The 72,089-nt window shown below is 42.6% G+C and overlaps 1 protein-coding gene across 1 annotated transcript; it reads right to left on the bottom strand.

Moving 5' to 3' along the window:
• Positions 1-14,194: 14,194 nt before the first annotated feature.
• Positions 14,195-54,507, bottom strand: ODAD4 (outer dynein arm docking complex subunit 4). The gene is made up of 13 exons (XM_063458895.1): positions 54,322-54,507; positions 53,088-53,219; positions 52,790-52,943; positions 51,386-51,447; positions 50,048-50,207; positions 46,655-46,876; positions 46,053-46,260; positions 29,886-29,972; positions 28,426-28,622; positions 27,856-27,956; positions 24,700-24,778; positions 24,290-24,617; positions 14,195-14,546 (listed from the first exon to the last, which is right to left on the bottom strand). Exons 1-12 carry the CDS (start codon positions 54,439-54,441, stop codon positions 24,556-24,558), a joined length of 1,584 nt encoding a protein of 527 aa, XP_063314965.1. The 5' UTR covers positions 54,442-54,507; the 3' UTR covers positions 14,195-14,546; positions 24,290-24,555.
• Positions 54,508-72,089: the final 17,582 nt, after the last annotated feature.

Below are 72,089 nucleotides of genomic sequence, written 5' to 3'. Positions count from 1 at the left end.
ACAAACACAATACATCGTTATCTGCAGGGTTGGGCACTGGGAGGGAATTTGTCAATGCTCAGGGGTCTAATTGTTCAAAGGGTAATAAATCAAGTATATCTTATTGTGAATTAATTCCTGGTTTCTATTTTATTAACCCAGCTTTGCCATAGGTCCCTTCTTTTGGGGGCGTTCAGGTATGGAATACTCAGATCTCTTTCCATCCTCGTCTGCAGACGGATTTGATCTTTAATAGTGTCCCAGTGGACTATTTGATTAGTTTTCCAATTCCGTGCAAGGACAATTTTAAATGCTATAAAACAGTGAATAATAAAGCATCTATTACTATAGGACATCTTTGGCCAGTGCATATGTAGCAAAACTACCTCTGGTTTCGTTTCTAACTCTAAACCGGTTACCTCCTTTATAAATCTTAGCATACTCTTGATAGAACTCTGGATGTTTGAACAACTCCACCAAATGTGGATAAATGAGCCTACCTCTTTGTCACATCTCCAGCACTTAGAAGACACCCCTGGATACATCTGGGATAGCTTACTAGGGACTAAGTACCATCTATAAATCACCTTTAGTAAGATTCTAATAGGTTTACACATTGAACCTGTCGGCGAGTATTATTTATAGCTTTACACCATTCTTCCTGTTCCAAAAAGCATTTCAAGTCCTTTTCCCACTTAGTCTTCTGAGGGAAACTAACTACTTCATTGATATTTCTTATTGCCTCTATTGCTTTAGATAAGACTTTCGGTACAGTCTGATATGGAAAAAATGCGTTTTAACATTATGGAAGCTTTTCCGAATTCTTTGCTAAGATGTTTCTGTAAGAAATGTTTAAGTCTCAAATAGGTAAATACCTCTTGCTGAGAGAGGTGATACTTTTGTGAAATAGTGTCAAAAGGCAGTATGTTAACTGTACCTAATATCTGCGAGACTTTATATATTCCATGAGTTCGCCAGCTATCAAGAGAAAGATCACTCATATTAACTTCTATTGTCGTCAAATTTGCTGTATCCAAAATTGAATATTTAAGACCCATTTTCTTTTTAATTTCCTCCCAAACGGGCAGCATTTGAGCCCATATGATATTATTTTTAATATCAATCTTCATCTTCTCTAGAGATTTCGTATTCCATAGCATGCCCTCTGTGTTTTTTAGTCTCAGATCTTCCATTTCCATACTAAACCAGCTTTCTTCGCTTGCCGTCATCGTTTGGGACCTATACATATGTGTAATTACATTAGCCCAGTATGTAGCTCTTATATTGGGGAAATTTAATCCTCCGTCTTTAGTTTTTAGTGACAGAATGTTTCTATTAATTCTATTTCTCTTACCCTTGTTGATAAAGTTCTCTAAATTATTTTGTAATAACGTCAACCAGCTATCTGGGACCCTGAGTGGAATCATCTGAAATAGATAATTCCACTTAGGGATAATATACGCGCTGATGACATTAATGCGGCCCCACCAGGTAATCTGCACGTTTCTCCACTCTTTAAGTAATAGATTTGTACTCTTTAACAGACTCCAAAAGTTTTCCTCCATCATTCTCTCTATATTCTTCGTAATAACTATTCCTAAACAGTCAAATTTCTGAGGTGCCCATGCAAATGCATAGAGATTACTAATTTCCTCTCTTGATTTTTTGTCTAATTCAATACTCATCACAACTGTTTTTTCATTATTAAGTTTATAATTTGTTAATTGGCTATACCGTCTAACTTCCTCCATTAGATACTTCAAAGATCTAGTTGGCTCAGTTATTGTCAAAAGGATATCATCCGCATAGAGACTAATTTTTAATTCTTTGTCTCCTAGTCTATATCCATTTATATCTGCATTGTTTCTAATGTTTTCCGCTAGAGGTTCTATTGAGAGAATATATAATAAAGGTGAGAGCGGACACCCTTGTCTCACCCCATTATTTACTGATACCCAATCGGAGCAAACATTTGGGCCTACAATTCTAGTGGAAGGGTTTTTATATAGGGCCATAATTCCTCTTATCATCCAGCCATCTATTCCATATGCTTCTAAGGTTGCTTCTAAAAACTTCCAGTTTAGCCTGTCGAAGGCTTTTTCTGCATCGACTGCTAAGGTCATAAGAGGAATATGTTTCTTGTTGGCATTATCTATAATACTTATGATTCTTCTTGAGTTAGAGCCCACCCATCTATCTGGTATAAAGCCTATTTGGTCGTTATGAATGAGCGTTTTAATGATACTCTTAAGGCGATCTGCCAGAATAGATGAAAATATTTTAACATCTGAATTAATTAAGGAGATGGGACGATAACTGGACACTACAGATGGGTCTTTTCCTTGTTTCAAAATGGGGAGCATATTTGCTCTTGTCATCTCTTCAGGGAAACTTCCTATTTGAACTGCATTATTAAATGCTAATGCCAAATGTGTGCTCAAAATAGATTTATAAGTATGAAAAAACAAATTAGAAAATCCGTCTGGACCCGGTGTTTTTAATTTCTGAGTTTTGGATATGGCCCTATTAACCTCAGCCTCTGTAATCAATTTATTCAAACTATCTTTCTGGGTTTGATCTATTTTTGTTAAATTTGTGCTAGTTAAATATTGTTTAATCTTTGGTATAGAGGTTTCCACGGGGAGATTATATAGTGACCCGTAATAATCTCTAAAACAGTCTCCAATCTCTTTTGGATTTATATAGGTTTTTTGGTGATATACAATCTTAGATATACGCGCCTTAGCATACTGTTTCCTCAGCTTGTTAGTTAGCATCTTGTCTGTTTTGTTCCCTCTGCAGTAAAATCTCAATTTTAGTTTTTTAATATTATTTGCTATCTTAATATTCAAACATTGTAGAATGTTTTTTTGGACTTCTACTATTCGTCTTCCTTTCTCCATAGTAGGATCTACTTTATTATCAGTTGTAAGCTTATAGAGTTCGATATATAGATCTCCTAATCTTTTTTCTTTACTTTTAACTTTGTGATTTAACTTTATAAGATATCCTCTTATGAATGCTTTAAAAGAGCACCAAGTATTCAGGTTTGAAGTATCTAAAGGGTCATTCTCCTTAAAAAAGCATATTATCAAATTCTCCAACTTAGTCTTACATTTTTTATTATATAGCAAATAATTATTTAATTTCCAAGTTGAATTATATCTAGCTGTAAATTGATCTTTTAATTCAAATATATACATGCTGTGATCGGACCATATGTTTTCCACAATATTTATTTTTATCAGATTGTCTACTAAATTTATATTACCCCAAATCATATTGATTCTTGAATATGTATAATAAACTCTAGATAAATGAGTATAATCTCTTAAATCTGGATTTTGGAGACGCCAGACATCAAATAGATCAAAGTTATTTTTAGTATTAGTCAAGGAACTAGCTGTCAGGATCGGGACAGGGATCCAACACGCAGAGTACAAACAGTAGCCAGATACGTATACCGGACCTTAGAATGGCCGGACTAACGTAAGTAGTACAGTATAGAATGGTCAAAGACAAGCCGAGGTCGAGGGTAACAGAAGACAGGTAAGCGAGAGACAAGCCGAATCAAGGGTAACAGAGATAAGCAGAGTAAGGTAAACAAGCCGGGTCAAAACCAAAAGGGATAATAGAATACACAAGCACTGAGTGACTAGAACAAGCTAGAACCACGACAGGGCAATGAGCTAATGAAAGAAGCTCTGTTAAATACCCTGTTCAGAGCAGTAACCACGCCTCCAAGGCGTCCTGATTGGTCCTGCAGCCATTGACTGACAGGTTGTTCCGGGGGAGTGTCCTGATGACTACTTCCTGCCTAGATGCTGTAAAAGGCAGTCACTCCCTCGCGGCCGGCCTAGCATGACCGGATAGACTGCGGGGAAGGGAGCCATCAGACCGTCTGGATGGAGGAACAGCTAAGTCTCTACCTCTTTCGGAGGTAGAGACCACAGGTACCCTGACAGTACCCCCCCTCTCAGATACGCCCACCGGGCGGAATGAACCGGGACGAGATGGGAAGCGAGAGTGATACGCCCTGCGGAGACGGGGAGCATGAACATCCTCCTGAGGTACCCAACTCCTCTCCTCAGGACCATATCCCTTCCAATCAACCAGATATTGTACTCTCCCCCGGGAGATTCGAGAATCAATAATAGAGTTAACCTCATACTCCTCCTGACCCTCCACCTGAACTGGGCGAGGAGGGGCTATTGTGGAGGAAAATCTGTTACATATGAGTGGTTTCAGCAATGAAACGTGAAACGAGTTCGGGATGCGTAAGGTATTAGGAAGAGCTAAACGATACGCAACTGGATTGATACGGGTCAGCACCCTGTAGGGTCCAATATAACGAGGAGCGAACTTCATGGAGGGCACTTTTAAACGGATGTTCCTCGTGCTCAGCCATACCCTATCCCCTGGAACAAAGACCGGAGCCGCCCTTCTACGTTTATCAGCGTGTTTCTTGACCAACATAGAGTTGTGCACAAGGATTTGTCGAGTTTGATCCCACAACTTCCTCAAATTGGCAACATGAACATCAACCGACGGCACCCCCTGGGAAGGGGAATCCGAAGGAAGAATAGACGGATGAAAACCATAATTCATGAAGAAGGGGCTTGAATGAGTAGAATCGCAAACGAGATTGTTGTGTGCAAACTCCGCCCAAGGAATCAAACCGACCCAATCATCCTGGTGTTCAGAAACAAAGCATCGTAAATATTGTTCAATTTTCTGGTTGGTACGTTCAGCAGCTCCGTTAGACTGAGGATGATAGGCAGAAGAAAAGTTTAATTTAATACCAAGTTGAGAGCAGAAGGACCTCCAAAAGCGGGAAACAAATTGGGAGCCTCTGTCCGATACAATTTGAGAGGGTATCCCATGTAGGCGAAAAATCTCCTTAGCGAATATCTCTGCCAATTCGGGAGAAGACGGGAGTTTAGGCAGGGGAATGAAGTGTGCCATCTTAGTAAACCTGTCAACCACGGTGAGGATAACAGTCTGTCTTTTAGAGATAGGTAGATCGACAATAAAGTCCATGGCCAAACAGGACCATGGTTTTTCTGGAACCTCCAAGGGTTGCAGGAATCCACATGGAAGCGTATGGGGTTGTTTGGTTTTAGTACAAACTTCACATGCAGCGATGAACTCCTCAATATCCCTCCGTAAAGCAGGCCACCAGAAGTCCTTAGAGATCAACGCGTAAGTCTTGCGAATACCAGGATGTCCCGCCATCTTGCTATTATGTAAACACTGTAAAAGTTCCAGTTGAAGAGCAGGAGGAACGAAATGACGGCCCGCAGGAGTCTGTTTAGGTGCTAGATGTTGCAACTTAATGATCTCGGCCAGTAATGGAGAATGAATCCTGAGATTCGTATTAGCAATGATATTGCATTTCGGAACTATAGAAGAAAGAACTGGTTCAGGTACAGTAGAAGGTTCATATTGGCGAGATAATGCATCGGCTTTAGAGTTTTTAGAACCAGGTCTGTAAGTCAGTACATAATTGAAGTGAGTCAGGAATAAGGACCAACGAGCTTGTCTAGAGGATAAGCGCTTAGCCTCCCCAATATAGGACAAGTTTTTGTGGTCCGTCAAAATCGTAATAGGGTGTAGGGTCCCCTCCAACAAATGTCTCCACTCCTTTAAGGCTTTAATGACTGCTAACAGTTCCCTCTCCCCGATGTCATATCTGCTCTCAGGCTCAGAAAATTTCTTAGAGAAGAAACCACAAGGGTGTAACGGTTTATCCACCCCTAACCTTTGAGACAGAACAGCCCCAACTGCTGTCTCAGAGGCATCGACCTCGAGCAAGAAAGGCAGAGTCGTATCAGGATGGACTAGAATGGGAGCCTAGGCAAAAAGTTCCTTGAGAGTCTTGAAAGCACCCAGAGCTTCCTTAGACCAGAACTTAGTATCAGCCCCTTGTTTGGTCATATTGGTAATAGGCGCAATGATAGAGGAGTATCCTTTAATGAAGCGCCTATAGTAGTTGGAAAAAACAATAAACCTTTGGATAGCCTTGAGTCCTTTGGGCAAGGGCCAGTCTAAAATAGATTGGAGTTTTACAGGATCCATTTTAAAACCCTCCCCAGAAATCACGTATCCAAGAAAGTCTACCTGAGACTGATCAAAACTGCACTTCTCCAATTTGCAATATAGACCATGTTGCAGCAGCTTGTGTAATACCTTTCTGACCTGTCTATGGTGAGTCTCAATCTCCTTAGAGTGTATTAGTATGTCGTCCAGGTAAACAATAACACAATCATGCTGAAACTCCCTAAGTACCTCATTAATCAAATCTTGAAATACTGCAGGAGCATTGCATAGTCCAAATGGCATAACAGTGTATTCGTAATGGCCATACCGGGTATTGAATGCCGTCATCCACTCGTGACCTTGCTGGATTCTCACCAAATTGTAAGCCCCTCTGAGATCTAACTTGGTGAAGATTTTGGAGCCCTTAAGACGATCAAATAACTCGGTAATCAGTGGGATAGGATAGGCATTTCTGACAGTTATTTTATTCAAGCCTCGGTAATCGATACAAGGTCTCAGCGTGCCATCCTTCTTCTTAATGAAAAAGAACCCAGCCCCGGCCGGAGAAGAAGACCTTCTGATGAATCCCTTTTCTAAATTCTCCCGAATATACTCCTCTAGAACTGAGTTTTCCTGAACAGACAAAGGATATACATGGCCCCTCGGAGGCATAGTGCCGGGTAGAAGCTTAATCTTACAGTCAAATGACCTGTGTGGAGGCAAAGAATCGGCATTCTTCTTGTCAAACACTGCCCTTAAGTCTAGGTAAAGGTCTGGTATTTGTCTTTCTGTGGACTGAGTAGGATTCTCCGGTATGTTAATATTAGCTAATGGAGAAACCTTGCACAAACACCGATCCTGGCAGCCCTGGCCCCACGAGAGTATCTCTCCTAACTCCCAATCGATAATAGGGTTATGTTTTTTCAACCATGGGTACCCCAGAACTATGGGAACGGAAGGAGACGAAATGAGCAGAAGAGATAAATTCTCCACGTGTAGGATACCCACATTTAAATTAATGGGTATGGTCTCACGAAAGATAACAGGGTCTAGTAGTGGTCTACCATCTATGGCCTCAACGGCCAAAGGTGTCTCCCTTAGCTGGGATGGGAAACTGTTCTTACTAGCAAAGGCTTGGTCGATAAAATTCTCAGCAGCACCGGAATCTATCAATGCCATAGCCCTTACTACTTCCTTCCCCCAAGTTAAGGAAACTGGTAGCAGAAGCCTGTGATCTTTATAATCAGGAGTAGAGGACAAAATAGAAACACCCAAGGCCTGTTCTCTAGAGAGACTTAGGTGCGAGCGTTTCCCGGGCGGTTAGAACAGTTCGAGAGTAAATGACCCTTGGCTCCACAATACATACACAAACCCTCTCTTCTCCTGTGCTGTCTTTCCTCCTCAGAGAGGCGGGTATACCCTATCTGCATAGGTTCAGTAAGCAAAGATATCGTGGAGTCAGGACTTGGAACAGCGGGAGCTAACCTAAAAGAAGGTCTCTGGTTCCTCTCTCGAGTGTTCTGTCTCTCTCTTAGACGTTCATCTATACGAGAGATGAACGAAATTAAATCCTCTAAATTCTCAGGGAGTTCTCTGGTAGCAACCTCATCAAGGATTACATCAGATAGGCCATTCAAAAATACATCCATATACGCCTGCTCATTCCACTTGATTTCTGCCGCCAGAGACCTGAACTCTAGTGCATAATCCACCAGTGTTTGGTTCTCCTGTCTCAGGCGCAACAGTAATCTGGCTGCATTAACCTTTCTACCTGGAGGGTCAAATGTTCTTCTAAAAGCAGCTACAAATGCGTTATAGTTATAAACTAATGGATTATCGTTCTCCCATAGTGGGTTGGCCCATCTCAGAGCTTTCTCAATAAGTAGGGTGATAATAAATCCTACCTTTGCCCTATCTGTAGGATAAGAGCGAGGTTGCAATTCAAAGTGGATACTAATTTGGTTTAAAAAACCACAACACCTCTCAGGAGCCCCACCATAGCGTACTGGGGGGGTAATGTGAGAAGAAGCACCCACTGTGGCTACCTCTAGACCTGAACCGACAGGAGAAACAGGGGTATCACGTATCTCCTCTGGTGGGTTATTGGCACAAGCTAATAGAGCCTGTAGCGCAAGCGCCATCTGATCCATTCTGTGATCCATGGCTTCAAACCTAGGATCAGGAGCAGCCAGCTGACTGTTTGTACTTGCAGGATCCATTGGCCCTGTCGTAATGTCAGGATCGGGACAGGGATCCAACACGCAGAGTACAAACAGTAGCCAGATACGTATACCGGACCTTAGAATGGCCGGACTAACGTAAGTAGTACAGTATAGAATGGTCAAAGACAAGCCGAGGTCGAGGGTAACAGAAGACAGGTAAGCGAGAGACAAGCCGAATCAAGGGTAACAGAGATAAGCAGAGTAAGGTAAACAAGCCGGGTCAAAACCAAAAGGGATAATAGAATACACAAGCACTGAGTGACTAGAACAAGCTAGAACCACGACAGGGCAATGAGCTAATGAAAGAAGCTCTGTTAAATACCCTGTTCAGAGCAGTAACCACGCCTCCAAGGCGTCCTGATTGGTCCTGCAGCCATTGACTGACAGGTTGTTCCGGGGGAGTGTCCTGATGACTACTTCCTGCCTAGATGCTGTAAAAGGCAGTCACTCCCTCGCGGCCGGCCTAGCATGACCGGATAGACTGCGGGGAAGGGAGCCATCAGACCGTCTGGATGGAGGAACAGCTAAGTCTCTACCTCTTTCGGAGGTAGAGACCACAGGTACCCTGACACTAGCGTTTTTGACTAATGTTTTGTTCATTGAGCTCCCTTTCAGCAATTTTTTATCTTTTTGTGGATCTAGTATGCAATTAAAGTCTCCAGCCACTATGTATATCCCGGTTTTAACTAAATCGGCTTTGTTTAGTATTTTCTTTAATTGAGAAACTGGAGCTACATTGGGAAGGTATAAATTGACTATAGTGTATTTTACGTCATTTATCTTGACTACTAAAATCATGAATCTGCCTTCATTGTCTAATTCCTGATAGAGTTTCTCCCACTTAACCCTATCAGAGATGATTATTGCTACGCCTCTTTTTTTTTATCCTTCATAGATGCGTGTAGAATTATTGGGAACTTATTACCTCCCCATGTAGGTTTCTCATTTTGTCTCCAGTGTGTCTCCTGAACTAAACAGATATCAATTTTTTCTTTTATCATTTGATTACGTAACATGGATCTTTTATGCATTGTGTTTAGGCCCTGGGCGTTTATAGACAAAAACGTAACCATATTTAAATTTTCTCGCTCTATTTTCCAACCTCCTGCCCTTAAGACCCCGCAGATAACACATTTTTATGACAGACAACATTACATTAATCGGGAACAACCTATGATCCCACAAATAAACCTATCTCACCTAAGACTAACCTTAGTCTCTAGTGGATAGCCCCCGTCTCGTGAGTAGATGACTACTCCAAGATTTATGCTTAATAAACGGTGGGCCGTTCGGTAGTTTCCACACAAAATACTGGAAGTCTGGAGGTCTCAGCGGTGTTTGCCTAGTCGAGTGTCCGATTTTAGTTCCAGACACTCGACGGCAAAACACCGCTGTTCGGGAGATTAAGATGGCCGCCGCCACGTGTTCGTTTCCCGAATGGCGGCCACCCAGAGGACAAAGACCACACTGCACTGATTGCCATTTACCCGTTTGCAACATTGTTGCAAACGGTAATTGGAGGCACACTTATTCCTGGGTGGTCTGGTTGTTCGGTAGTTTCACTCAATATAATGAATGGAGTGATTCTACCGAAAAATCGACGAATGCTGTATACATATCCCAGGTTAACCGAACACATAAATACATACATAATATATAAAGGCAGTATTACTGTAATATGCTCCACAGTCTTAAAGGTACATTATCCCAAAAAGTCCCAATAGGTCCACGGATGGCCCTTAAAGGTCCAGTAGCAGTAATATAAAATATTACATGCCCAAATATAGTTCTTTAAAACGTACCAATTTTCCAGGGGCCATAGTCAACAGGTAGGAGGCAGGAGCCAGGCCCCTCCAATGTCCAGTGGCGAGGCGGGTTCCGCCACAGATGTTATAACTATATATTCGTTAGTAACTAAGATTTCTAAATATCGAAATCTGATCTTGATTTATCCAGTCATATATCATGCTATTAGAAAATTGTAATTCATTTAGATTAATTAAATGAAACCAGTATAATTACCAGTTGAGTAGACATTCTCATCAGCTGAGTAGGTAGTCTCAGGAACTGAATGGATGTGTGATTGGTGTGTAAGAAATTCTGAGTGCCCTGGAGTGGATATCTGTCATGGATTTCTCTGCATTGCCCCCCGACTGCTCACCTCTTTGCTTCCTTTTTGCATCCCTCTGCATACCTCTCTCTTCCCTTTGTCTTAACTTTTTAAAGGGAAAATTCACTAGGTGATAGACCAATAGAAAACTGGAGGTGTGGTTACCTTCCAGATAGCAATTTAAGTATTTGGTCTATAGAGGGCAGTCTCGTCCCACTAAACATTCCTATCCAGGAAAGAGTTAACTTTTCCTGGTGGCTATTTTGATGTCATTTAGCTTATCTTTATGGTTATTTATAATTTTTCTGTCAGTTCAAAGAGTTTCTTTGGGCTTTCTTCAGACTATGTGTCTGGCAATTCTGCTATAATTTCCAATATGACAGTTCGTAAACTAAGTATGACCTCTAACTCACAATGGGATCTTATACAATATCGAAAGTAAAATGAAATTATTTAATCTTCTCTGTCACAAATGTCTGGGTTTAGAATTAATTATATTCCATTAGCATTTAGACAGTCTGTCCATCCCCCGTTCTCATTTCTTATCAACAGGTTTGTATATACTAAGCATCCCTTTAGCTCTGGCAAAGTGGTTAGTTTTACAGAAGGGATAGAAATATTGTGTCTTTTGTTGGCCTGAGAATAACAAAATGGAGTCTGCTCTGTTCAGAGTGACTCTGACAATATATATTTTAATTTCTATCATAGCACAAAATGTCTGCCGATATAAATACCCTGACATTCTCTGGCCCTTCCGGCCTCCTTGAAAATTCCTAATACTTTTCATGTGTCCTTGCTCAAACCACTTGTTTGCAATAAATATACTGTCTCAAGTGTCCCTCCTCCTCCCCTAGTTGTTTCTGGACAGGAAGAGTATGAGGTCTCATCCATAATTGATTCCAGGTTTTCTCGGGGCACTTTACAGTACTTGGTGGATTGGAAAGGTTATGGACCAGCCGATCGTTCTTGGGTTCCGGCATCTGATATACATGCTAGCCGCAAGATTCGCTTTTTTCATGCCAAATTTCCTCTCAAGCCTGGTCCTGCCCGCCCGGTGGGCGTTCTTCATCCGCTTATAAAAATGTGGTTAATGGCATTTACTGTCCACACAGGAAAAGTTGTGCCAAGCAGCAACCAAATCCACAGAAGGGTTAATGCTGAGTAGCAATTATGCAAATGGGAACCTGGTAACTGCCTTTGGGGTCAAAGGCCGGATACAGCCTATCAGATCTAGAGGAAGGGTATTTAGGCCCAGTTCTGATCCTGCTCAGTGCCCTGTCGTGGTTTCCCTTGTGGTTGTCTGAGAGCGCGTTATTGATTCTGGTTATTTGACTTTGGTATTATTATTATTATTTTTTTATTCTTTATTTTTTTCGTGCTTCAGAGTTACAAACGTGTCTGCACTACCCCAACAGCGGTAGCAGGAGAGTGATCATACATTGTATAACATTTTGGTAGCCAATACGCTTGATGAGATAACCTATGCTAGACGTTAAAGGGTTAACTGTGTGCAGCTTGCTAGTGGATAGGTATAATGTAACAGGTGATGCTGCAAAACAGACTTCACTATGTGTGCAACATAAGAAAACATTACGAAGGTGTTGATAGCATATAGCATTGATTGGCAGGGTTTGATAAACTGTGTCAGAGTGTAGTCAGCTATATACCTGATTCTATGTAGTGCGAGGAACAAGCTAAATAATAACTTTAAACCAGTGAGCTGTGAGACCACTGGGCGTACACGCTATTAAAAGTGAGACATTTCTTAGCATTAAATTTCGTTTTTGCAAGCATGCTGGCAGCCTGGGCAGGTATTTACTGGTGCATGCATCCATTTAAGCAGGTTCACGTAGGCGGCTAGCATAGCTTTGTCTACCCAATTGGGTAGCCTATAAATGTATGTAATACTGATTCTCTTATGGTGGGCATACGTCAGAACCAAGATCGCCAACCAGCAACATGTATATACAGGCCAGAAAAAAATAAATAAAAATAATATACATATATAGTAATCGCCAAGTGAGGCATATGGTGTCCAGGGTGCAGTTGCTGCTTGAGGGTATGCCTCCTGGAAACCATGCCGACCCAAGGAAGGGCTAGTCCTCAGCCTATTCCCCGTCTGAGTGAGTGCCTCTGGTTTGTGCAGGTGGTCTGCTGGGCACCACAGAACATTCCCCATCGCTTTGTCAGGTGTCCCCTCCAGCCCCTTGTGTGAGTTGGCTTCTGCGGGCCCCTGGCCTGGGGACGTGTTGGTGCCGGGTCTTTCCCTCTCCTTGGCCAGTTGATGGAGTCCGGTAGTGGTCTATATTGTTTGCGGGTGGTCCGTGACCAGCGTAGGTGAGATGGTGGGGTATTCCTTCTAGGGTCTCTCTTGTAGCGGGTGGGTGATTCACTTGTGGTGTCCGGTGTTCCCGAAAGAGATTTCCTTTCCCCCGTGTAGTTGGCGATCGCCGCCCGTCCATCCTACGGAAAGAAGACCTGGGTGGCCTCTGGGTTTGTTTCCGCGCTGCCCCGCACTTGGATGGGGTTTGCCCCCCGAGTGCCCCTGCTGCTTGTGGGGTTACGGGCTTTGGCAGGGAGCGATCCTGTGTTTGTGGCGGTGCCAATGGTCGGAGCCTGTATTCAAGTTGCTGCCAGAAATTATAGAAGTGCCTGTCCAGCCGGGTGAGTATGTCGCTGGGGTCGCTGTTTGCAGATGGGAGTCATGCTTCCTCCGCCATCTTGAGTGGGCCTCGTGTCAGTAGGCCCATGTTTGTGGTTTTTCCACATTAGTGTGTGCGAATCAGCTCACCGGTGGGGCCCGGGATAACCCCCTCCGGTCCTATGGGGGGGGGGGAGTTGCGGTAAGGTTTCTTGCCAGGTGTGCTCTCCGGGTTGGGAGATCGGCTGTCTCCCCCACTTGCCGGGCAAGCTAGGCCGCAGGTTTCTGTCGAGGTTAGTGCGTGTCAGACTGTTACGCTCCGGGCCCAGAATGGTACAAGGGGTGAGAGTGTCGGTCTTCAGCTGCAATAAGATTCTTTCTGCGTTGCTTTTAGGCTATTTAGCACCGATTTCAGGCCTGTAGGGCCGGAGCTATTTGAAAGTGCGTCCAGCCATGGTGAGTGTCAGGCCCCGCCCCCCTTATTATATTTTTGACTTCCCAGTTTTCTGTCATCCCTGAATCCTGGCTTTCCATTATCGTTGTGTCTCTTTCTGTATCCCTTGACCTCGGCTATTCCTGACTATTCTTTGGTACGTTAGTCCGGCCATTCTAAGGTCCGGTATACGTTACCTATCAGTCCTCTGTGTTACACAATTCTACGTGCTGGATCATTCTGTAATCCTGACAACCCTACAATCCACCTCTGAAATTCTATCATACACTAAGATATCCTTGCGATGTGATAAGTGGCTAGATAGTCTTTTTTTGTACCAGACCCAAGGAGATAACTTTGAGAACATTAAAGGGAAGATTTCACTATATATCCTAGGCACATATTCGGCAATAACTTGAACGAAAACAGGTTGTCTCCCAAGAACGGGAATTCAAACATAGAAAAAAAGAATAACAAACCCAAGAGAGAGACCTTTTTAAAGCATTGCAGGTATGTGAGGGTTAGGATACTTGTTGTCCCTGTCACAGTACCTGGCAACCATGATGTGTCCGGTCCTCACGTACACGGTGCATGTATCACCCTGGCATTATGTCCAGTGCTGAATGCAGCTTGACGGCATCCTTTTATTTACCTCCTTTTGAGTGCAAATGTGAATATATTTAATTCTAGGATGATAGCATCGAAACGAGAGCAATCATACTGACGTGACATGGAATGCACTGTGGCCTGTCAATGTAAAGCCAACACACCATAATTTGTCTTCATGTTGAACAATATGACATAATTGGTATTCATGACAAATGGTGAGGTTAATTGCATGAACTGGGCTTATTTCAATGGACATACACTGTTTAGGGATGAAGGGAGAAATTGGATATTGCTTACATGTTAAACCTGAATTAAATCCAAGTACTTGGACTGATGCTGAATGGAAATGTGGAAGTTTTGTGAGTAGAAATATAGGTTATAAGAAGGGTGACACTTTATGAGGATACTCTAACCATCTAAAAAAAACTACAGCACACTGCATTGGTATGGTAAGCTGTCAAACCATGTATGAAAGGTTTGACACTTATCTACCTCTGTTGGGCACCCACAATCCTTGTGGTCTGCATATAATAAGTACACAAACAGACACCCAAAGAGTCAGAAGGTGTATAGGCGCTTCAAATAGTATATAGGGTGTGTGTATATATAAAAGGTGTTCCCAATCACCTTAACAATCCAAATAACAAATAAACGTGATAATCCAATTACCACATTAATACCACACCCAATGTGACACTTATATGGGTATACTTCCCACTATTAACATCTAAATGACAAATGCGGAATTTCTTTCCTGGGAGATCTATAAAAAACATATGTTGCCACACATAGTGAAGTCTGTATATAACAATATTTAAAGAAAGGAAATATAAGGTATCAACTCACAAGCGTAGAGCCGTGTCAGGCTATATATGATGAGGGTCAGGGTGCCAATAACTGGCTTCGAAGGTACTCCAGAAGCAGAATCAATAGTAAAAAGTTTTTTATTAAAACATTAGCGTTAGTCTCCTATTAGTACAGGAAGTGTAATAACGTCCATCTAAAGTATGGGCAGTACTGCCCTTCTTATTGGAAACATATCGGCATTTCTATCTTAAGCAGAAAGACATAAATTAAAATTGGATAAAACATCTTAATAAAGCATATTTTACCCACATTGTTACATATGTATTTACAAATATATGGAAAATTACATTACAAATAAATATAACTCCCTATGGGATACCTTCATTAGACATGAGCAAATCTATTTTGGGAATAATATGATCGTAGTAAGCACTTCAGTGAACCACAAAACAAATCAAAAAGGTGCCAGGAGAACAACAGAGAGCTATAATAGCTGAAAGAAAAAAATATATAAAATATATATGTGCATAAAAATATATATATATAACTGTTGTAGAATTATTAGGCCCTATAAAATCCTGTCTTAGGCCTCATAGTTCAAGTCTTACAAGAATGCTTTGTTAGTAGAAATTGTGCATCAGCAGAAATGTTAGGTTCCTGTTGAGTGAAACATTGTAGCAGATAGTCTTAATAAAATGTGAAGTTACTAAAAGCCTTGAGAACTAACCTTGAGACTCACGTGCCAACTACTCAAAATGGCTGCCAAAGACCCCCTCCCATCGAGTGAACTCCTCGTGCTAACAAGATGGTGCTGGAATCTGGAGGAGAACTTCATGACGACAGTAGTGACCTAAGATGGTACACCGAGTAGGGAGGGCATTTGAATGAACCACTTAACACTTAACCAATTACTGATTTATAATTCTATGTTATCTTGAATTCTCCAGTGATGCCTTTATAAGGGTCTGCGCACCCATTTTCTGTGCTCTTGCCATTAAATTTCCTGAAGTTCTTTCATTTAACCTGAACCTCGTGTCTCAGTGTGAATTTACTTCTGCGTGCACGCAACTTTATTATTTCTAATTTGGACAGGAACAGATAGTCATTCAAACTTATTGGTTTGCATAAAAGAATCCTTTACAATTTGGCGCATCAACGTGGGGCTCTGGGTTATGACCTATCGGACAGCCGTCCAAGAAGACCCTGGGGGGGGGGGTTAATCCTGGGGGACGGAAGGAGCCTGATCACCTCTGAAATACACGGTAGAGATTGCTGCAGCACCTAGCCGGTATGTTCCTGCCCCCTGTGATTTACCTGTCCCAGTGTCTGAGACTACTTCCGAGGGGACATCAAAGTCAGGTAATTACTTGCCCAGAGACCTTGTATTTTTAATTTGATACTTAATTTACCTGCACTTGTTGACTATCTGTTACCTGGGTGTGTCTGATTTGGTTTGTCTTTAGCTTAGTACCCGGGTTGAGTGATTTCCTGTTTACCCCTTTTAGGAGCCACGTGGCTGTGGCTGTAAGGAAAGAGGGGGGGTGGATCTGTGGAAGTTTTCCTGGGGGTCCTCTATTGCCTGTTTACCTCTTTTAGGTGCCGAGTAGCTACGGCAGTAAGGAAAAAGAGGAGGGGGGGATCTGTGGAGGTCGGTGTAGACTCACTGCTTCCTGGGGGTTCCCCATAGTGTCGCTTTGACAGCTTAGCTAGCCTCATTGGACACTTCTTTTCTCTGCTTGCAGAGAGGTGGTACATTCCAGCCTCGAGCGCTGAGGCTGGTAACATTCCAATTATTTTCTTTTGTGGCATGTGGATTCGGGCAGGCATTGCGTGGTAGTGAGACTTGCGGGTGGGTCCGCAACAGGGACACTACGGGAGTGAGGGAAGAGGTGGTTACGGGTCCGAACCACTGTAACGAGGGAGGTGGACGGAACTCGGGCCGGTGTTTGCTGTTTTCCGCCGCCGCCAGGTAGTGAGACTAGCGGTAGTCATTCCCCGAGCGGGGACACTACGAGGTTGAGGGAGGTGGCTTCGGCCACACGAGTAAAGGAAAGGGATTACTGTTGAACTTATTTGAACTGTTGAACTTATTTGAACTGTGATGCATGCACTGTATTTACACTGAAATGTTGTCTTAATTGTCTGTCACACAGATTCCTGTGCTTACTTTTGTCTTACTCGCTGTACTATTTACACTTTCCCCTCCTATTTCTCTTTGTTGAGAGAAGTGATTGGTCACACACTTCTTGCCACGCTCCAATCCGCGGCTACCTCGGGTAGGCGGAATCAGTGACTAGTCTACGTTTTGGGAAGACGTACGTAGGAACCCACTCTTACGTAGCAGTCGAGCACTGTAGACATTCTGTTCCTTTTTCTTTCTCTATATCTGGGACACCTTGTATAGGGAGGATGGGACAGAAGTTAGATAAACCCAATAAGGGTTGGTTAGCATGTGATTTGGTAGAAGATAGAGAAGGAGAAGAGATGGTTAAGAAAGTTGATAAAATTACTAAAGTATGTGGAATTGCCGTACCTCCGTGCGGTACATTGCAGCCAGAAAGCTGGCGTAAGTTACTGACAGAAAAGAAAGGGAAGCTGTTGGACCATGATTTAGTCCGTACAGCAGAAGCTTGGTACCAAGTAGCAAAAGCTATTCAGCAAGAGGGATGGATTGAGGAAGAGATTGATCACAAAGGTTTAAGATTGTAGGTTTATTATAATAATTGTGTTACTGGGAAGTTCTCCCAGCCAGCGCCCTATTATGGCCCCAGGAGGTGACCACTCCTATCATCCCGTCAGTAATGACCGAAATGTAGCTGACCACGGTAACCACCCCTGGTCCCCACCCTACCACTGCCCCTGTTTACCCAGTCTTAAATGCTGTGGGGTTTTTGTATTGCTTGTTGGCCGATTTAGGAGCCGGTACCACCCAGATAGAGGGTTGGGGTTTTGTATTGAGTTTCACTGAGATTCTTACTGTGTTATGATTGACCTGACTGGATCAGGAGTTATTTGCTGTGTTTAACTGTTTATATGCGCATCGTTCTAATATGTACATGGCCATATTACTTTCTGCTATAGTATGGGTACCCTAGGTGTGTGTGGTGTGTGTCTCTTTGCTCGCAATAATTGTAATGTAACTATCCTTCTGTCTTGTTACTGTACAGCAGTGATATGGTTAACTTTCATGCCTGCAGTTTCTCTCGTTTCTCTCTCTCCCCTGTTTGCACTCTGTCTCAATTTCTCTTCCCCCCTCCCTCTCTTTAGCGGAGGAGGGACATGTCTGCCTTCAGCGAGAATGTGGCGGGTCTGTGTTCAGTGAAATTATTCAGAGCTACTGATAAGAGTTAGAAATGGGATTTTTGCTAGAAGATATTCTAATTGTGTATTTTGTTATTTACATAGAAGTTGATGGGATGGTTAAGGAGTGATGTGTCGTATACAGATTTTGTAGCGCTTTGTATATATTTATATAGCTTGTGTTTTGTGTATAAGGCAGTGAGGATTGTGGGGGAGACTAGCTCAGAAGAATGTGCCAAGTATTTTCTCCGAGACTAGTGTAAAAGGAAGAGTGATTAATGGTTTTTGGATGATAAGGTAAATTGGTTGAATTCCGTGAGTTTATTTTGCATCATGTTATTTTAAAGTACATGTTTCTAGAGACAGCTTTACGGGCTGTTAAATGCATAATGTTCTCAACTGTCTTATTTAACCTACCAGGTTTGTTTATAGTTTAGTGTTTCCTTTCGCTTAACAGAATGTTGCTTCCCTGACTTATTTTATTAGTTATAATATAGTGTAATGTTGAAAGTACGTCAGCCACCACCCTAGAGATGACGCCTAGTACAAAAGGAGGTTGGCCCTAAGGTGACATCACTTCTGCCCTTACTTCCGCCCTTACCTCCTGTCTCTTCCTTTCCCATACATATCATGGTCGTCACTTCCACGCTTGTCATCATTTCCTTCCCCGCCCCTGTCATGGCTGCCTCCATCAAGAGGCCTACCCCTATCATGCTCATCCTGTCTTATGATATGCTGTTTTCCTTGAACTCTACATATTATGAACAAGAAAGTTACAATTACTAAAATAATCCTGCTATTTGTTTCCCTGTATCAGAAATGTGTCTGTGACAAGTGATGGTTAATGATGGAGAAAATATATAGATAGAAAATATATATATATCGATTCACGTGTAAGTAACAAATGTGTTTTAACTTTGTGTACAAAAATTGATAACATGCTGGAAAAGGGTTATCTTAAAGAATATTTACTAAAAGACATTTCTAATAAACAAAGATTTCTTGAACAAATGGTAATACAGTTAAAGGTTTGGTCTCAAAATGTTTTGATCTAATTGAAAAGGAACCAGAAAACATTATAAGCCTAACTATTTACAAATGGAATAAGGATTTAGATACTAGTATAAACTATGAAGGTGGGGGTGTGCTCCAATCTGTCTTTATTGGAAAATGATAGCCTCCAAGATTCAAAAACTGCTTAACATAAATTTTGATGTAAGCCCAGATATTTTATTGTTGCATATACCAATAAGTCGAGACTTTGGGCATTATAGTGTATTGATTCCAGATCTGTTACTAGCAGCAAGTGCATTAACAGCCAGAAACTGGAAAACAAGAAAGGTAAATTAATGTATAGCTATTTATAAAGCTTAACAAAAATCTTCATTATCTTTTTCATTTATCTCGCAGAAGACAATGTTATTTGTCTATTTTGTATGTTTTAATACATTATCAGTGAAGAGTAAAATAAGTTTTATCCCCTTTGCGAGACATAAAAATTGTGATAAAGTATATTTGTGATGTATGTGAGAATTATATTTTGAGCTATGCTATATATAAAAACGAATAAAGGAAAAAGGGAGAGAGTCAGGGATAGTGTCTGTCTCCACGGGCAAAAGTCTGTTGTGGGAGATGTAGTAAGTTAGCCACTGCGGGATACCCACGGAGTGAAGCGTTCGAGGCCTGTTCAGACAGATGTGCTTGTTAGCCTTTTCTTATTTTTCTATAGGGAAAGCATAGGGTCAGTTAATAGTTGTTGTAAATGGGCTATTTGCGGCCTCCATAGCAGAAGAGAATCCTACCTGCCTCCTCATTTCTACCTGGTCTTGAATGCTGATGGATCCTTATTCTCCCCCCCCATCAGTCCTATAGATATCCTCTTCTTTACCACCCTCCCCCTCCAATCCATTTCTCCCGTCCGCTCTTCCTCCCTTCCACCACCCTGCCCACCTCCACTGCTACATCACCTGTCTGCTCCCTTACCTGCCCACCTCATCTTACTCCTTCCACCGATCCCTCCTCTTCGTCTGTCTCCCTTCCTACTGCTCCTTCTTCTCCTCCTCCCTCATCTCCTGTCCTTCCTACTCCACCTTCTTCTCCTCCTCTCTCATCTCCTGTCCTTCCTACTCCACCTTCTTCTCCTCCTCTCTCATCTCCTGTCCTTCCTACTCCACCTTCTTCTCATCCTCTCTCATCTCCTGTCCTTCCTACTCCACCTTCTCCTCCTCCTCCCTCATCTCCTGTCCTTCCTCCTCCAACTTCTTCTCCTCCTCTCTCATCCCCTGTCCTTCCTACTCCACCTTCTCCTCCTCCTACTCCCGTCCTTCCTACTCCACCTTCTCCTCCTACTCCTCCCGTCCCTCCTACTCCACCTTCTCCTCCTCCCACTCCACCCGCTATTCATTCCTCCATCTCCCCACCACCATATCTATATCCTTTATATGCTTCCTCCCTCCTTAATCCCTACCCATCTCCTCCGCCCTACCCGTGCCCTGCCCTGGCACCTGCCCAAATGGCCTGGCCATTCTCCTACCCTTACCCCGCAACTCCGCCCTATTCAGCCACTTCCCATGTACCTTCCATTGCCACACCCCCTACCACGATCACGCCTACCCTGCCTCAACTTGCTCAAGTCGTGCCCACATCCAATATGGCAGCCCCCAGTGGTGTGGCACCTCTAGTGCCGGTCCTAATAATTCTTGCTCCTCTTGATATTAATTCTCTATTGTATCCAGCCAAACCACCTTACCTCTCTAAGACATTTCCGTCCACAGACAACTCTGCCTCTACCTGACAACATCATACTTCGGAGATATGTTACTCCGGACACTCTTCTGCCACTTCCCAGGGGGGAATACCACACTATGAAAAAGAATTATTCAGACTGGTGGAGGTACACCTCATCATGACAGACCTGTTTTGGGCACTCTCAAGGAAATAGTGCGGTCCTGATCCAGATACCCATGGAAGTAAGACACATGTATCATCACTGGGAGGTGGCTGTCCCTCATGTTTTCTTCACTAAGTCCCCAGAAATCTCATGAAAGGAACCTGGCTCATTAGAAACATGAAACACTAAAAATCGATATCAGCTCTCTACAAGGGGGGGGGGGGGTCAACAAGAGAACTGTGAATGGAAAGACAAATACCCTCAATCCCACACAGAAATAGGTGAGGATACCTCTCCTACTGCTCCTCATGGTTGCTTTGAACAGATGAAAAAGGAAACAAGACACCTCTCAACAGTGCATGCAGTAGTTTTGCCAGATCCTGACTCCACTCTGTTTGTGGATAGCCTTAGATTTGCGGATGAAGAGGGAAGGTACAATACTGGATTTGCTGTTGCTACAGAAGATCAGGTACATCAAGCATCTTCACTTTCCTCACCCACATCTGCTCAAGACGCTGAATTGACAGCCTTCTCAGTGGCATGCAAAAATGTCTGAAGGAAGACGTGCTATTATCTACACTGACTCAAGATATGCCCTGGGTGTGGCACATGATTTTGGATCAATCTGGAAGACAAGAAGATTTCACACAGGGACTGGCATGCCAGTTAAGCATAGCACGGCTATTAAGAAGTTGGTGGATGCCCTACTCCTGCTGAAGAAGTGGCCATACTGAAGGTGAAGGCCCACGGAAAACTGAATTTAGAAGAAGCACCACTTAGCTGACCAAGCTGCCAAACAAGCCACAAGTGCACCAAGGGAAGTGGACAGAAGAGTGTCCGCTGAAGAAACTTCTATATTCACCATGTAGATCCTATCCACAGATCTCAAGATCCTGAAAGAATAACAAGCAGCTGCTGACCCTGAAGAAATGCAAAGCTGGACAACAGAAAGGGACAAACCCTTAGGACGGGCTGTACTCCAACACTCTCAAGTTCTGTTTACCCAAAAACATGTAGTGGGCAATGGTCCAGTGGGCCCATGGAGTTTTATACCTATCCAAGACCCTCATGAACTCTTTGATCTCTAAATACTCTGAAGCACATATAATTACTCCTCTGATCAACAGTTACTGCCGATCCTGTGTCATTTGTGCCAAGGACAGCTCAGGCAGAAGAGGAGGAGAATCCTAAGCATCTAGCTAACTCTCACTATCCCTTTCAAGAATCCAAGTGACTATATCCAGGTGCCAGAGAGTTGCCGGTTCAAATATGCTATATTTATAATAGACATTTTATCAGGATGACCAGAGGCCTAGCCGGTCATCAATGTGACAACCAAGACCATATACCCAGTAATGCATCATGAAAGTTGCAGAGATCACTCAGTGGATTCACCATTCCAGACTCAAGACTATCTCTGCAACATGGGAAGTAACATTTGTTGATCTTGACAAACCTTTGATTCTAAAGGAAAAGTTACTTAAAAAGATGTCAACAAGTAGGTGTTTTGATGGCCATAATAACGCCTGACCACCTGCCATCGATGGAAATCCGAGGACCCCAAAAAGGAGACCTCGTGAAGCTAAAGAGATTCAGACGCCAAGCTTTTTCAGGATTATCTGCCCATCTTGAGTTTGTGGTGATATCAATATTGACTAAATGATTTAAGTCCACCTACACTGACATAGCATGGGACAGGTTTCATACTATGATGAATAAGTAAATGTGCCCTAGCCAAGGTTATTATGTCCATACACATAATACATGACAAGGTACTCTTGACACACCACATTCATGCTTCAGAACAAAAAGGAGCACCCCTGTAAAAGACAGGTTGACCTGTACATATGTATATATTTTGATGCCATAGGTGTGCCAAGGGGGGTACCAGATGATTTCACAGTAAAAGACGAGGGTTGAGTCCATCACTGCTAATGATATTTTGTACTATATTTGTTACATCCGACTGCACTTTGCAATAACACCAAGTTAGCGGTCATGGGGTTTATGTGTCTTTGGGCTAACAAGTCTTCTGATATTTTTAAGTTTTTTTTAAGATGTTTAAAGTTTTATCTTTTAGTAATTAACATTTTAAGGGGGGACTGTTGTAGAATTATTAGGCCCCATAAAATTCTGTCTTAGGCCTTATAGTTCAAGTCTTACAAGAATGCTTTGTTAGTAGAAATTGTGCATCAGCAGAAATGTTAGGTTCCTGTTGAGTGAAACATTGTAGCAGATAGTCTTAATAAAATGTGAAGTTACTAAAAGCCTTGAGAACTAACCTTGAGACTAACGTGCCAACTACTGAAAATGGCTGCCAAAGCCCCCTCCCATCGAGTGAACTCCTCGTGCTAACAAGATGGTGCTGGAATCTGGAGGAGAACTTCATGACGACAGTAGTGACCTAAGATGGTACACCCAGTAGGGAGGGCATTTGAATGAACCACTTAACACTTACTGATTACTGATTTATAATTCTATGTTATCTTGAATTCTCCAGTGATGCCTTTATAAGGGTCTGCGCACCCATTTTCTGTGTTCTTGCCATTAAATTCTGTGCTCTTGCCATTAAATAAAAAATGAAGTTCTTTCATTTAACCTGAACCTCGTGTGTGAATTTACTTCTGCGTGCACGCAACTTTATTATTTCTAATTTGGACAGGAACAGATAGTCATTCAAACTTATTGGTTTGCATAAAAGAATCCTTTGCAATTGTGTGATGTAGAATACATATAATAAAGTCTGTAAAAATATATAAAAAATATAATTATAAACATTAATACAAAAATTATAACTACAAAAAATGAGCTAAATCAAAATCTAAATTCAAGCCATTTGGCTCCATATTAAAAATCCACTGGCTCTCCAACCTGCTAAGCTCTCTGTAGTTGTTCTCACCCCTTATTTTGATTTTTATTGAGGTTTTAATAAAAAACTTTTTAATATTGATCCTGCTTCTGGAGTACCTTCGAAGCCAGTTATTGACACCCTGACGCTCATCATATAGAGCCTGACACAGCTCTACGCTTGTGAGTTGATACCTTATATTTCCTTTTTTAAAATATTGTTATATACAGACTTCACTATGTGTGGCAACATTTGTTTTTTTATAGATCTCCCAGGAAAGAAATTCCGCATTTGTCATTAAGACTTTACTAGTGGGAAGTATACCCATATAAGTGTCACATTGGGTGTGGTATTAATGTGGGAATTGTATTATCACGTTTATTTGTTATCTGCATATAATAAAACAGCAACACATATGTCTGCATTAGTATACCAACTTTGCATATTATTCAATGGCTAAGAGTGTCAGTTCACACACAAAAAGAGAATTAAACTCTAGCACAAACTGTCAACATTTTATTTATACATTTGATTGGTGAACTCAGCTATCCACAGGGTATTCTGTTTTGTCTTTATTTTAGAAATTAATATCCGCACTTTGTAAGTTGAAATTCATGCTCTGTAAGTTGGATGGTCTTTCTGCTCTGTAAATTGGATGAAGCAGAAAACGTATGGCTCTAAACAACAACATCTTTGGAGCTAGTTTCCTCTTTTGTCTCTGGTTCACCTCCTGTGCTTTCTTCTGCGAAACAGAAAACAACACATTAAAAATGGTTGGTCTTTAAGTAACAGAATAAAGTTATATACTGATTGAGACATACCTAGAGTCTTATCATCTGTCTTCTTTTCATCGTGATCTGAGTTAATCTTATCCACAATTCTCTTTGCATCTCCCAAAGCCTTAGAATAAAATAAGATATGATTTGATAAACTTGATAAGACTCAACATCATCAATACGTGACTTTTTGTATTCACAAATTATTCCATATTGTAAATTTTGTAGCTTTGTAAATAGTTTAAGATTTTTCTACACAATCTATCCTACCCAAGATGGCTACAAACTTAAAGGATCACTATAGCGTCCGGAAAACAAGGCAGTTCCCCTCCTGTGGTGCTGAAAGGGTTAAAATCTAAATCCAGCGCCGGGCTCCCTCGGCGCTGGTGACCTCTCCTCCCCATCCGACGTCAGCTCCCTAGTGGAGCGCAATGCGCGGCAAGGGCTGCGCATGCACATTCAAAGAGTCCATAGACTCAATGCTTTCCTATGGACGCTCTGCGCGATGGATGCAAAATTTGCATCCAGCATCGCAGATGCGCCTCTAGTGGCTGTCCGGAAGACAGCCACTAGAGGCTGGATTAACCCCAAATGTAAACATAGCAGTTTCTCTGAAACTGCTATGTTTGCATCTGAAGGGTTAAAAACTGAGGGACCTGGCACCCAGACCACTTTATGTCACCATAATCTGAATGTGCATGTAATTGATTTTGTGATTTGCATGATAAAGTGCAAAATCAAGAATTTTTTTGCTATTATTCATAATAGCTTACAAAATAGTCTTTACAAGCTAAAATTTCTTTATGGCCCTTCCACGGCCTTACAAACTGCTAAATATGAGTGAAAATATGTGCTGTTGCCTCAAAGATAGTGTTTTAATAAAGGGGACATGTGCTTTAAAGCTGAACTTTCACTGCTCTGGAATTAAACCATTGAATAAAAATTGAAAATCACCAGTAAGTTATGTATATTAACTATTTAGCAACTGACATCACAGTTAAGTCCAGTCCAGGCACGCAATGCAAATAAGGAGTACAGAAACATTATTACAGCTTCTCCTCTTCCACTATGTTCAGAATCAGAAAAGGGCAACATTTATGGTGATGTTTGGCAGGGATCTGAGATGAAGACTCCCAGGTATGGGATAAAGAGGTGTTACTTTTTATGTTTGCATCTGAATGGTTAAAACTGAGGGACCTGGCACCCAGACCACTTCATTGAGCTGAAGTGGTCTGGGTGACTATAGTGTCCCTTTAATTTGACATATTAGATCAGAAAACAAAATCAACAAACTTTTAAATGTTACCATGTCCCCATGATTTATAATACAAAATGTTCCTATCCTTTATATGTACCAAAATGTATTTGTGAAGTGTGAAAAATAAAATTACATGTAGAAAGTAACACCTCTTTACCCCATACCCGGTAATGAAAGATAGCCCAGTACCGTGACTCTGCTGGACTGCCAAAGTCTACGTCTTCTGCTAAGGCCTTCCACAACAGGCCAGGGCTAGTGTAGTTACCCCCCTCTGGCTGGATGCCCTCTGCCCTCCACGTCTCTGGCTGGACAGTGCACCACCACAGTGCCCGGTATGAGGCGTCCAGGCTCAGTTCCCTTTCCACGAGGTACTCAAGTTGTCTCACCTGCTCCCCTCCGGGTTGGTCTCCCAGAAGCAGCAACCGCCAGGCCATTTTTTCCTCCAACTGGTATGCGACACCAGGAAGGCGCTGCTGCCGTTGATACTGGACTTCCTCCAGGGCGTCGTACCATAGATCTTTCCTGGCAATATCTCTCCATTCCAATTCACTCTCTTCCTCAGGTGTGTGTGCTGCCCAGGGGTCCACGAACCCCATTTTCCCAAATCTTTCTGTAGACAGGGACGCTGTATGAACACTAGCGTCGCCCTCAATTTGTAAATCCACGAACGGTGTCTCTGAGCTGCTTTACCTCGCACTAAGACGCCATCCCACTTCTGCCACCAATGTAACGGACCGACTGGATACATCCGTTAAAGGATGTTCCTAGCGTTTCCTGAGGACTCCAGGCACTCTGGCAGACACCACAATCCTCCCCCAATAATGAGACGACACTTCACTTTGAGGGTTATGCAGGAACTCCAGATTTATTCACACAACCTCCTTTTAAGACATTCTCCCATGCAAGGGCGGGATCCACAACAATTAGTACAACAGCCAATAATGTACCAGTTACCTCCCACCCATCTCCTCTCATTAACTTATCTGTTAACATAATTAAACAGTCCACAATTTCCCCCAAGTTTTAGATGTACCCCAAATATGGTAGGTACACCTTTAAAAATCCCCTGATAGCCCTGATCTGGGTGAGCAACATACTCAAAAATCACCCAGATCAGACCAGGGGTTCGGGAGTTATGGCGGTTTAAAGTTTTGACTGACCGCACAGGCAAAGTATCCGAAAATGGTTCCATATACTTTGGCCCTGCGGTCGGTCACAGAAAAGTGAATGAAAACATACGAATTGCCTGGGTTATAGAGCCTCGGGAGGATTTGAATGAATCCCCTTGTTCGTGGGGTTCTTTCTACCGAACGGCGGGCCATTCTGTAGTTTCTACACGAATTCATGGAAGTCTGGAGGTCTCAGCGGTGTTTGCCTAGTCGAGTGTCCGATTTTAGTTCCAGACACTCGACGGCAAAACACCGCTGTTCGGGAGTTTAAGATGGCCGCCGCCACGTGTTCGTTTCCCGAATGCCGGCCACCCAGAGGACAAAACCACACATTACACGCATTGCCAATTACCCGTTTGCAACATTGTTGCGAACGGTAATTGGAGGCACACTTTAATCCTGGGTGGTCTGGTTGTTCGGTAGTTTCACTCAATATAACACAGTTTACCGAACACATAATATTAAAGACAGCCTGAATGCAATCTGCTACACAGTCTTAAAGGGGCATTGTTCCTAAAAGTCATAATATGTCCACGGATGGCCCTTAAAGGGCCAGTAGCAGCAATATAAAATACCACATGCCCGAATATTGTATTCAAAGGTACAAATTTACCAGGGACCATAGTCAGCAGGTAGGAGGCGGGCAGCCAGGCCTCTCCAATGCCCAGTGGCGAGGCAGGTTCCGCCACAACCATGTTCTAATTATTATTGTTAATAATAAAATCAGAACTGAAGAACCCAAGTCAAATTAGTAAAATGATAAAGTGTACTCACATTTATGATGGCAATCTTAGCATCCTCATTGTGGAGTAGTTTTGCATTCTCGAGGGCTTTCTCAAAGTTGGTAACTGCTGACTCATACTCCTCTAGCTTCACTTTACAGAAATAAGTCAATACCAATAACAGTAGGTCAAAATCTAGTGATAGCGGTTGCATGTTCACACATAAATGTTGCTGTGCTCTTCAAACATTAAATTGGTGTTCAAAATGGAGACACAATGTTTAATAAAACTTAAAGTACGAATTAAATAGGTATTTTATAAATAATGATGAGCTGCATTAGACTTTTCAATCACAAGTTTTGGGTTGTAAAGAAGCCCTCAAATAATTTTCTGTAAACTGTGCTTTAGCATGCTCAGATGAGAAAATGTTTGAATTGGTAATTGTATTTATTGGTTACTTATTGCAAATCAGCATTTCTATGCTATAATAATTTACTGCATGTGATATTTCTGCAATTTAAATGGTTTTATTTTGAATTACTTATAAGTAGCATATGTTAATCAGAAGGTTTTTCCTTATTGGAGGTACCAACAGATTTACATATCGTGAATAATATATTACCTTGGGCCTGTGCCACTAAGACGCTGGCATTTAGCTGCCACTCAGTGTCCTCAGCTTCCTCCGCAGCCACCTGAGATTTTTCTCCATAATCCCTAGCTTCAACTGGTGCTTCTAATGCCAGATAGCATCTTCCAATCTCATGGAACAGCCATGTTTTCTCCAGACTTGAATTGGCCAAAGGGATTTTCTCTTCCCACCTATGAATGGACATATCATTATCACCATCATTTGAGTCTTCCAGCATCTTAATTAATATTTTTTTCCATTGAATGACATTCAGAATGATTTCCCTCTCTATGGTTTACGATTTCAGACTTTTACATTTGCACTGATCTCAAGCACTGCTGTGTTGGCATATTTATAGGGCTATAAATGTTTCATTGGTAGATTATTTTCAAAACAGACATCTGATTTATAGTACTTGTTATGCTGTGAAATATATTAACATTTCATGAACAACAGTAATGTTATTTCATGTGGCCCAGGGTTTTCCTTTGTTGTTAAAGAAACTCAGAATTCAAAAGTTGGACCAGTACTACTTGAACAAAAGAGGACTCCAGAAATCATAAAATAATAAAGGTCATTATAGTCAAGTTTTAAATTTGTTTAATACTATTGATAGGATCAAAGAAGTAACATATAGAAAGAGTATGGATAGGAAGAAATACAAGTCAAGAAAATTAATAAACGTAAAAAGCTAATTACATACTACAAAAAGGGGAGAATAACCACAAAAACTGTAGTTAACCAGATTACGGAAAAACAGGGAACCAAACAACTACAGGGCAAAACGCAATGACTATAACTTTTTATGAATACAACACATGGATTCTATATGTTGCATCTATTGGTCACAGCAGCATCAAGATAATGTATCCAAGTTCAGGTGATTGTTGCCCTCTTGCAAATCTTAGAGAGTCATACCAACCTTCCTTGGAGGATGGATTTCACAACTAAGTGGGTTAAAAAACAGGCGTCAGGTTGTTAGAGTAAAACCTGCCAGGATGGGGTATATCGATGTTGATGAAGGCTTATGCAATATATGATCATATACAGGTATGGTATTGTTGCCCAAGTGAGGTGTTTTTACATCAAGAAATTTTTGTTGGCTTAGAAGCCAGTTTATATCTGAGCAAGTGCGCTTGGACTTGTATATTCTGGTAAATGGTCCAAGCAGAACCATTGTAATTTATGCACATTTAAGTGAAAGCAGCCCTCTTGGTCCATATGTGTACGTTAACTTTCCAAGACAGTGTATTAGTAAGTAATATATCCTGATACGATGATATAGTATTATTATATATGATATTAAATAACATTTTTTACTTAGAATTAGAAGTTAGAATCTTAGAATAGAACATGAAAGCTAATAGTAACAGTGTGATAGACCTAAATGATTTGGCCTAGGTCTATCATGGTCTATCACGCTTCAGGTCTTTTGAAAATGGAACACTACTTACGCTTTGATTGCATCCTTAAATTTCCCAATCCTTGCATTGACTCTACCAATGTTATCAAGAGCTCTTGAGTTTGATGCAGTTAGGTTGCTGAAAAAATTGAATAATCAAGATTTACATTTGGAGCAGCGGTTAAATGTCAATGACCTACAAACATCAGAACCAGTATGCAGAACATAATCTGTTTACTTTCTTATAAGTAGATTATACATGATTATACAGTATTCGTGTTCAGGGCATCAAAAGCCATAGAGTTAGAGATATAAAACATACAGGGAAGGGGCAAAGTCGGTTGTGGTGTGCCGGAACCGACGATGCGGTACGCATGAAATAAAGAGGGCAACAAGAGAGATATCATAACAAAAATGTTATTCAGCCTACAAATACAACATAAATACATTACATATTCATATTCCGGAAAGCTAGAGGTACTTCTTATACAGGTTGAGGTATGTATCTAGTGTAGGCAGTGGACTTCCACCGACCTTACGTTTTGATAATGTGTATGGGAATATTCCTCTCGGATAATGTGGTAGTGGCTCCTATACGGATTGAATGACCTGAGTAATTTCCTGGGTTAACGTCTAACTGAACCCACAACATTCTAGCATAAAGCATAAACCTAGTAGTAGGTAGTGTAATCCCGTAGAATGCTAAATAGATGGCAGTTTTAATGACGTGATTTGTCAGTGTTTCAAATGATGAGGCATCTAGGAGGTCTGAAAGTGACTGGAACAAGTGATCGTGTATCTGTAGTCTTGAAGGTGTAGGTATAGGTGTGGAGTCTTTGATACCTTTCAATATAGCTTTTATCTGGTAGGATGAAAGGAAGCATTGCTTATTAGGCCATGTGGTGAGGATATGGTGTTGAATGCCAGTAAGGTATAATTTAATAGTGTTGAATGATAGCTTTAGGCAGGTGCATACCTGGAGCATTTGGCACCCAAGGCGGATCCTACATTTGGCAACCCCCCCTCTCCCCACAATTAAAAAAAATGTAAAAAAGACCTACAACATTTTTTTTTTAAAATTTATTTAGCATTGAGCAGTGTTTGCATTTTTAAAAAATGTATTTAGCACTCACCAGTGTTTGCGTGTTTGAATGTAAGCATGTTTTTGTATGAAATATGTGTTAGTGAATGTAGGGAGGGGTTTGTATGTAGAGTTGGCATTTAAATGCAGGCGTGCATTTTTGTGTAATGTGTTTTTTGAATTTGTGGTGTGTTTTTATGTAATGTTGATATTTGGATGCAGGGGTGTATTTGTGTGTAGTGTTGGCGAAATGCTGAGATGTATTCACATATACTCAAATATAAACACACTGGCACACATGCAGCTACATATACACACAGATGCACACACTGGTATCCAGATACACAGACACAGACACAGACACATAGAAACACAGTAATGCACAGATACAGACAAACACTGACACACAGATACAAAGACACAGACACATACATACAGATACACAGGTAAAAGTGTGTGTTTATTGTATGCAGTGTGTATAGTCTATGCAGTGCGTGTGTGCATAGTATATGCAGTGTGTGTAGTGTATGCACTGTGTGTGTGTATAGGGTGTATGCAGTGTGTGTAGTTGGTGTATAGTGAGCAGTGTGTATTGTTTGTGTGCGTGTGTCCTCCCTGACTCTTACCTGTGTCCTGGGAGGAGGGACACACTATGTTCCCTTGTGGTCCGGTGGCACAGTATGGTTGCCCAGTGAAGAGGGGCCCAGGAGTCACCACATTTGCTTCACATCCAGCAGCAGCATGTCCTCTGTTCTCACGATCCGCGAAGGTGTTGCAGCGGGTTGCCATAGCAACACGCGACAATGCTCTCGCAGATCGCGAGAACAGAGGACATGCTGCTGCTGGATGTGAAGTGAACAACTGGAGACTCTTGTAAGCGGCTCAGTCCCATTGCATATGAAAGTGTGCCCCGGCCCCAGACACCCACCTAGTGAGTGACACCCAGGATGGACAGCTCCCCCTTTAGTACACTACTGGCTATAGGTAAAGGTGGGAAAAGGAAATCAAAAGCAACAAAAGTTTCCATAGTTAATTTGTCTATAATGTGGTACTCTGTTAAAAATGTGAAAAGCCCTATCATAAGGTTTCTTCGGGTTAGTGGAAAAACCTAATTGTGAGAGGTAGCACCCATGAGCTAGTAGATTATCTAGTCCATGACCAGTTCCTGCCAATGTGGTGCCGGGGTAGCAACCTGGGCCACTTTTGGCAATGCTGCCCGAAACGCCTGAAATCTAGATCGAGACAAATAGCTGCTGCGAAATTTAGAACACCAAGAACATGTGCACATATCAAGAAAAAATAATGTGTAGCAGCTAGCCATGTCAGCTTCCTTATGAAATGCATGATGGTCAGGGATGACGAGCGTCCCTTGTTAACAATGTGGCATGTAGCCATGTTGTCGGAAAAGCATCGTACCGTATTACCTGACTAGCATACGCCCCATTTGACTGCAGCCGCCACGATCGGATAAAGTTCAAATAATGCCAAAGTGTTAGTGAATTCTTATTCACTTATTGCCAAATATTGCTGCAAAACTGGATGTGGCAGCAGCATCTGACCAGATTGAAAAAAACTTGCCAGTTAGTATCGGAATAAATATGCTTTTTTCCATTCCAATTTAGCAGGAATTCCCTCCACATGCGTAAGTCGGCGGTGGCATGCAGATCCAGCACAATGTGGGAGGAATCTGACTGAAATTGAGAGAAAAGACAAAGTAATCTGGATATAAATGACCTGCCTTGCGGAATGATGTTCATAGCAAAATTGAGGGAACCCAACAGTGATTGGAGTTCTCTCCTATTGCAAGAACCTGCTTCAAGGTACTGATTGATACAAGATAGGATGAGTTCAATCTTTTCAGTAGGGAGGCTGGCTTGCATATGAACGGAGTCCAAAACCACCCTGTAGCGGAGAGCTGATATTCCACAGCTATTCTCCACTTAAGATCCCAATGAGGCTCAGGAACAAGTATTATAGATCCATAGAGTAGTAATTCCAGCAGGCAAAATAATCCAACAATATCCCAACAGCACTCCCAATAACTGGACGACACACAGCATCAGGAGCAGAACTGAACTTTTATTCCCACAGTCTCCTTTTAAGGGTTTCTCCCATGCAAGGGAGGGATTTACAAACATTAGGACATCAACCAATACAGTAATAGTTAACTCCCACACATCTCCTCCCCTCAAGGTGACTCATAATCCTATTATTTGAACCATACAATTCCCCAAAACCTGGATGTACCCCATAACCAGTAGATAGCATAATTCTTAGGGTACCGCCAGGTAGCCCTGATCTGGGTGAATAATATATCCAAAATTCACCCAGATCGGACCAGGGGTTCCGGAGTTAGGTGGAGGGTGAAGTTTGACCGACCACACACGAGGTAGTATCCGAAAAGGGTTCCATGTGTTTGGGCCCTGCGGTCGGTCTCCGTTCGGCAGTAAAAAAACATAACAATCCTTGCCACCCACACTTAATATTACCTACATTGTAGTCCCCTTTTTCGGTACTCTGTTTCTACCGAACGGGGGGTAGTCTGGTCCCTCCGTTCGGTAGTTACGGAACTCTGGAGGTCTCAGCGGTGTTCGGTTTTCTGAGTGTCCGATTTGAGTTCCAGACACTCGACGACCAAACACGCTGAGATTTTTATGCGGAAGATGGCCGACGCGTGTGGTTCGTATACCGAACAGCGGCCACCCAGGGATGTACCAATTACCCATTAAGCTGCGGTTTGGGAGAAGTGTGAACGCTTAACGAGGTCTGATGGTTCGGTAGTTTCATTCCTATGAGACTACCGAACCCACATATGAAAATACACATCTATTACATATATACACAGATACAATAAAACAAATGCAGTCTTATATAAATATTTCAGGACAGGCTTGCTACAATCCGCTACATACCCCTAGGAAATTGATAATAGTATCGAGACCTTCAGTCTTATTTGGTGAAATAAGGACGCCCAATCGCTCGAAAAGTTGTATAGCAGCCAGTGGCGTCTCCAGCATTTATATTTAGGGGGGGGGGGCACACGGGGGGCTAGGGACAAAAGTAGGGGGGCAATTACAATATGTGTGTGTGTGTGTGTATATATATATATATATATATATATATATATATATATATATATATATATATACACACACACACACACACACACACACACACACAAACGTGGAGAACATTTAAAAGTTAACAAAATTTATTTTTTAAAATAATTTACAATTAACAATTTTATATAAATATTTCACAAACATAGAAAATGGTCACTTAACAGTGTATTCTCTACACTACAGTATAAGCATTTTAAAGTGACACAAAGTTGTATTTTGAAAGGCTAACTCAAATGATTTTTTCCTGTAAGAAGAGCAGATTTAGCTCTACTTCCATGAACAACTAAAAATGGATGGCACTAAAGTTTGTGCGCTGACCTATAGTTGGTGAATAGTATACCAACACAAACTAAAATTACTTGTTTCATTCTCATGCTCACAATATGTAATCCTGGGTACATACATATCATTTAATCAAAAGCTGCAATTAAAGTTCACGTTACTTACAGTAGTATTGCCACTGTCTGGAGTGTCTGCTCCGCTCACTCAGTCCCTCTGCAAATTGCACTCTCAGGTAGGTAAGGTTTCACACATTATGTGGGGCCGCACTGCAAACTGCCTGCAATCTCTGGTCACACCACTGTCTGCAATGTCAAGAGTAAGTGCCACTGTCATACCACTCACTGTCTGCATTCAGGAGTAAGTCACTTTTGTCACACTCACAGCACTCACTGTAATCATGACAATTAATTCACTTTTATCAGAACCTAGATGTGGCACAGGACACTGGCCACAATACCTGCTCCTCTCTGCTTGCTCTGCTCTGCCTCCTTTGCTCTTGCTCCTTTCTGCTTGCTCTACACCTCTCTGCTTGCTCTGCTCCTCTTTACTTGCTTTGCTCTGCTTCCTCTCTGCTTGCTCTGCTCCGCTCCTCTCCTCTCTGCTTGCTCTGCCTCCTCTCTACTTGCTTTGCTCTGCTTCCTCTCTGCTACTCTCTACTTGCTTTGCTCTGCTTCCTCTCTGCTTGCTCAGCTCCTCTCTGCTTGCTCAGCTCCTCTCTACTTGCTTTGCTCTGCTTCCTCTCTACTTGCTCTGCTACTCTCTACTTGCTTTGCTCTGCTTCCTCTCTGCTTGCTCTGCTCCTCTCTACTTGATTTGCTCTGCTTCCTCTCTGCTTGCTCTGCTCCTCTCTACTTGATTTGCTCTGCTTCCTCTCTGCTTGCTCTGCTCCTCTCTACTTGCTTTGCTCTGCTTCCTCTCTGCTTGCTCTGCTCCGCTCTGCTTGATTTGCTCTGCTTGCTCTCTGCTTGCTCTGCTACTCTCTACTTGCTTTGCTCTGCTTCCTCTCTGCTTGCTCTGCTACTCTCTACTTGCTTTGCTCCCTCTCTGCTTGCTCTGCTCCGCTCCTCTCTGCTCTGCCTCCTCTCTTCTTGCTCTGCTCCTCTCTACTTGCTTTGCTCCGCTTCCTCTCTGCTTGCTCTGCTCCTCTCTACTTGCTTTGCTCTGCTACTCTCTACTTGCTCGCCTCCTCTCTGCCTCCTCTCTGCCTCCTCTCTGCTCTGCCTCCTCTCTGCTCTGCCTCCTCTCTGCATGCTGTGCTTCTATTTGCATGCTCTGCTTTTGCTCCTCTCTGCATGCTCTGCTCTTGCTCCTCTCTGCTTGCTTTGCTCCCCTTTTTTTGCTCTGCTCCGCTACTCTCAACTTGCGCTGCTTTGCTCTGCTCCTCTCTGCTTGCTCTGCTCCGCTCCTCTCTACTGGCTCTCCTCCTCTCTGCTTGCTCTGCGCCTCTCTACTTGCTCTGCTCCTCTCTGTTTGCTCTGCTCCTGCACACCTATTGCCTAATACAGGCACACTGTACAGGCACACTGCCTAATACATAGATCCATACATGCACACTGATTAATACTTACATCCATACACACATACATCTATACACACATACTGCCTAATACCTACATCCATACACACATACTGCCTAATACATGCATCTGTACACACATATTGCACAATACATACATCTATACACATATATTGCCTAATACATACACCCATACACACACACTGCCTAATACATACACCCATACACACACACTGCCTAATACATACACCCATACACACACACACACACACATACTGCCTAATACCAGACATCCCAAGTCTCCCGGTAGTCCTGGGAGACTCCTGCATGTTGAAAGCAGCTCCCTGGCACCCGCAGATCATACACAATATACCGGAAATCATGATTTCACTAGGCCCCCGAGGTTTGCTGGCCCATTAAGAGCCGGGCCCCTGTGATATCAGCTGGCAGGGAGGAAGTGATGACAGCCTATCACTTTCTCCCTGATTCACACTGAGCTGCCGCCCGGGAGGAGGCAGCAGCATGGAGGCAGAGCAAAAGGCTGGAGTGAGCTGCTGCTGCATGCTCACTCCCATCAGCCTCAGCCAGCAACAGAACTCTCAGCAAGCCACCCTGGCTGGACACAAAGGTAAGCTAACAGGAAGGTGGCTGCAAATCAATAAAGTATGACTTGTGTGCATGTCAATATCAATATGTGCGTGTATATGAGTGTATGTTTATCTGTGTGTGTGTGTTTCAGTGTGTGTATCTGTGTATCTGTGTTTCAGTGTGTATCTGAGTGTATGCATCAGTGTGTGTATCTCAGTGCCAGTGTGTGTATCTGAGTGTATGTGCCAGTTTACGTTTCAATGTCTGTATCTGTGTGTCAGTGTGTATGTGCCAGAGTGTGTGTGTATATACAGTATGTGTATCTGTGTGTGTTGGTGGAGCGGGGGTGGCGCTGTAGCTTGTGAGGCCACCTCCCTGAAATGCATTTTTGCATGTTGGGATGTCTGCAATACATACATTTTACATTGAATATATAATTTATAGCTGTGATAATGTTTTCATTCATTTGGTGGGATTTTATTTATAATATTGTGGGATTTACGTAATTTATGGGTTTAATTTAAATAAAGGATCACTATAGTGTCAGGAAAACAAACCTGTTTTCCTGACACTATACAATCCTAAGGGTCCCCCTCCCTCTGGGCTGAAGGTCTTACTTTAATCCAGGGCCGGGCTCCCTCTGTGCTGGTGGCCTCTCCTTCCCCCGCCGACGACAGCTCCCGAGTGGAGCCGCGTGCGCATTCAAACAGTCCATAGGAAAGCATTTCTCAATGCTTTCCTATGGACGTTCTGCACGCTGGATGCGATTTTCGCATCCAGCGTCGCAGAAGCGCCTCTAGCGGCTCTCAGGAAGACAGCCACTAGAGGTTGAATTAACCCTGCTATGTAAACATAGCAGTTTCTCTGAAACTGCTATGTTGACATCTGAATGGTTAAAACCTGAGGGACCTGGCACCCAGACCACTTCATTGAGCTGAAGTGGTCTCGGTGACTATAGCGTCCCTTTAATGTTACAGTAAACCTGTCTGACAGGTTCACTATAAGTAAAACATTTTTTTCCTTATAATCTATAAAATGTATGATGAATATAATGGGTTACATGGTCACTCACACACTCTTCAGTAAGCGCACATTGTCACTTACACACTCTCACTAAGACACACTCTTACTGAAGTATACACACAATGTCACTCACACTCACTGTAATTAAGTATATACACACACAATGTCACTCACACTCTCACTAACACACACTGTAATTAAGTATACACACACAATGTCACTCACACTCACTGTAATTAAGTATATACACACACAATGTCACTCACACTCTCACTAACACACACTGTAATTAAGTATATACACACACAATGTCACTCACACTCTCACTAACACACACTGTAATTAAGTATATACACACACAATGTCACACACTCTCACTAACACACTGTAATTAAGTATATACACACACAATGTCACTCACACTCTCACTAACACACACTGTAATTAAGTATACACACACACAATGTCACTCACACTCACTGTAATTAAGTATACACACACACAATGTCACTCACGCCAGTTTACAGTCACACTTTATACACAAACACACAAACATACACAAAATCAGCCCCCCTTAGGCTCCATGTGGGCAATACCTGTGCTGGTGCTGTGGAGGAGGATCCATTCTCCAGCCTGCAGGAAGTCTCCCCTTCGTGTCTGCTGGGGGAGCAGGAGAGCAGTGCACAGAGAGCACAGCCTGCTTTCCTGCTCCCTCCTCCCTCCAGTGTCTCTCCGTGTTTACAGGCAGGGGGATTCCCCTGCCTGCAGGATCCAACTGCTCAGGGGCTGGGCTCTCAGTAACATGGAGGGAGCCCAGCGAGCAGTAACTTCATTTACAGTTGAGGGGGCACAAAGGGGGGCACAGTCTGATCTAGGGGGGGCCATGCCCCCCCCCTAGTGACGCCACTGATAGCAGCATGGAGGCTGCTGGGAGGTAGTAAGTTATCGTCTACAGTCAGAAAGTCATCCAGGTAATGAATCACTGCTGGGCATCTACAGATGTTAGGTAGCATCCAACACAACATCTCAGTGAACATATCAAAGATCCTTGGACTGTTTTTCTAACCAAAAGTGAGACGTGTGAAGAAATAGTATGAACCTTGCCACTTAACACCATGTAGATGCCAAAGTGAAGGGTGAATAGGGAGGAGCTTGAAGGCATTCACTATATCGGTTTTGATAAGCCAAGCTCCTACTCCAGCTGACAGGATGGCATCTATGGCATTGTCAACGGTAGCGTATTGGAGCGAAAATTCCTCAGATGGAATAAGAGAGAGTTGAGACTAGGTGTTGTAGTAGCGTGGGGAGCAGAGAGGTTGATGATTAACCTTTGCTTTTTAGAAGTTTTACCAGTGATCATACTTATGGGGTTAGTTCTCCACATGGAAAAGGGTGGAGAGTTGAACGGACCTAATAAAAACCCCTGATCTACTTCTTTTCTTTCTTGAGCAACTCATTGATAGTGTCAGTGTTAGCAAGAGCTGTCTGTAAGTTGTTGCATTCGACTATCCCTGAAGGCATGTAAATGATACCTGTGTGAAACCCATCCGTAAACCCAGACACAAGAAATTCCATTAAATGTTGTGAGTGGTGGTCGTTCAACAATTCCCTAAGAGTGAGATATTGCCAATGAAAGATAAGACTTGGGGTATAATTTAGTAAGGCACATAGTCTTAGAATGTGCATGGAAACACTGTGAGCACACGTGCAACAGTTTGCAGGCACTGTAACCACAAGTGCCTGAGTTGAAATTGTTACAGATTTGTGACTTCACTAAAAACACAAAAATCTGTCCCAATTTATCTTTCAGAACCCTGTCAGGCCTGGCTGTGGTTGTCAGGTTGGGGTAAAAGGCACTCACTTCCAGGGTGTTTGGGCATAAGTAAGCAGTGTGAGAAGTAAACAAGCAGGCAGTACAAGCTGGTGTCTTGAGGCCTGCAAAGTGTCTACAAAACAGTTCCGTATCCAGCATACTCCAGTCTGCTTGGTAGTTGAATTGGGCCACTGATGCAGATGCGCCTGGCAGAGAAAGAACGGTGGTAGTCGTAAAAGGACGTGCCACCATACTTATGCCCCAAGTCGACCAGCTTGTGGAGGTAAAGATCAAATTCTTCCCCCCTGTCAAGGTATACTGAACAAACCACATTCCGATATATCCCAAATGCGAGAACAAGTTCCGGTATGCACAATTTGCGATTCAGTCTGGGATCCCTGGATTTCAATACTACAGACACGTCACCATAAGCGTATGTCTTGTTCTCAAGGACATATTGGGAGGCAATGAGGAGTGAGACCAAATTCACGTCTTTCCCCTCCAAGATGTCCTTTTTTAAGTTAGCCGGCCCCGTATGTGCAGGGTTAATAATATGCAGGTTCGTAGGGCCAATTGGAATATTAACAGAACGGGTGCAGGGGAGATTAGCGGAATCAGGAGTAACCAGTGCTGGTGGAGAACTCAATTGGGTTCTGGAGTCCATCCTATCCAACTTGTCATTGATTCGCCCCAAAGAGGATAGAACCGATGACAAAACAGCCTGTAGATCGGAAGACTGGCCACTACTGGAACCCTCTCCAGCCTCGGTCTGTTATCGGTCTGGGTATTAAGTAACCTATACAGTTCAGCTTTCCTGGCCGTAGCCGAATAGGAGATGTTTCTTTTGTGTAATTCTGCTGTGATCCTTGGAATGGTCCAGGATCTGAGTGATAAAGGGCTTGCGGTATCACCACCTCGAGATGGAGTTACGGATATGGCTGGTGTACTGGGGATAGATAATTACTCCGCACCTTCAGGTAGCTGCAACATACTAGAATTAAAAATAGGAGGTTATGCGAGGCCTACTACCTATACTGGCTGGCTAGCTAATGCCAAGTGGCAAAACATTACCTACAATTGTGACAGGTGACGCCCTGCTAATCGCCAGGCGGCTTTAGAGGCTCTATCTAAGAGTTGGGATTCGTGGCCACAAAATGTTGTGGCAGCGTAACGGCCTCTCGGTGACATGTACAAGCATAAGACAGAATGAGAGTGACAAGTGAGGCCCTCACTCTGCAACCAAGCGAGGCGACTATGATTTGGCCCTTGGGACCACTAAACTTATCACTAGAGGCCCAAATCCAACAAGCCAGTATGAACCTATTCTAAGAACCATAACTGAGTAGGGGGTATGAACAGAAAAGAGATTGACATACCTGATAGAAAAGGAGCAGTATCAGGTGAAACAGCCCTCTGTAATAACCTATGAGAGTAATTGTAAGTTGTAGAACCCATATCGTAAAGTACCCCTTTACACCTCATACTACAAAGATACCTACTTGAGGAAAGTGGACCGGCACTAAGTGACTCGAAAGGAGGCTTGGTTGGCCTAGTACCTAGTAATATAGAAGAATTAAACAGAAGGACCAGACCTTAATGAGACCAGAAGTGGCCAGAATAACTATAACCACTAACCTATACACACACACACAGTGAAAAAACGAATGTAGGAGTGCTGAAGCCCAAATGCTGAGCGCTGCGAGGAATTGAAATATAAAATGCAATAATTCAGTCTATGAACATAAATGATAATAGCACCATAGTTTAATGTACATTTAGTTAAGTCAAAATATCATACGTAGGATAAGAACCAAGAAACCTGGTAAACACTGAAATAACAGTGTCTAGTGCTTGTTTTACCTAAACAAAATGATCTTAATACAACTAGCTGACAATCTAAATAATTCCCTGCAATAATAAAATTTGACCACCAGAGGCCGCCAACAAAAACCCCCAAAAAACTGTGAAACCCAATTCATATAAGCATGTGAAAGTCTATAGCTAACATGGGCGTTTGGTTTTTAAATATACAAACGGCCGTGCGGTTGCTAAGTTTCGTATATAACCGAAACACTCCATACCAACGAAACCCATACGAAATAACAGTTTGAGAACTAGACGACAAATTGTTCTTATGCAGAACAAGTGCGTTTGTGCACATTCTCCCGAAAAATTCCACTAAACCTAATGAGCACGAACAGCTGGAAGTAGCTGAAAGACAAGTACTAAAACCTAAACGATGAGATGCCTGAATAAGAGTCAGAGCCGACCCAGAATGACTTTTTTTTTTTTTTTTACATTTATTTTATCGGAAACAGTCTTTGAACCGACCGAAGTGGTGCGGATGTCCTGTCGGGATTCTGGAAGTCAGGAGACAGAAGACCAGGGACTGCAGGACCAGGTGAGCGCTCCACAAGATGCAGGTAACTAAATGTCGATTTGCACGGAAGTCACGTTATGCAAATCGCCAGACCTGAAACGGTAGTGAGGAGGGGGCTGGTGCTCTTTAAGAAGGGAAACCAAGCCCCTCCCACAACTTCAGGCCCAGCCTTCCATATACGATATTTCAACCCTATATTTCATTCCTGTACATGCAATTTCTTTTTTTTTTATATTTTCATTCTTGATGCATCATTGTATCAGACTGAGCAGCATCACAGAAACTTTAGTAAAATAACAGTTTAATTTTATCCTTGTGATGCAGTAAATTGCAGTCAGATGAAAGGCACATGCAGTTACTGACTAAAGTAAGACTTTTAAGGAATTCAATGCATAGTTACAATTTAAGGCCAAAACAGCCAAGCTGGAAAAAATCTCCAATTCAGCTATGCTTCCATTGTGGCTACTTTAGCCTTAAATTTAAAATTCTATTTGAATTGCTAACAAATTCTAACTTCAGTGAGATTTAGAGTATATTTTCAAAGAATTTCACCTTTCCAAAACCTGACTGAAACACCACAGAGTTGTCCTTAATTATTAGATATGAAGTTCTTCTTCAAAATCAATGTTCTGCTCCCATTTCAAACTCTCTACCCATATATTGCCAATTCACAGTATAGCTGAGGTGGGGAAAGTGCATTTTTTTTAAATAAGGCTAGAGAAACAGAAAACTGGGCAACTGATGCTTATCAGAGTCAAAGGTACAGGAACTGCACAAAAACTCCAGGAAGAGTGGGATATCCTGTCACTATACAGAAAAATTTGCCATATTTCTAAACATATTTTTTTTCCTTTTTTGTATTGGTGAGAAAGCATGCTATAACTTTAACGAATGGTATACTGTTACCTGAGTACAAAGACATGCGTATTCCCAGTAGGTGCAAGACTTGGAAAACATTCCAGCTGAAAGTAGCACAAGGCATATTATTTGTTGGCAAAATCAGATTCAAATGATAAAGAAATCATTTATTTATAAGGTAAATTGCTGCAAAACTGCAGCATTAATGGCTATCCAGACTCCTGGTATCCTCTTTTGGAGATGATGGCTGAAAAGCCGCTTTCCTGGGGTGCTTGCCAGTTCACTTCTAGAAAGGGTTGCTTATACAGTCACACTGACTGTTTCCACTTGACAACCCATGAGGTCCATGCCAGACACTAAGTGTCCCACTTGTGTTGCTGCAAGCCACTGTTGTACTGCGTAATTTAACCTCAAAGTGCCAAGCAAACAAGTTCAAGCTCTAGACACCAGGTCTCATTAAAAGACTCTAACAGGGTTATTCGCTAAAGTGAGAACTGGTAAAAATTCAAAGTTAATTTAAAAATGTAGGCTGAAATAGCGGAATATATATATATATATATATATATATATATATATATATATATATATATATATATATATATATATATATATATATTACTGCAAAAAACTGCCGCTCACCGGTCTTGTAAAAATCCAAAATTTATTGAAAAAAAGTTAAAAGAGAGACCAACGTTTCAGTCCCAGCTCGGGACTTTCCTCAGGGTAACAAACACCCTGAGGAAAGTCCCGAGCTGGGACTGAAACGTTGGTCTCTCTTTTAACTTTTTTTCAATAAATTTTGGATTTTTACAAGACCGGTGAGCGGCAGTTTTTTGCAGTAATATGTCGATTGGAGTTCATGCCAGGCACCCGGCGTATTGGATACATTAGAAAGCGTGAGTGCGGGGGATTTTTCAAGTTTTTTATATATATATATATATATATATATATATATATATATAAATAATCACACATACATACATACATACATACATACATACATATGTTTCCATATGGCTATTTTGGCCTTATATTTGAAATTCAACAGTGGGTGGATTCTAGTTATTCTTGCGTCTCATCCCAAAACTCTCGTGATCTGTGGACAACACCAAACAGTGCAGCAAGTCAGCTCCCTCCTTCTCCAACGTTAAACAGTTTCAGGAGGCTGACAGTCGTCTCATTCTATATTGAGCGTCGGGTGCTTGCTATGCAAATAGTGCTATCCACAAGTGCATCTTTAGGAATAGGGTCTGATTTCCTATTTTAAGGGAGTATTAGTACGTATGCTAGCTTTATCATTCCATGAGCATAATAGCCTCTTGATAAGGGTCCTTATTTATCTGCATATGTTATCCTACACTAAAAGTAAGAAAATGTGTCATGAAAATTCTACACCAGAGTCACCACTGATTTACTTAAAGGGAAACTCCAGTGCCAGGAAAACGATCCGTTTTCCTGGCACTGGAGGGTCCCTCTCCCTCCCACCCCCAATCCCCAGTTGCTGAAGGGGTGAAAACCCCTTCAGTGACTTACCAGGGGCAGCGACAGGTCCCACGTCGCTGCTTCCTCCTCCCCCGCCGCTCCTCCTTCTACTTACGTCGGCCGGTGGGCGAGACTGATCTCGCCCGCCGGCCGAGGAGACCTAATGCGCATGCGCGGCAATGCCGCGCATGCGCATTAGCGCACCCCATAGGAAAGCATTGAAAATGAATTTCAATGCTTCCCTATGGAGAATAGAGCGACGCTGGAGGTCCTCACACAGCGTGAGGATGTCCAGCGACGCTCTAGCACAGAAAACCTGTGCTATGAAGCAGGAAGTCCCTCTAGTGGCTGTCTAATAGACAGCCACTAGGGGAGGACTTAACCCTGCAAGGTAATTATTGCAGTTTAAAAAAAACTGCAATAATTACACTTGCAGGGTTAAGGGTAGTGGGAGTTGGCACCCAGACCACTCCAATGAGCCGAAGTGGTCTGGGTGCCTGGAGTGTCCCTTTAAGCAAGAAGTCCAATTATATAAATGTATGTCTCCCAGATTTTACCTAGATTGCCCCTTCTTGTTGGGGTTAAACCTCTGGTGCATTTTGTGTGACACAAAAAAAACTAAGAAGGCATATAATTGGTTAATACTATGTGAATGTTAAGTTCTAAAATCTGTGCTTTTTTTTTCCTTTTGTAAGTTTAATGTTATCTGTACAGCCTGCCACTTTGATTCAGTTAGTGCTGCTGAGATATTCTGGTACCAGAGCTAAGGGTAATTTAATTCTCATCAGCCACAATATTTAACCCCTTAAGGACACATGACGTGTGTGACATGTCATGATTCCCTTTTATTCCAGAAGTTTGGTCCTTAAGGGGTTAAACACCACCTTCTGCTGCCAAAACAGCTCTGATGCATTGAGACATGTCTGTGTATTAATGTGTCCTGTGGTATCTGGCACCATGACAATAGCAGCATAAACTTTAGGTCCTACTAATTGATCGGATTTGTTGTTCCAGCACATCCCACAGATGCTCAATTGGATTGATATCTGGGGAATTTGGAGGCCAAGAAAACACCTTGAACATTTTCACATGTTTCTTAAACCACTGCTCCGTGCCCCAGTTCTGATGCTAACATTTCAATGCAGTGGCTCAGGGGTCATCAGGGACACTGACCAGTCGGTGGCTATGCAGTTCCTATATGCACCAAACTGTGAAACACAACTGTAAATGGCCAGCATTAAGCTTTTCAGCAATTTGAACTACAATAGCTTTTTTGTGTTATCAGACCAGACAAGCTAGTTTTTGTTCCCCATGTGCATCATTGAGCACCCATGACCCTGACAACAATCCATTGGTTGTCCTTACTTGCACTAATTTTGGTAGGTACTAACTACAGCTTACCAGGAACACCCCAAATATTTTTGCCTGCCTGGTTTTCCTGCTTACAGCACATAAAATTCAAGACCTGACTGATTACTTGCTGCCTAATAGATCACACCCATGACAGGTGCCATGGGAACAATAAAATCAATGTTCTTCACTCCACTTGGTTTTAATGTTGTGGCTGATCAGTGTAGGTGGTTAAGTTTAATCTTCCCCTTGTGTTTTTTGTATAAAAAGTCCCTTTCAATAAAACACGCATAGCTCTTCCCTTCACTAAGTCTTGCCTAATGTTGGGAGAGCTGCAAAAGAGAAATTATAAACTCTCTCAAGTGACTGGCTGAGGGTTGAGGAAGAAAAAAAGCTGGCAGAAACATAACTCCTTGCTATTGCATCACAGAACCCTTGCTGACAGGGAGGAGGGAAGAACGCTTGATACACCCAGTATCACTCCAAAAATAAATATTAAAAAAGTATGTATATTTCAGCCACACTTGGTCAATTTCATCACTAAAAGTGTCTGGCAACAAGTGGCTCTCATGGCAATAATTATTTATAATGTGAATGTGTTTTAGACTAGCGTTGTAAAATGAAACACTATTAAAAGTTACCAACGGGAAATTATTGGCTGTAGAATGAATACTACTATCTAGTTTAATGACGACGTTCATAAGAAGGAATATCAAGTGCTTACTATTCTTTTGAAATCTCCAGATCTTTAGTATGGCTCTGCAGAGCTGCCTCCATGTGCCCCAGATCTATTTGAGCATTTCCAATGCAGCTGTACAGGTTCCCTATCAATTCCTGTTTGTTGGGAATATCTTCTGCTTTCCAACTCTGTATGTTCTTTAATGCTTTTTGGGCCTTCTTGAGGCTGCCTTCGGGGTTTCCATTAAAGAGGCCTAGAGAAAGAAAGATACAGTCATTTGATGGTTCTCATTAGTCACTGCTAGAGCATATAAAAACAGGCAAGATTGATAATAATAATAATAATAATCTTTTACATATCGCCAACAGATTCCGTAGCGCTTTACAATATTATAAGAGGGGGAGATTTAACTACAAATAGAACAATTACAAAAAACTTACAGGAACGATAGGTTGAAGAGGACCCTGCTCAAACAAGCTTACAGTCTATATGCCTTGTCTCTCACCATACCATAAATAATGTCATATTGTCAGCTCAGCTGCTGTACCTCAGAATATAAGAAGTAGCTACCATAATTAAGCCACAGTTTATAACCATGTGCCTTTTATATGGCTTTTTATAAAGACTACCTGGCTGATATTACATACAATGATCAATTTCTTCCAAGCTTTTCAGAATGTATTGGTTGGGGTCGGATGGCTTATTTTTCTCCCGGTTCCACTTCTGCTGCATGATCTTTCGGTCTCTCTCTCGGGCATAAATAGGCTTTTGCTGCCTCCAAAAATCTGTGCGAGTGTCTAAATAGTTTATACCATTTAAGATCAAGTTTTGAAGCTTTATCCCACTACGAGCATTTCCTTTCACAAGATCTGTAAATAGAAAAATAATAACACTTTGTGATTATGTAAGGTAGTGCAGATCTGTTATACAGAGAGCAAAATACATATTTTGATAGGGATAAGAAGCTAGTGCATAAATGATTTAAAGAAAACAAAAAAACACAAACCCCTATATTAGACGAATGCATGTGTGTCCTGAGAATATCAAGCAGGGGGTAACCCTAAATAAACACAGAGTAAATAGAAGATGTGATCTAGGGACAAACAGCCCCCAGAGCACTCAAAGGATATCTCAGAGTCTAGATTGAACTAAATATAAAAACATACTTTATTGAAATAGAAAACTACACAGAAAAAATAATAAATAAACAAAATACTAATCACTCTCAAAATAATAAAGTGAACCTCCTAGAGGGGAGCTAATAAGCTCAAATAATCTTATAAAAATACAGGCTAGAAAAGGTATGACATAGAGTAAATAGGTATCCAATAGAGATGGATTTGTGATATGCACCAAGTCCCATCTAGTTACCCAATACCAAATTTATGTATCAGAGTGTCTTTTGATACTAAATTAGACACTATAACTCATATAATAATATTTAATAAATGTAGTTATACTTCTTCCTAGGCTCTTTGGAAAAGTTTAGTTAGCAACTTGGCTTTGCAAAATGTAAAGTTAACACTTTTATAAGCTTATATGCACTCATGGTAAAATGTTTGCAAGTAGAGGAGGCTCTTTTCACGGTATATTTATATTTGACTGCGTTGTAGAGATACCAGCTTAATCCTCAGAAGACCACTAAAGTCTCCCAGACCACTTAATCTGAAACATATAATGTGATGGCAGATAAGAACCATTCAGCCCATCTAGTCTGCCCAATTTTCTAAATACTTTCATTAGTCCCTGGCCGTGTCTTAGATCTGGGATAGACTCATGCCTATGCTCAAACACCCACACTGTGTTAACCTCTACCATGTCAAATAGAAGGCTATTCCATGCATCCACTACCCTCTCAGTAAAGTAATAATTCTTGTAGTGCAATTAGGTTCAAACATGCACAAGGTACCATATCGAGTTTAATAGTGATATTGCATACATGGCTGAGTGTTTTCGTGACACTGATCGAAGTTGCAACATTTTTAAGAAACCAAAAACAAGAAACAGGTTAGATAATCACGTCTTCCAGGCTGTCCTCCAGTTCCAGCCCTGCTCTTCTCTGCTCAATCTTGCTAGACGCTCCTTTGGCCCTGCGAGAACAAGGGAAGGGAGAGTGGCTGGCCTGCTCTGCAGACAGACAGCCACTCTGCACACTGTAGCGCCACCTCTGGATATGACTTCACACGCTGTATGCGCATATCCGACGGGCATGGTGAACTAATGATTAGAGTATGCTGGAGCACAGAACACTATGTGTGGCGAAAAAGAGGCACAGCACACCAACATCAAAACCTCGTCCCAACTGTGAAGTATGTTGGTGGGGGCATCATGGTTTGGGGCTGCTTTGCTGCTTCAGGGCCTGGACGGATTGCTATCATCGAAGGAAAAATGAATTCCCAAGTTTATCAAGACATTTTGCAGGAGAACCTAAGGCAATCTGTCTACCAGCTGAAACTCAACAGAAGATGGGTGTTGCAACAGGACAATGACCCAAAGCATAGAAGTAAATCAACAACAGAATGGCTTAAACAGAAGAAAATACGCCCTCTGTAGTGGCCCAGTCAGAGTCCTGACCTCAACCCGATTGAGATGCTGTGGCATGACCTTAAGAAGGCGATTCACACCAGACATCCCAAGAATATTGCTGAACTGAAACAGTTCTGTAAAGAGGAATGATTAAGAATTACTCCTGACCGTTGTGCACGCCTGATCTGCAACTACAGGAAACGTTTGGTTGAAGTTATTGCTGCCAAAGGAGGTTCAACCAGTTATTAAATCCAAGGCTTCACATACTTTTTCCACCTGCACTGTGAATGTTTACATGGTGTGTTCAATAAAAACATGGCAACATTTCATTCTTTGTGTGTTATTAGTTTAAGCAGACTGTGATTGTCTATTGTTGTGACTTAGATGATGATCAGATCACATTTTATGACCAATTTGTGCAGAAATCCATATCATTCCAGGGTTCACATACTTTTTCTTGCAACTGTAAGTCATTTTTTCCTAATTTCAGTCCCTATCCTTCCTTTTCATCTGTAAATACTGAATAAAAATATTAATTAAGGCAGTCAGCTATACCTTTATCCTCTTCTACATACCTTCCTTCTTTTGTTTTAAGTCTAACTAATCCTTTATGTATCAAACAAATGTTTTATCACCCTTTTTTACTGACTAGGCTATTTTATCTTCTGTGTGTGCTTTGGTAGTTTTTATAACTTGCTTTGCCTCTTTCTGCCTAATCTTATAGATCTGTCTATCTTCTTTACTCAGGGTTTTTTTTTTTTTTTTTATAATTACTAAATGACAACTTTTAGTTTTTTTTTTATTATTTTGACCACTTCTACTGAGTACCACATTGGTTTCTTCACTTGGTTTCCCCAAACCACAGATCGCAACAAATAAAATAATGAAACTAGCCGAACATTAGATAAAAAAAAAAAAAAAATCATAATAATACACAAGGGCAAAAGTGTTTAAAACAATGTCTTACATTGTTCTATACACTTCTCTGGCTCATCCCTCAATCCCTTCAAGAACATATATAGAATGCCTGGTATAATGGGAAAATAAAATAAAAAAATAAGGAATCATATCCCTTTAAAGTGTATGCATATATTTTTCTTTTCTTTGTTATGCCCAACATGTGTGTAAATTTAGCTTATAAGGGAATGGAATATGGATTCAATAGAATGAATCAGGAAGAGTAGTCAGATAAAACAATTTAATAAAAAAAAAAAAGATTTGGCAAAGAAAGGCAGATTACATGGATTAAAATCAGGTTTTTACAAATAATTATTTTTTATAGTACATAAAGGTCAAGGACAGGGATGGACCAAGGATATATGCAATTCTTGTCCAACTTGCAATGCCAAGCTCAAAATGTACTCCCTGCCACTCGGTACCCTTGCTAGTACCTATGGCTAAACCTGATCAAGAAAGTGTCTTGTGCAAGATCATTAAGCCATTCCATGTGGTGCGTCACAGTTGACGTATCTGTTATTAGATTTAAAAGTTTACTATGATAAACATATAACAACCTTCATCCTTCAGAAGCGCCTCCAGATATTCTTTATCGCTGTACAACTCTCCAAGCAATTGACGGGTCGTCTTCTGACTCCTTAAGGGGTCTACCTTTTTCTGTTGCTTTGTGTCCTTCTTGGGGGCTTTAACTGTCGTCTTCTGTTTAGCTTTCTTGCTCTGTGCAGTGGGAAAGCAAAATATATATGACACAGATAAATGTAATCATCTGTATATTTGCCAAGATCAATGTCATTTGGGTTATAATATACTAAAAGAATGGTATAGTTTAATTTTATTTTCAAATGCATCATAAATAAACAGCCTTAGCAGACTTTAATGACCCAAACACATTCTTTTATTTCCAATTAAACTGCACTTGTTAAAAGTGGTAATGTCACAATTTTCACCATAACATCCAGACAGACATACACCCCAGAAGTACCCAACAGAGGATTTGAACCTGGGGCCTTCTGCATCCTAAGCCTGAGCCACTTCTGAATTTTGGTTCTAACCTTATTTTCCTGGCATTGCCTGCAGCACTAGGGGGCTGGACATTACCAGTGGCTCCTACGTATAATCTAAGTTCACCTGAGGCAGTTCACTCATTAGCTGGGCAAAAAACACTGCCCCTCCCTGAGAACATTGGCAGTTTGTTGTTTCTTGTATCCGGTTTCCTAAGACTGACTTGGCTTGTGACCCTTTCTGTTTAAATTATTCGTTATTGCCTGTTCGCTGCCAGCCCTGACTTTTGGAACTGTGTCTGACTACTCTTCTGGATTTGCCCATGTCTGTTTTCTCGATCCTGGTTACTGTTCCTGCCTAAGCCCTGTGCACAGATTCACAGCCCAGGTAGCTTCTGATCTGGTTACCGTGGGCTGTGTTTATTTGTAAGGGTGAGCACAAATCTCTGCCTACCGGACTCCCAACTAAGGTAAGCCATGACAGTCTCTCTTGTAACAAAAAGATAGCAAGAGAGAAAATGTCAAAGGCTAAAGATTAGAGAGTGTAGGAAAAGACTGCAAATCCAACAAAATTAGAAAAATAGCTCTAAAACTCGAATAATGGTCACCAATGCTCATAAATAACAGAAAAGAGAAAAATGCCACTAAAGTACTATAGTGAACTATCCAGGAGCTTAATATACTCCCTTACAACTAAAAGCCAGCAACATTAATATGACCTAACAAGCGAAGACACTATATAAACACAGTACAAATAATAGTCTCTTTTGTACTTGGACATTGGTACTGTCAGACAAAAGGATTAAAAAAAAAATCAGTTTGGCAGGTGATACATTGATACAGAGATAAGACAAGGTTTTGAGAATGCATCATTCCCTTTTGAGAAATTCTTACCTCTTCTTGCTTGCTCATAAAGTGCATATCCCATTTGTTGTCTAGTTTAACTGATGTAGGAGCTAAGAAACAAACATTAATTTACAAACTTGCCAAAAAAACATAGAAAAAAATGATTTTATTTAAAACAAAATGTAATCCAGGTCTTATTCTATAGAAATGAAGCATGCTTAATACACAAACCAGTTTATTGCTCGACACTATCACGGTTACTTACTAAAGTATGAACTGACAGGAATTCAAAGTAAATTTCAAAACTAAGGCCAACATAGCTGAATTAGAAAACAAAATCTCAACCTTTTTTTCAGTTTGACTACTTTGACCTTAAATTTGAAATTCATGTTGGAATAATTTTTAAAGGAACACTATAGTCACCTAAATTACTTTAGCTAAATAAAGCAGTTTTAGTGTATAGATCATTCCCCTGCAATTTCACTGCTCAATGTCATTTAGGAGTTACATCACTTTGTTTCTGTTTATGCAGCCCTAGACACACCTCCCCTGGCTATGATTGACAGAGCCTGCATGAAAAAAAAAACTGGTTTCACTTTCAAACAGATGTAATTTACCTTAGATAATTGTATCTCAATCTCTAAATTGAACTTTAATCACATACAGGAGGCTCTTGCAGGGTCTAGCAAGCTATTAACATAGCAGGGGATAAGAAAATCTTAATTAAACAGAACTTGCAATAAATAAAGCCTAAATAGGGCTCTCTTTACAGGAAGTGTTTATGGAAGGCTGTGCAAGTCACATGCAGGGAGGTGTGACTAGGGTTCATAAACAAAGGGATTTAACTCCTAAATGGCAGAGGATTGAGCAGTGAGGCTGCAGGGGCATGTTCTATAGACCAAAACTGCTTCATTAAGCTAAAGTTGTTCAGGTGACTATAGTGTCCCTTTAATTACTAACAATTCTCACGTTAGTGAATAAACCTGGATGTTAGTGTGCATTTTTCTATTACAGTTGTATGCTACTATTTTGCAGATATTTTTTTTTTTTTTTCCCCCAAATATCCACAGTTACATGACATCTAGCTAAAGGGATTATATTATGAATACCCTTTCATAACAGCTCAGAGTATCTCTTGAAAGTGTGAGTGTATTTCACATTAAGATGATAGTAATGATTCTACCTATTGGAAGTTGAAATGTGGAACAATAAAGTAGAATACATTTTAGAGCTTCTATGAATTTAGTTGTATACATAAACAAAGGGTGTTGTGTATAAAATGTGTTGTGTTTACCTACTTTGTATCCCCCCTGCCCCCCCCCCAACTTTTCAATTTGCATCTATTTCTTTATTTGCCCCAAAAAACAAATTGCTGTGCCTTATCTGTCATTTAATGTTATTGTTGTAATTGTATTCTTTTTTTGATTTCACATATTTGCTGCTTTAGCTTACTTCCTACAGAATTTTCAATAGCTTCCTGTGCCTTCTGAATCCCCAGGCGGAATTCTTGCAGCTCGGGACGCAGTTTGAATCCTCTGTGGTAATACACAAGGGCAAATTCAAAATCTCCCATTGCATAGAGCGCCTCTGCCTTCTGGTAAAGACCCTGCAAGCAAAACCAATAGAATTATTCCATAATTTGGGAACTCTGATCTCTATTTCATAGGCAATACAAGTAAAATAAAGAGGAGGGAGCTTAGCAATTTGAAACATCAACAATGGAAGCATTTATCCTATGTACAAATCTTACCCTGAAGAAATTGCACTCATCACGTAAGGAAGCCTCTGCGTCTTGTAGGGCAGATTCTGAATCTCCAAGCTTTAAGTAACATTTTGAGCGAGCAACAAGGCAGTTCTTCTCACAGGGCTGAAGAAGTAAAGCCTAAAAATTAGGTAAACAGAGTTAAGATGTCACTTGCTCTAAAACCATATATTTCGTTTTCATATTGGCACTGCTGGCACCTTTTCCAATGTGGTATTTAATGGTGGAGTTATTGGAAGATGTCAGGGAAAAAAAGTTGCTAAATTACCACTGGTGGGGCAATCACCATGGAAACTAGTAAACCAACATGCACCTTCCATTGTTGACTCCACCCCTTTTAAATTTTTGTACTACTTTTTGGAACAAAGTACTTTGATAAATCTCCCCCATTATTCACCTTAAATGAAGCACCCATGGTTTATGTGAAAAGACACACTAACTCAGATTTACTCATTAAATTCCAAATTGCAGTAAACTGGAAAAAAAATTCTAACTTATTGCACACAGGTGCTGGCAATTGTTCAAGCATGGATGTCTTCAGCACCAAAATCACAGATACATTTGGCAATTACTAGTTAATAAGACTACAGTTACTTTTTAAAAATGGATAAGCCAAGTGGGGTACAATCCAGGGCTGGCTAAGCAACACATGACTTGTAGTTCAACTTAACTAAAGCTTTTAAGAACCTTCTTATTCTGAAGTGGATTACGATTTGAGAATGTTTCAGATATTATTGTACTACACAAAAGTTTTCATTGAGTTCGAAAATATTCTGGATGCTGTCAAATGTTCTGACGGCTGCTATTTGATACAGTTGATGGGAGATTTAGTTTACACGACCCCAGCACCTATATTATATATTCTTACTCCTAAAACGTATATATGACTTGTAAGAATATCCACTAAGGTAACACAGAGTTCAATCACACTTTTAACCTTACCGTAATGAAGTTATATAGGTTAATTACCTAGGAAGACTTGCCTAGGATCGGATGCCATAAATCGATGCACTAGCTCTGAGAACCCTATTTCCAATGGCACTTAACGTGTTAATCCCATTGCTCAATCCTACTGGAGAAGTAATGGCTAATGCTAGTGTTTTGGCACTTCATTTATTGTGGACTACACTTTCCAAGGCTGCCTAAGCATAATTGGAATTGCAGTCCATAACAGCTGAGGTGCCATAGAAACCATCAGTCTCTTTCATGATTATCATCTCACATTGCTGAAGCTTTCCACGGCTTTTTCGTACTCTCCCTTCTGGAAAAGCTGCTCGCCTTCGGCCATGTATGTGGTAAAGGAGCTTCGGGGTCCCTGCTCCCCATCTATTTCCTCAGCCATGGTGTTTTCTGTTCTATGGGAGAAAACTGACTTTGCCTTCTCTGCGATGGATACCAGCAGCGTGCTTGGTTTCCTAGCAATTAAAGCACCAACACAAGTCACTTCCGGGTGTTTGGTGTATCCGGGAAACCTTGTAGTGCTTGTCACTTTTTGACATTAAGGATATGAGGGGTTAACATTGCCAAGTGTCCCGAATTTGCTGGGGCAATGCCTTGTTTTGGGCTCCTGTTTAGTATATCGATTAATGGGTCAATAGTGAACTTGGCAAAAATACCACTTAGTAAATTAAACTGCAACAAAAATATAGTTCATCACTTTTAAACGAGTGGAATGTCTGGGTTAATGCAATTGTATGAAATAATTCCGTTTATTATGGAAACAGCAACAACAACAAATCGTGGAATCATTTATAATTTCCATACAGTTGACCTGTTTGTACAACATGAATGTGAGCATAGGGTGACAACACTGATTGTTTTATCAAGGACAGTTGTAAAAAGATGCACATTTAAAAAAATAAATGCATACTTTGTAGTATTGAAAGAGGCAGGGTTGGAATAAGCATAGTTATGCTTTTTTTTTTTTTTTTTTTAACTGCTTACCCCCCACAAACACACTAAATGCACTACATACATGGCATCCATTACACAGACACTGCATCTACTATACACTACATATACTGCATACCTTAAGATCGCTTAGGGACCTTTTTTCCCCACACCTTGCTGGTCCTGCCGCTGCTGGCCCTGCCACCATGGCTGAGATAATCAAACTTAATGACTTCAGTCCAATCCAATGCTTTCCCATTGGAAAGCATTGTGAGCCTATTGCACATACGCTGCAAAACGCAGTGCTGCGCCAATCAGCATTTCTTCACAGAGGTGCATTGAATCAATGCATTTCTATGGGGAACATTCATTGTCTCCATGCAGAGCGTGGAAGTACCTCTAGTGGTCATCTCAGTGACTGTCACTAGAGGTGTTACTAACCAGCAATGTAAATACTGCCTATTCTGGGAAGGGGCAGTGTTTACAGTGCTCACACTGCAGGGACATCTTATAGACTCCAGAGCCTGGAGTGGTTCTGTCATAGTGGTTCTGTCGACTATAGTGTCCCTTTAAGATTTTTATTTTTTTGTCATTGAAAACAAAACTCCTAACTTTTTAGCTCATTAAAGTAATTAAATACATTCAATTCCATCTGCCATTTGAGTGCAAGTCTCCCAATCTATCTAAATCCTTCTGCAGCATGGTAATATCTTGCTCACATTTTGTACAGAAGATAAAACACCCACAAAGGTGTTGCATAGGTACTGCAGTATCCGGATTTAGCGGTTATACAGATAGAACTATAATTACTTTTCCCCACTGGCATTGAATGTTTGCTAGGAGCCTTTGTAGTAGGTTTAGTGAGTGGATAGAGAGGAGACTTTATTATAAGAGATGCAACCACTCTCTATCTATTTCTTGTGTTGAACTCCTAAGCCTATCCTTATTCACTATCCCACTTTGTCCTTTACCCTAATTTCTAGGCAATTTTTCGCTGTGGTAGACATAATTTGACTGTTTAGTTAATTATCCCCCATACTCTCTTTTATCTATGTATCTACAGTTATACACCACCTGAATTCCCTGAGGAATTTAAGCATTCAGAGATAATGACACTGTTAATGGGCCACCCAGGGGTAACTGGTAGTGTGGTGGAATCTCAGTAAAAATAAATTTACTAGGACAAGATTGCCACATGGTAAGTGCACTTGCATATGTTGATGTATCGGTCGGTTGGTTGCACGTGGCAAAGATACAATCAGTAGTGTAAGGAGCATGTGTATGAATACAGGATATACGAGTATTTCCCCTCCTCCATTGTGCTGGGCAAGCCATGTGGTCAAACAGGAATTTAATCTCTATTCGGTTGATGGATAAGAGTATGTGTAGGTTGAACTGATTATGGGAGGAGCTACATTCCTATATAAGGGACCTACACTGTATGATCAGGGCTCAGACTTTGCTGTTTTTTGGTGACATTAGTCCCTCTGAGTCCCGGTCGGTAAATCGAATAAAGAATCTCTTCCTTCCTGAAGAAACCTGTGTCCATCTCTCTGTGCTTGGCTTCCGTCAGTTTCTCCGGTATCATTTGGTGCAATGGCCGGGAAGCTCATCGTTCAACGGTAGCTGAGAAGCAGAGGCGTGAGACGGTCTATCTTTGCCCACGCTCTCTACGGCTGCACCCCTGAACTTCTGCGTGGACCTCCCTTCGTCTCGGCGCCACTGGTCTGTTGTCCAGGAGATCATCGGCCTCTACGTAGTAAGTGCTGGGGTGTCCCCGTCGATGAATGTGAACCCAGGTTCAGGAACGAGGAGGTAAGACGACTACTGTTTTAGACGGTGGACCCACTAGGGGTATTGGATACCGATTGTGCGGTAGGCCCATAAGGGGTTATTTGTGTATGGAATCTGCCCCCTCCAGTGGAGGGAAGGAGCGAAGGCGCACCGCTCAATTAAACGCCCTGTAGTCAGCCCATTTAATTTTGGTTTGGAGTCAGGCTGGGTTCTGTGTAAATAGCCCAAGCCGGACACCGGTGTCTTGTCTAGACTAGCGTTCTAGGGTGTATATTACGTTCGCTAGGTCGGATGGACCGGGAGACTAAGCGGCGTCTGTGTAAATTCGGTCCGCTAGATCTCAACCTATCTTGGCTAAGTGGGAAGGCGTGTAAATTTGGAACCCACTAGATTTTTGATAGAGTATATAGACTAAGAGGGTGCTGTTGTAAATTCCGCCCTCTAGTTCGCTATATGTGGTGCTTGGGCAGCGTGGCTAACCAAAATGAATGTAAATAGTTTTAGGTAGTGATGTACCGAACTGTCCGCCGGCGAACAGTTCCCGGCGAAATTAGCGTGTTCGCGTTCGCCACGGCGGGCGGACACATGCGCAGTTCGATCCGCCCCCTATTCGTCATCATTGGGCAAACTTTGACCCTGTGCCTCTCGGTCTGCAGACACATTACAGCCAATCAGCAGCACTCCCTCCCTTCCACACCCTCCAACCTCCCTCCCAGCATCCATTTTCGATTCATTCGGAAGATGCATGCTTAGTGAGAGGAGGGAAAGTTTAGCTGCTGCTGATTACATAGGGAAATTGATAGCTAGGCTAGGGTATTCAGTGTCCACTACAATCCTGAAGGACTCATCTGATCTCTGCTGTAAGGACAGCACCCCAAAAAGCCCTTTTTAGGGCTATAACATCAGGCTGCTTTTTTTTTTTTTTTTTCCTGTGTAATGTAATTGCAGGTGCCTGCCTGCCAGCTTCTGTGTGAGGTTCACATTGGATACTGTGCCTATTTGCCCAGTGCCACCACTCATATCTGTTTTAACAATTGGTTAAGCTTTCGATTTAAAAAAAATAATTTTTTTTCACTGTAATAGAAGAGCAGTTAGTTGTCTGCAAGCGTCTGTGTTTCAGGCCTACTTCAGCGTGTGCTCTGCAGACCTGTGCCAGCGTGCTTTGACAGTTGCCAATCATATCTGGTGTCTCTTTAGCGTGCTTTTACAACCAAAATTTTGTTTCCACTGTAATAGAAGAGCAGTTGCCTGCCTGCCAGCTTCTGTGTGAGGTTCACATTGGATACTGTGCCTATTTGCCCAGTGCCACCACTCATATCTGTTTTAACAATTGGTTAAGCTTTCGATTTAAAAGAAAAATGTTTTTTTCACTGTAATAGAAGATCAGTTAGTTGTCTGCAAGCATCTTGGTGTCAGGCCTACTTCAGCGTGTGCTCTGCAGACCTGTGCCAGCGTGCTTTGACAGTTGCCACTCATATCTTGTGTCTCTATAGCGTGCTTTTACAACCAAAATTTGTTTTTCACTGTTATAGATTGAATAGCAGTTACTTGTCTTCAAGCGGGTGTCTCAGGCCTACAGTGTGTGCTCTGCAGAACTGTTCCAGTGCACATTGCCAATCATATCTGGTCTCACAGTAGCTTGCACGCATAGTACTACAAATCCCCCAAAAAATGACAGGCAGAGGCAGGCCACCCCGCAGGGGCCGTCGTGGTGCTGTGATTCCCTTTTGCCCTAGAATAATGCCCAGTTTTCAGAAGCCACGTACCCTGAACTTGAAAAGTTCTGAGGACTTAGTTGACTGGCTAACACAGGACACCCAATCTTGTACAGCCTCCGCTCGGAACCTTGACGCACCATCCTCCTCCAGCTTAGCTTCAGGCACCTCTCAAGATAGCACTCACCCGCCTGCCGCCACCACCAAAACTAGCACCACAGCCGCTTTACTTGGTATGTCAGAGGAGTTATTCACACACCCGTTTGAAGAAATGAGTGATGCGCAACCATTATTGCTAGAGGATGTAGATAACAGGGATATGTCTCAGGCAGGCAGCATTAAACACATGGAGGTACGGTGTGATGATGATGATGTTGTACCCGCTGCTGCTTCCTTTTCTGAGTTGTCAGATACAAGCGAAGCGGTTGATGATGACGATGCGTCCATGGATGTCACGTGGGTGCCCGCTAGAAGAGAAGAAGAACAGGGCGAAAGTTCAGATGGGGAGACAGAGAGGAGGAGGAGGAGACCAGTTGGAAGCAGGGGGGGGTCGTCGCAAGGAGCTAGTGGCACAGTCAGACCGCATGCATCGGCACCCGGGGTCAGCCCGACAGCACGCCAATCAACGCATGCTGTGTCCACCACCAGAATGCCGTCATTGCAGAGCTCAGCAGTGTGGCATTTTTTTTGTGTGTCTGCCTCTGACAACAGCGATGCCATTTGCAACCTGTGCCAAAGGAAACTGAGTCGTGGGAGGTCCAACACCCACCTAGGTACAACTGCTTTGCGTAGGCACATGATCTCACATCACAAACGCCTATGGGATCAACACATGAGTACAAGCAGCACGCCTACTTTAAGCCGCCATCCTCCTCCTGGTCCAGCATCTTCAGCCACGTCAACCACTGCTGTCCTTCTTGCCCCCTCTCAACCATCCGCCACTCCGTCTCCCGCCTTGAGCAGTTCCCGCTCATCTGCCCACAGTCATGTGTCTGTCAAGGACATGTTTGAGCGTAAGAAGCCAATGTCACCAAGTCACCCCCTTGCCCAGCATCTGACAGCTGGCTTGTCCGAACTATTAGCCCGCCAGCTTTTACCATACAATCTGGTTGAGTCTGAGGCGTTCAAAAAATTTGTAGCTATTGGGACACCGCAGTGGAAGGTACCCGGCCGGAATTTCTGTTCACAAAAGGCAATCCCCAACTTGTACTCGATTGTGCAAAAGGAAGTCATGGCATGTCTGGCACACAGTGTTGGGGCAAGGGTCCATCTGACCACTGATACCTGGTCTGCAAAGCATGGTCAGGGCAGGTATATCACCTACACTGCGCATTGGGTAAACCTGCTGACGGCTGACAAGCAAGGAATGCGTGGCATTGCAGAGGAGTTGGTGACACCGCCACGAATTGCAGGCAGTCCTGCTGCCACCTCCTCTACTCCTCCTACTCCATCCTCTTCCATAACCTCCTCGGCTGAGTCCTCTTGTGCCGCTGCTTCTTGCTCCACATCAACGGCACCCCCCCAGCTCCCCAGGTACTATTCCACATCCCGGATACGGCAGTGTCACGCCGTCTTGGGTTTGACTTGCTTGAAAGCAGAGAGTCACACCGGACAAGCACTCCTGTCCGCCCTGAATGCACAGGTGGAAAAGTGGCTGACTCCGCAGCAACTGGATATCGGCAAAGTGGTGTGTGACAACAGAAAAAATTTGATAGCGGCATTGAAGTTGGGCAAGTTGACACATGTGCCGTGCATGGCACATGTGTGTAATCTGATCGTACAACGCTTTGTGCATAAGTACACAGGCTTACAGGACGTCCTGAAGCAGGCCAGGAAGGTGTGTGGCCATTTCAGGCGTTCCTACACGGCCATGGCTCACTTTGCCGATATCCAGCGGCGAAACAACATGCCAGTGAGGCGCTTGATTTGCGACAGCCCTACACGTTGGAATTCAACACTCCTAATGTTCGACCGCCTGCTCCAACAAGAAAAAGCTGTTAATGAATATTTGTATGACCGGGGTGCTAGGACAGCCTCTGGGGAGCTGGGAATTTGTTTGCCACGTTACTGGACGCTCATGCGCAATGCCTGTAGGCTCATGCGTCCTTTTGAGGAGGTGACAAACCTAGTCAGTCGCAACGAAGGCACCATCAGCGACATCATACCATTTGTTTTCTTCATTGAGTGTGCCCTGCGAAGAGTGCTGGATCAGGCTGTAGATGAGCGTGAAGAGGAAGAGGAAGAGTTGTGGTCACCATCACCACCAGAAACAGCCTTATCAGCATCGCTTGCTGGACCTGCGGCAACGCTGGAAGAGGATTGTGAGGAAGAGGAGTCAGAGGAGGAATGTGGCTTTGAGGAGGAGGAGGAGCAAGACCAAACACAACAGGCATCCCAGGGTGCTCGTTGTCACCTATCTGGTACCCGTGGTGTTGTACGTGGCTGGGGGGAAGAACATACCTTCAATGACATCAGTGAGGAGGAGGAACGGGAAATGAGTAGCTCGGCATCCAACCTTGTGCAAATGGGGTCTTTCATGCTGTCCTGCCTGTTGAGGGACCCTCGTATAAAAAGGCTGAAGGAGAACGACCTGTACTGGGTGTCCACGCTACTAGACCCCCGGTATAAGCAGAAAGTGGCGGAAATGTTACCGAATTACAACAAGTCGGAAAGGATGCAGCATTTGCAAAATAAATTAAAAAGTATGCTTTACACAGCGTATAAGGGTGATGTCACAGCACAACGGGAATATAACAGGGGGAGAGGTGGAAGTCATCCTCCTTCTCCTCCTCCCACGACCACGCCGGCAAGGACAGGCCGCTTTAAAGACGTGTTGTTGATGGAGGACATGCGGACCTTTTTAAGTCCTATGCATCGCCACAGCCCTATGGGATCCACCCTCAGAGAGCGACTCGACCGACAGGTAGCAGACCACCTTGCCTTAACTGCAGATATCGACACTCTGAGGAGCGATGAACCCCTTGACTACTGGGTGTGCAGGCTTGACCTGTGGCCTGAGCTATCCCAATTTGCGATAGAACTTCTGGCCTGCCCCGCTTCAAGTGTCCTGTCAGAAAGGACCTTCAGTGCAGCAGGAGGTATTGTCACTGAGAAAAGAAGTCGCCTAGGTCAAAAAAGTCTAGATTACCTCACCTTTATTAAGATGAATGAGGGATGGATCCCGAAGGGACTGACACTGGGCGATACATTCGCTTAAAGGCCTGATGAGATGAGCTGCCTTGGGCTAAAAATGGTCCACTGCTGTATTTTAGCTCTGAATGACGTTTGACTTGCATGACTTATCCGCCACCAACTAGGGTTCAAGCCGCCATGTTTTAGGGCACTTTCTGCCTGTGAAACAAACATCAATTTTTCTGGCCGCTGCTACAGCAGCGGCTGCAACAATACCAAATTTTTCAGGCATGTGTACATGCCTAATTTTTAGCCCCACTGGTGCAAGTGGACTGATTACAATTACAGGGCCTCTAAAGAGTCCTGTATTGTTATTTGTCGTCACTACCTTCCCGCGTCGGGAGTGGGTCATTTGCGCCCCTGCTGCCTTCCTTGCATGTGGTAGCTGTTTGTCAGGGATTTGTCAATCCATATCTGCCAAGTGACCCTATGTAGGGGTAACAGTCCCTATTCTGCTCTGTCAGTGTGTATCATGGTCTCTGTGGACAGGGAACAGTCTCTATTCTGCTCTGTGTCCAGGGGTTTTGAGGACAGGTGTCAATCCATATCTGCCAAGTGACCCTATGTATATCTGCTGTCAGTACACAGGAAAAGTTTAAATATTTCTTGTTCTACGTTCTCTGCAACTCCACGCACCGACTCATCCAATACGTGAAGATCTGGGGTTTCTCTGACTCTCCTCAGTAGTGTATCAAGTGCCTGGAACATCCTCATGGGTCACAAGATGTAAATCTGGACTAATGTCAACCCCAGGGTCTGGAAAATCTAAAGAGTCCTGTATTGTTATTTGTCGTCACTACCTTCCCGCGTCGGGAGTGGGTCATTTGCGCCCCTGCTGCCTTCCTTGCATGTGGTAGCTGTTTGTCAGGGATTTGTCAATCCATATCTGCCAAGTGACCCTATGTAGGGGGAACAGTCTCTATTCTGCTCTGTGTCAGTGTGTATCAGGGATCATTAGGATAGGTGTCAATCCATATCTGCCAAGTGACCCTATGTAGGGGGAACAGTCTCTATTCTGCTCTGTGTCAGTGTGTATCAGGGATCATTAGGATAGGTGTCAATCCATATCTGCCAAGTGACCCTATGTAGGGGGAACAGTCCCTATTCTGTTCTGTGTCACTGTGTATCAGGGATCATTAGGATAGGTGTCAATCCATATCTGCCAAGTGACCCTATGTAGGGGGAACAGTCTCTATTCTGCTCTGTGTCAGTGTGTATCAGGGGTTTTGAGGACAGGTGTCAATCCATATCTGCCAAGTGACCCTATGTAGGGGGAACAGTCTCTATTCTGCTCTGTGTCAGTGTGTATCAGGGATCATTAGGATAGGTGTCAATCCATATCTGCCAAGTGACCCTCTGTAGGGGGAACAGTCTCTATTCTGCTCTGTGTCAGTGTGTATCATGGTCTCTGTGGACGGTGAACAGTCTCTATTCTGCTCTGTGTCAGTGTGTATCAGGGGTTTTGAGGACAGGTGTCAATCCATATCTGCCAAGTGACCCTATGTAGGGGGAACAGTCCCTATTCTGCTCTGTGTCAGTGTGTATCAGGGGTTTTGAAGACAGGTGTCAATCCATATCTGCCAAGTGACCCTATGTAGGAGGAACAGTCTCTATTCTGCTCTGTGTCAGTGTGTATCAGGGCTGGGCTTTGAGGACAGGTGTCAATGTTAGGTGATTTCTGCCCTTTATGGATTAAAAGCAGACTCTGCATCAACTGTGCAATTTTCCATGGGAGTTTTGCCATGGATCCCCCTCTGGCATGCCACAGTCCAGGTGTTAGTCCCCTTGAAACAACTTTTCCATCACTATTGTGGCCAGAAAGAGTCCCTGTTGTTTTTAAAATTCGCCTGCCCATTGAAGTCAATGGCGGTTCGCGCGGTTCGCCGGTTCGCGAACATTTGCGGAAGTTCGCGTTCGCCGTTCGCGAACCGAAAATTCCGGGTTCGCGACAACACTAGTTTTAGGTAGTCCATCGAGGTACTGGCCAATAGATTCGTTGGGAATTGTAAATGTGTTAAAGATTGTTGTAGTAGCGTGTATATCTTGCTAGATAGCGTGAGCTCTGCCGTCTAGCGAGAGTGTGAATAGTGTGTAACTGTATTATAGCGCACGGTACCATAACCATGTATAATAACTACTGATATTGTAAATAACTACTAATAACTGTCGTCTATGTTGTATGTTTAACACCATAACCACTACTAATTGAACTGTGACTTTAAATTGTACTCTAACCAATGCTAACCGTACTATAACTACTGTTTGTAAAGACGATGTTACTGGGGTATGTTATAGACGGGTAATTCAGATATAGGGAATTATAGCGTGGGTGACTGTATAGTTTCGCCAAAAGGCACAGTAATAGTTATTTAGTGACTGGTGTAACAGCTGTGTGTGTACGGGAATTCCCTGAGTGTTTTGTTGTGTGCGTTTCACCTAGTAACTGTACCACGTGGTGCTGTTGCCAAGGGAACGGGTGTGACCGTTGGAAGTGTGTTTGTTTCGTTTCTGTTGGAGACGACGCTTCATTGTTAGTATGGGTGCGTCAGATTCAACGATTATGGATCCCTTAGGATGTATGTTGAAAAACTTTAAAAAGGGATACACTGTGTATGATTTTGGGGTAAAAATGTCTCCAACACGCCTGACTACTTTATGTAGTAGGGAATGGCCTCCTTTGGTGGCTGCATGGCCACCACGTGGCAGTTTGGATCCTAATCTGGTACAGCGTGTACACGTGTCTGTATCAGGTAGGCCTGAACTTTACGGCCAGTTTCCGTACATTGACTGTTGGAAGCAGGCTGTAAATGACTTGCCAAAATGGATCCGGGTATGCCACGAGGAACAATGTCGCCTCATGGTGGCCAGAACTCGCTTGTCCATTAAGGCCGTAATTACGCCCATTTTGGACACGCCTCCTGAATCTGAGATCCCAATGCCGCCCCTTTACTCCTCCTCCACAGGAAGAGGAAGAGGAGATGCTGTTGGTAACGCTACTCCCCTTGCCCCGTTGTCCCCACCTACCCCCTCCTCTAGTTCAGAGCCCAGCCCTCTTGTTTTAAACCCTCCCCTTCCGGTACCTACCTCCGTTAACCCCACCTATCCAGATTTGACGTCATATCTAGTTCCTGGTCAGGCTCCTCCTAGCCCGGCCCAGAATATTTTACTCACTGATCTCCCCCCTCAGTAAAGCGTCCCCATCCCCTCGTCTTACTACCCCTCGATCGGAACCCCTAACTGACGTTTCTAAACGAAGCCCCATACTAACCCGACAACTGACCGGTACCCTCCAACCCCGACATTATCAAATGCCTCTCCGACTGACACCAGGCCCGACACACATTAACGGTGACGGCCAGTTACAACACGCTGATCCTGTATTCGTCTATGTTCCCTTCACTACTACTGATCTATTTAACTGGAAGACCCATAACTCCTCATACACCGATAAACCTCAAGCCATAACGGATTTGTTTACCTCCATAGTCCAGACACATAATCCCACTTGGGCTGATTTCCAACAACTGCTTATGACATTGTTTAACAACGAGGAAAAGACACGGATAAACTAAGCGGCAATTAAAGCGCTGGAAGAAGTGGCCCGTACACAAAATCAGGCCAACCCAGCAGCATGGGCCGCAGCACATTATCCAAATACTGATCCGGAGTGGAATGTCAATGGCGCAGATATGGCCCATTTAAAAGCATACAGGGACGCTATTATTGTTGGCATGAAAGCCGGAGGAAAAAAGGCGATTTAATATGTCTAAGACGGCTGAGGTATTGCAGAAATGTGATGAATCACCCAGTGCCTTTTATTACCGATTATTGGAGGCATACCATTTGTATACCCCCTTTAATCCAGAGGCTCCTGAGAATTCCCGAATGGTTAACTCTGCCTTTGTCAGCCAAGCCTACGGAGATATGAAGCGCAAGCTACAGAAGTTAGAAGGGTTTGTAGGGATGTCCATAACCCAACTAATGGAAATAGCAAATAAGGTCTATATGAATAGGGAGACAGAGACGAAGAAGGAGGAAGAGCGAAAGATGCGTAGGAAAGCAGATATGCTAGCAGTAGCTATCGCAGGCGTAGATAGAAGGGAAAAGGAAGTATATAGGGGAACGGATAAAGGTGAGAATAAGTGGAATGGGGAACCTTTGAGTAGGAACCAATGCGCGTACTGTAGGGAAGAAGGGCATTGGAGAAGTGAGTGTCCACGAAGGGAACAGTATGAGAGAGACAGACCTAGGGCAGGATATAGCAGTAATTATAGAGGTAGAGCGAGGGGTAGAGGAGGTCCTGGAGGAAATAGTGGGAATAATAGAAGAAGTGTTAGTGGAGATAGATATTACCCAGCAGCGCAGAGACCCCGCGAGAGAGAGGATAGGGACTTTGTGGGTTTGGCTGACACAGTCATGGAGGACTATTGATACCGACCGGGCTCCATCCCCCTTGGCCGAGCGGAGTCTATGGTCGATGTAGCAATAGGGGGAAAAAGGAGTTCTTTCATGATTGACACTGGTGCTGAACATTCGGTGGTAACTGACCTAGTCGCTCCTCCTTCAGGAAGAACTATCACCGTAATAGGAGCAACTGGAAGGAGTGCCGCTAAACCGGTTCTTAAAAGTCGACTCTGTACATTGGGAGGCCCCATAGTGAAACACCAGTTCCTTTATATGACTGAATGTCCAGTCCAATTGCTAGGACGTGATTTGTTGTCGAAATTACAAGCACAGATAACATTTCTACCTAACAGAACAACATCTTTGAAGTTCAATGGACCCTCAGGCATAATGACAATATCTGTACCAACGGAAGAAGAGTGGCGACTTTATACAGTGTTGACTAGCCAAAACCCTAAGAGTGATGAATCCTTGTTCAATATACCAGGAGTGTGGGCAGAGAATAACCCACCAGGACTTGCTCGTAATATCCCACCAATTCGTATCGAACTAAAGCTTGGGGTGTATCCAGTGAGCTTAAGACAATATCACATCCCACAAAAGGCCAAGAAGAACATACAATCTTGGGGGCGTGTCTTGGCCACCATCTTAGATGGCCACGTTTTAGAGAGGCTCCTGGACAAGGGGGGCAATTTAACTTAAAAAGTGCCATTTCCAACTGTAATATAGAAGTTCTATCCATAAATATTAATAGCTAAGAAGAATCCTAACATGGAGAAACAGAAGAAATCTGAAAAATCCATACCTTTAACGAAGAAATCGGGAGCAGGAGCTGCTGGGGTGAGTAAGGGTGCCCAGGCTCACTCCCCTGCCTCCAAGCCTGGCTCGCGGCTGGTTTCGCCGCTTAAATTATCGTTGGTGGCGCCGGGGAAATCCCTCCCCACCTCCCTCCCGGTCTCCCACGCTAAGACTTATGCCTGTGCGGTCGCGACCCGCTCGCAGCATTCAGAGAGCGGCGGGACCGTGGCCGCACTAGCCGACACCTCTGTGGAAGTTTTTAATTTGATTCTAGAAAACAAGGCACACAAATTATCCCATAGAGCTCATATGCGTGGTTTCCCAATATTAAAATATAATTGGGATAAGTGGGAAGAAAAAATCAAAACAGCATATGGTCTTTGACATATTTGTTATTAAAGTGCATTGATGTAAAAACATATTATTATTTTGTATTTATTTTTTTGCCATATACACTGTTATGCCTATTTTAATATTGGATGGTTATTCTCTTCCATTTCCAAGTTCCCCTTCCCTTCCTACCCCCAAAACAATGTTTATATTTTTGTTGTTATACAAATATGTAAAACTTTAATAAAAATTATTTGAAAAGAACATACAATCTTATTTGGATAAGTTCATAAGGTATGGTATCCTAAAATTCTGTACTTCCCCCCTGGAACACCCCATTGTTGCCTGTTCAAAAGCCCGGTACAGATGAGTATCGCCCTGTGCAGGACTTGAGAGCAGTCAATGATGCGGTAGTAAGTATACATCCAGTTGTGCCCAATCCATATAACCTGCTTGCTTTAATTCCGGGCGGGGCTACCTACTTCACAGTTTTGGATCTCAAAGATGCCTTCTTTTGCCTACGAATTGCTGCGGAAAGCCAGTGTATCTTTGCATTCCAATGGGAAAATGCTGTAACGGGCTCGAAACGCCAGATGACTTGGACAAGATTGCCCCAAGGGTTTAAAAATTCCCGTACCCTATTTGGATCAGCTTTAAGTCAAGACTTACTGGATTTCAAGTCCATCCCAGGAGAATGTGTACTATTACAATACGTAGATGATTTGTTGATAGCGGCAGTTACAAGAGAGATATGTCAGCAAGCAACACATGATCTACTGCACATTCTTTGGAAGGCAGGATACAAGGTGTCCAGGAAGAAAGCTCAGTTGTGTCAGCCAACTGTCAAGTATCTGGGATTCCATATCTCTGAAGGTCAAAGGATAATGGGGCCAGAGAGAAAAGAAGCTGTATGCCAAATACCAATATCCAAGAATAGAAGACAAGTGCGAGAGTTCTTGGGGGCAGCAGGCTTCTGTAGGATATGGATTCCCAGTTATGCGATATTGGCGAAACCTCTTTATGTGGCTATAAAAGGTACAGAACACGATCCCTTCCTGTGGACCCCCGAACAGCAGAAGGCATTTGAAGATGTGAAGAAGGCATTAATGAGCGCCCCAGCATTAGGTCTACCTGATCATACACGCCCATTCTACTTATATGTACACGAGCAAAGAAGAATGGCAGTGGGAGTATTGACACAGTACTTGGGATCATGGCAATGACCTGTTGCATATATGTCCAAACAACTGGATGCAGTGGCCAGTGGTCTTCCACCTTGTCTGAGAGCCGCAGCTGCAGCCGCCCTGCTGGTAGCTGAAGCTGATAAGCTCACTCTGGGTCAGGAACTCTACGTGCGAGTCCCGCACGCAGTACAGACATTGCTAGATTATAAAGGCAATCATTGGTTTAGTAATAGCCGTATGACCAAGTATCAAGCTATGTTATGTGAAAACCCGAGAGTGCATCTAGAGACTGTTAATACCTTGAATCCAGCTACCCTTTTGCCACAACCTACTGAGAGTCAACATGATTGCCTGGAGGTGATGGATGATGTGTTTTCAAGTAGACCGGACCTTCGTGATTTTCCCATCCAGAACCCTGATGTCCAGTACTATACGACCGGCAGTAGTTATGTGAAAGAAGGGATTCGCTATGCAGGATATGCAGTAACAACCATAGACAAGGTGATAGAAGCTCGGCCATTGTCAAAAGGAACATCGGCACAGAAGGCAGAACTAATCGCACTCACACGAGCGTTACAATTGGCTGAAGGTTTAAGGGTGAACATCTACACGGACTCCAAGTATGCGTTTTTAACCACTCATGCCCACGGAGCCTTGTATAAAGAAAGAGGACTACTGAACTCAGAGGGTAAAGAAATCAAGTACACAGCTGAGATATTACAACTACTGGAAGCCGTGTGGGAACCGAAAGAAGTTGGTATCATACATTGTCGAGCGCATCTGAAAGGTGATGGTGATGTAACAAAAGGAAATCGGATGGCAGATAATGCAGCCAAGCGTGCCGCTGAATCAGGAAAACAGGAGTATGTGGAACGTATAGCTGCTCTCATACGGACCCCTCTGTCTCAATGGTCTCCAGTTTATACAGCTCAAGAAGAAGAGTGGTTAAAGACTGAAGCTGGGAAGTACCTGGAGAACAAATGGTATCAGTTAGAAGATGGAAGAATAGTTATTCCAGCATCGCTAGCTGTAGAAATTGTCCAGAATTATCATAACGGGACACATTTCGGAAGAGATAGCATGGAAGAATCTCTTAGGAAGCATTTCTACATACCAAGATTGTCCAACTTGACTCAAGCCATTGTACGAAGATGTGTGATATGCGCCAAGAACAACGCAAGGCAATGTCCAGTGAAACCACCGGGAGTCCAGTATATGGGAGGACTCCCTATGTCCGATCTCCAAATAGACTATACGGTAATGCCTAAATCCGGCGGACATCGCTACCTACTAGTAGTTGTGTGTACCTACTCAGGATGGGTAGAAGCATGTCCTACTCGTACAGAGAAAGCAGGAGAAGTTGTGCGATTTCTGTTGCGAGAAATAATACCCCGATATGGACTACCATGTTCTATAGGTTCGGATAATGGTCCAGCCTTTGTTCACCAGTGCCTACAACAACTGACTCATATGCTTGGTATTAAGTGGAAGCTTCATACGGCATATAGACCTCAGAGTTCTGGGAAAGTGGAAAGGATGAACAGAACTATTAAGAACCAATTGGCAAAGATGTGTCAAGAAACTCAACTTAAATGGAATGTTCTTTTGCCAATAGCTCTGTTACGCATTCGTAGTACACCTACCAGAAGGATGGGTCTCTCACCTTTTGAAATTATGTATGGGCGTCCTGTGGGAGAAGGAATTACCCGGCAGCAGGTTGTAGAGTTGGGTAAAACTATGGAGGAGGTACAGAAATGGGTACAAGATAGATTACCTGTGAATATTTATCCACCTGTCCATTGTTATCATCCAGGAGATCAAGTTTGGATAAAGGAGTGGAACAGTGTACCGTTGGGGCCAAAGTGGAGGGGTCCTTATTTTGTTCTTTTGTCTACCCTTACAGCTATAAAGTTGGCTGAAGTGACTCCGTGGATTCATCACTCCAGGGTTAAACCAGCAGCAGTAGATTCTTGGCAAGCTACACCAGATCCAGAGAATCCCTGCAAGATCCGGTTAAAGCGTGTAACTCAGTCGGAGTGACGAGGAGATATTGGGACTTCAAGAGTAAACAAAGAGATCAGCAAGTAGGTGTTTTGACGGCCATAATAAAGCCTGACCACCTACCCACGTTACATAGCCAGAGTGTCTTGAAGGGACCTCTGTGAAGGGAAGAGAGGACTTGAAGGACTCCATTCCTTGCAGCCCTTACATCCTGGAAGCTGAGGTGCCATCGCACGGTCGAAGAATGAGGACAAAGATGTCAGGAGTGATGTGTTTTATAATGTATATATGTGTGTTTTCAATTATTCAGGAAGGTAGAGGTACCGACACACCTGGCTGTGAGGTTTGCATTAAGACTACAAAAACAGGTAATCATATTTCCCAGACCCTTATTTGGCATTCACAATATGAGTGTAAAGGATATGTATCTAAGTGTAGATACTTAGGTATAGATTATAGTGTATGCCATTTAGGAGTAGGAGAACCTAAGTGTTTTAGTCCAGAGTATCAACCCCGTACAATTTGGTTGACCCTTCGGAATGGAGACTCACAGGGGACCCTAATAAATAAGACAATACTAGAAACCGTACATTCTTCGGGTGTTCTGCTATTTGATGCATGTAAGGCGATATCAAGTGGTAGAAAACCGTGGAATGTATGCGGGGATCTTAAATGGGAAAGAACATATGGGTCTAATGATAAGTATATTTGCCCCAGTAGTAAGAACAAGTATATAGATCCAAAATGCCCAAATAAGAATTATAATTATTGTCCATATTGGTGTTGTGTAGGGTGGGCAACTTGGGGACAGACAGTAGATAAGGATATGATTGTTACTAAGTTGCCTACCAAACCATATTGTAAGTCTATGGAGTGTAACCCAGTCCATATACTTATTAATAATCCTGAACAGTTTATAGATAGGTTCGGAAACTTATTTGGGTTCCAGATATATGGGACAGGTTTGGATCCTGGGACAATATTATTTATAGGGATAGAGACCGATACTGTGGCAGCCCAGACTCATCAGGTTTTTCATTCCTTCTACGAGGAGATGAGTGTAGAAAATAAGATCCCCCCCCATAATGCTAAGAACTTGTTTTTTTTGTTTTTTTTTTTAATTCTTTATTTTTGTTGTGCAGAGGTGTACAAACATTCATGTCATGCCACAACAGCAGTTGACACAAAACTTTTAAGACATAGCTTTACATATGAGGTGGTATGCTGCTAGGACTTGCACAATTTTTTGGAGATTGTTATGTTAAACGAAGAGGAGAACAGTGCTATGTAGCACTTCTTGAACAGTATACTTTTACACTTGCTGTGCATGCTAATCATTAAACATATAGGCTACATGCTAACGTAATTTATACATGCTAATCCTTATACATTTATGCCCGTTGTTCATGTTTAACACTTTATGTTTAACCTGGTGCACATTCTAAACATTCTTAACTAAGGTGATTATTCATCTAAAGTAGCATAAAGTAGATTGACAAATATTTTGCAATGCATAATTAAACAACATGCTTGTGCTACCACAACAACCGATACAAGCGAAAGGAAGAGCAGTTAAAACGTTTTGTGGCATGCACTGTGTCAGCACATTTCTATGCTTAAAGGTTTGTTTGGAACATATTATGGATATTGGCTATACCTTAGCTTTACTAGTTGACAGCTAG

Source organism: Pelobates fuscus, chromosome 6, assembly GCF_036172605.1.
Source record: "Pelobates fuscus isolate aPelFus1 chromosome 6, aPelFus1.pri, whole genome shotgun sequence".
NCBI lineage: Eukaryota > Metazoa > Chordata > Amphibia > Anura > Pelobatidae > Pelobates > Pelobates fuscus.
Note: the sequence above shows the minus strand (reverse complement) of the source record. Positions and strands in the feature narration are given on the sequence as shown.

Excerpts from the sequence above, each read along its gene's own strand:
- ODAD4 (XM_063458895.1), bottom strand. The coding sequence starts at position 54,441 with ATGGCTGAGGAAATAGATGGGGAGCAGGGACCCCGAAGCTCCTTTACC. Across the intron at positions 51,448-52,789 it reads TATTGAAAATTCTGTAGGAA|CTCCTACATCAGTTAAACTA; the intron begins GTAAGCTAAAGC and ends TTTGTTTCTTAG. Across the intron at positions 46,261-46,654 it reads CTTGGAAGAAATTGATCATT|GCCTCTTTAATGGAAACCCC; the intron begins GTATGTAATATC and ends TTCTTTCTCTAG.